This window comes from Lepidochelys olivacea, assembly GCF_965140295.1.
Source record: "Lepidochelys olivacea isolate rLepOli2 genome assembly, chromosome: 8".
Lineage (NCBI taxonomy): Eukaryota > Metazoa > Chordata > Testudines > Cheloniidae > Lepidochelys > Lepidochelys olivacea.
The window spans coordinates 6,877,083-6,946,484 of NC_140418.1; the positions used below are offsets into that span (position 1 = coordinate 6,877,083).

General features: G+C 49.6%; 3 protein-coding genes across 4 annotated transcripts in view; 2 read left to right on the top strand and 1 right to left on the bottom strand.

Annotated features, from left to right (window-relative positions):
* Positions 1-8,255: 8,255 nt before the first annotated feature.
* RPS14 (ribosomal protein S14) lies at positions 8,256-14,961 on the top strand. Of its 2 annotated transcripts, none has more exons than XM_084635721.1 (5): positions 8,256-8,407; positions 10,858-11,008; positions 12,466-12,627; positions 13,623-13,699; positions 14,849-14,961. In XM_084635721.1, the coding sequence occupies exons 2-5, from the start codon at positions 10,860-10,862 to the stop codon at positions 14,914-14,916; spliced, it is 456 nt and encodes a 151-aa protein (XP_084491847.1). In that variant the 5' UTR covers positions 8,256-8,407; positions 10,858-10,859; the 3' UTR covers positions 14,917-14,961. The 2 variants fall into 2 exon arrangements, with proteins under 2 accessions (XP_084491847.1, XP_084491848.1); XM_084635722.1 differs by having other exon boundaries at positions 8,354-8,456.
* A 7,325-nt stretch (positions 14,962-22,286) lies between these two features.
* CD74 (CD74 molecule) lies at positions 22,287-34,265 on the top strand. Its single transcript, XM_084636365.1, has 9 exons — positions 22,287-22,524; positions 26,057-26,232; positions 27,179-27,270; positions 28,190-28,252; positions 28,590-28,685; positions 29,084-29,174; positions 30,517-30,705; positions 31,973-32,053; positions 32,821-34,265. Exons 1-9 carry the CDS (start codon positions 22,439-22,441, stop codon positions 32,832-32,834), a joined length of 888 nt encoding a protein of 295 aa, XP_084492491.1. The 5' UTR covers positions 22,287-22,438; the 3' UTR covers positions 32,835-34,265.
* Positions 34,266-37,455: 3,190 nt separating this feature from the next.
* Positions 37,456-69,402, bottom strand: part of TCOF1 (treacle ribosome biogenesis factor 1) — a 36,627-nt gene continuing 4,680 nt past the window's right edge. The window contains exons 3-18 of the mRNA XM_084636996.1: positions 67,018-67,145; positions 63,763-63,866; positions 62,567-62,933; positions 61,605-61,699; positions 60,697-60,963; positions 59,642-59,920; positions 51,948-52,122; positions 49,691-49,839; positions 47,918-48,118; positions 46,792-47,068; positions 46,397-46,482; positions 45,160-45,379; positions 42,546-43,091; positions 40,636-40,745; positions 39,813-39,849; positions 37,456-38,057 (exon numbers count right to left, since the gene is read on the bottom strand). Coding sequence (XP_084493122.1) covers positions 39,817-39,849; positions 40,636-40,745; positions 42,546-43,091; positions 45,160-45,379; positions 46,397-46,482; positions 46,792-47,068; positions 47,918-48,118; positions 49,691-49,839; positions 51,948-52,122; positions 59,642-59,920; positions 60,697-60,963; positions 61,605-61,699; positions 62,567-62,933; positions 63,763-63,866; positions 67,018-67,145 — 3,037 coding nt within the window. The 3' untranslated portion in view covers positions 37,456-38,057; positions 39,813-39,816. The remainder of the gene's footprint in view (positions 38,058-39,812; positions 39,850-40,635; positions 40,746-42,545; positions 43,092-45,159; positions 45,380-46,396; positions 46,483-46,791; positions 47,069-47,917; positions 48,119-49,690; positions 49,840-51,947; positions 52,123-59,641; positions 59,921-60,696; positions 60,964-61,604; positions 61,700-62,566; positions 62,934-63,762; positions 63,867-67,017; positions 67,146-69,402) is intronic.

Below are 69,402 nucleotides of genomic sequence, written 5' to 3' on the forward strand. Positions count from 1 at the left end.
GTTGCTTAGTCTTCAGACCACCATTCCAATGCCAGAGAGTCACTATGTTCTTTAGCTCTGTTAGCCCCACCCGTCCCACCTTCCCATCCTCCTCTCCTCAGTCCCTCGCTGGACTGGCCATCATCTTTCAGTCAAGGACTGCAGTCCTTGATCGCTGGCGGCAATCACCTGGCAGTCAGTTGGACAGACAGATGTATTTATGTCCACTATTCCTGTCTCCCTCAGACAACATAGTATCTGAGCACATGGGTCCAGTGAAGCCTTAACCCATCTCTGGGCTGCAAGGACAGCCACTTTGTTCTGATTATTTTTTTCCTCAGGTGCTCCTTGGCTCCTGATACTTATTCTCCCCACTTCCCCATAATCAGATATAATCCTCAGTCATCAAATTTAGTCCCTGTGGATGCAGCTATGGTGTCAGAAGCAGAGGGCTTCAATGTTAGAAGGGCAATAAGCAGCAGGCGAATTCTTTAAAACGATGGATGTTTTCTTGCCAGCGGCTACTAATAACAACACACACAAAATACAAGAGCAGAATCAGCTCAATAAAGGATTTCAAATGTTTTCCTTAGGCCACCAGTGAATCTTTCAACTTTGATAGACACTGGAAGCAATCCAAACCTTAAACAGCTCTCTGGAGTAGTGCTCTCAGGCCATCAATGCGATTTCATACACCCTCTAGTGGGAACTCTGGGCATAGCCTCCTTCATATATCAAGCCATCAGCTCCTTTTCTAGCCCTATATTTTTAATCAGATATAAAGGTATATAAGGTCTGTATATAAGGTCTGAATATAGTATATAAGGTCTGAATCCCGTTCTGTTAGCTGATGCATGTAACCCAGTTAAAATCAGTATGGCTACCTGCATCTTTATAGCAAACAGGGCATGGCCCATTGTTTGCTACTAAGAGACCCAGTCCTGCAAGGTTCTGAGCACTCTCATTTCCCATTGAAGTCTCAGCACCATTACATGCAAGAGGCACTCAGAAACTAGGCAGGATCAGGGCAAGGGAGGATATCGCATCTGTGAATAAATCAAATTCAATCTACCTTTCCAAAGACCATCTGTGATGTTTTCTCTCATACTGTAATCAGTGGGAATGGGAAAATAGTCACTTTCTAGGTTGTCTCAATGAAAAACCTTCCAAGTGTCAGAGGTTTGTTTTGTTTTTTTGTTTGGTTGTTTTTTTGCAGTGGAGGGGGTTCAAATCTCCTGATGATAATCATTCTAAAAAGAATCTATCCCAGTCCCTGTGTTACCATTCACAGCTACAAAGTCTATGCCTTTTACATTAGTCATCTGACTGCCTCACAGAGAATTATGTATATTAAAAGCTTCCATGTTAGCTCCTTATGAGAAAATGTTTTAAAGAGTAATGTATATTAAAATCTCTACGTATAAACCCCTTGTGGGAAAAATTCCCAGAGACCTCCTTATACTCCCACATAGATAATTTTTTCACAAGAATGATATAAAAATGTTATTTAGCTATATCACAGGAGGTTAACCAGATATTAACTGCATTACAGACCTATTTAGTTTTAATAGACATCTCTCTAACGTAAGGTAATGCATGCAGTTGGGACACATTAGCAGATAAGATTTGTCTAGGGTTCTTTTGGGATCAGATAACTGCCAAATGAAGCCAACTGATTCTAAGGCCTAAAACGTGGACAAGAGTTTTATAGTAGATTTTGCTAGTGTTTTCGGGTTCTTTTAAATGATTTAGGCTTAGAGCAGCCACTGACGCATGCCCAGAATACAGGCCCTCGGTTGGTCCTGTCCCCGCTGCTGTGACCTCGCATGCACCGTGCATGCAAGGTCATGCTGCATGAAAGATGCCATTTTGCAGAACATGCTGCCCTGCCCCTGCTGGCGTGGCCTTGCCTGCACCATGTGCTTGAGGTCACACTGGTGGGCTGCTCACTAAAATGGCATCCTCTGTGTGCGATACTGGACAAAACCACGTCCAGTTTTATATCAGCACCAGATAGGGGACAAACCAGGTGAAAACAGGACTGTCCGGCTTAAACCTGGGCGAATGGCCTGCCTAGTTAGGCATTAAGGGTCTGATTCAAAGTCTAATGCTAGTCTTTCCATTGACTCCAGTGCACCCTGGTTCAAGTCCTAAGCCCAGCTCTAGCACCATCAACAGCTGGAAGTTTCTTTGATAGCTCAGCAAATGGGGGATGGCTCTGTAGAGTCCAATCCTGTTTTACAGGCATGTTCATGCAAGCTCGGAGTTTTGCCATCAATTTCAATTAGATCAAGATCGGCTCTTGAGGGAGGTTCAGCATTAGTTTTGAATGGTGTAAGGGGAGGACGCAGACATCTTTGAGTGCCTGGTGATGCGGAGTTAAAATCCTTCCCTGAAGAAAGGCATGGACTCTTCCCCTCCTTCGTGATAGTACATCAGCTGTCAGGAGTGCAGGCAAGTGTCTTAGGTCAGGAGGGCTCATTGGAGACGCCGAGCTGTTCGGGATTCAGGCCTTATCTACATGCAGAAGTTACACCAATTTAATTTAAACTGATTTATAAATCAATCTAGGCTTGGGCTGCCCTTAAAAAAGCTTTACTGGCATAACTCTGTCTGTAAGGGGTGTGATTTTTCCCTAGACATAGTTTTGCCGGTAAAAGCACTCGTGTGGACATTGTTATACTGGGCCAAGACACATTACAGAGGTAGAGCTTATTTTGCTTCACAGAACCGAATCAACCCTAAGCATTTGTATACCAGTATAGCTGTGTCTACACTGCAGGAGGCGTTACTGCTCTAACTATATCGGCAAAGCTAAAGCAGCAAAAATATGGTAAGTGTAGACAAGGCTTTAGGTCCCGTCCACATTACAAAGTTTGGTCAGTGCACGTTCCGAGGTCGGCTCCTGTATACTGCTCAGGGACATGCATGCTTGGCTGCTTGTGTCGGCCCTGTGCACACTCACCACGAGTAGTTGTGTCAATGGAAAATGTGGGGCACCCCAGAGGTGGGTGTCTCCATGTGCCCCCTGCCACTGTCTGGTTCAATGCCTGGTGGGATATTTTCGCAGTGCTTTGTGGAATACCAGCAATTGGCCCAGTGATTTCTGGGAACTAAGGGTCAAGATCTCACTATGCCACTTTCTCCATCCCATAATGTTCGTTCTATCCCATAATTTTTGTGCCACAGTCCTGCACGCCGCTTTTCAGTCTCCACCATCTCTCTGGCAGAAGCCTGGACCCTGCAGAGCTCAGTGCAGTTCTTATGTCCAGATGCACAGTTCTCCTGTATTTGCAGAGCTCGAATGACTATTACGACATCCGGGCGTGCGACGAGGAAGATGAGAAGATATCCAAGCACAATAACTGGAGGTGGAGGGACACAGTGACTAAAAACGCCAGGTTGTTGCTGGCATTGGGGGAGAACTTCTGGGCCCGTGAAATGAGCACAGACTGGTGGGATTGTAATGCAGGTTTGGGATGATGAGTGGTGACTGCAGAACTTTCAGATGTGAAAGGCAGCAATGCGGGCTCTGTATGCCGAGCTCACCCAGCCCTCTCACCAAAATGAGAGCGGCACTCTCAGTGGCTCTCAGCGACTCTCATGATGGGCTGCTCCTAGGGTGATCTTATTCACAGCTCCATCATCATCTTTGGACAACTGGAGAATTATCTGTCTAGGTATCAAAGATTATTGAAGATAATTGGCCAATACATAGACAATAACAGACCTAGATAGATATCTCCAGTTGTCCAGAGAGTCTGCTCAGATAGACCACTCTGGAGATTCTATTATAAAAAAATTAAACGTGTAAAAACAACCTTTCATGCATCCTGCATCCATCACAAGGCCATGAAAAGGGGCATAAACGTAGTTACTTGTCCTTTGCGGATCACCCTTAAATCAATAACAAGACCAACCCTGATTGGCTCTTGATCCAGGCTGAATCCTTGTGTCTTGTGAAATGGTCCCAGTCTACAGGTGCTCTCTCAGAGAATGAAGATGGTTCAAACCTACCAGTTTGCTGTGAGATTCCCCCCGCCCCCCCCCAATCTTTGCCCCTTGAAAATGTTCGTCTCAGAATCTGAGTCCAATGCAAGATGACAGTGATGATGTTAAAGCAAACATGCCTCATCAGAGAAATAGCGGCTGGAAGGGTGCCCAGCAGTAGTAGCCAAGCAATGATTTCTTATCCAACAGGACTTCCCACTCTCATTTCTAAATCTATCCAGGGCTGTCGAGGTGTGACAATTTGAATGAAGTATATATCATAAAATTAAGTGAGATTTAAAATGTCTCATTGAAATACACAGCAAAATCCTCTTTAACAGGAGAAAGAGCCTGTTTAAAAAAAAATTCCCTTAAAATGAATGCAAAATTAATGCATCTCTTTCCGGTTGAGTGCAAAGTGGCAGGTCAGCTGGTTTATGTTGTAAACACTTCCCACCAGTACTCCTGAAAGATAAATTAGGTGTAAAATAGTCCCTGAATTAGATTAAATCAAGGAGTGTATTAAACTTATTTCAGATCTGTCCTTTGACACTTCTGCTTCTTGGCCTGATTCTTGCTTCCTGCACTTGGCACAAGAATGTAGGGGGGGAGGTGGTTTTAAGACACTTTCCTGCTCTACATTCGGCGGATGGCCAGGACTCTGCCTCAGGGCTGCTCCAGTTTACACTTGGGCAGCTCATGACCCCTTAGGGCCCACAAGGCAACAAATAACTGGGTCCAGCTACAGCTTTCCCAGGGCTGATGCTTTCAAGGCAAATTAATCAAGGCTCATCTGACCGAGACACAATTACCACCAGTGAGGAGAGAGCATCATCTCCCAGCTAGCAGAAGATGGCTGGAAGCAGGTTTTTTTCTGTTTTTCCCCTTTGCGGGTGATGCTGTGTAAGAGCCCCTTGTTATCAAGCAATTCATGAGGGTTTTTAGTGTATGGACTAGGGTGACGATTTAGGGACAAACACCTTCTAACTGAGGAGATAGCATGGAGGACACAAGCTCTTCAAAGTGTTGAGAGGCCACTGCCTCCAACTGCTTAAAATCTAACTGAAAAATTTAGGTAAAGAATTGGGGGGAGCGGGAAATGCCGTCTCCAGTTTTCTTTCTTTCTTATCTCGGACTAGGCTTGGTTACTATAGTTACAGACTCCTGTGGGTAGGTGTACTCTATCACAGGGTGATCTTGGACCTTTGAGGGCTCAAGCCCCGTCTCTGACCTTCTACTACACGGGACTCAGAGAACTGGGCGCAGGTGACTGACATACTGGACTTAAGCAACATCCTGGAGTGAGAACGTGCAGGAGGCTCTCCTGTAACTATGGCCTGGGAAGGACCAGTGGTGACTCCCCATGCTGTTTGGGATCCTTCCTGTAGGGAAGTCTGAGGGGAAGGCTTTGTGAATTGATTGGCTTGGTAGGAGAAAGCCAAGGCTGAAGTGGAAGCTCAGGACGGGAGGATTGGACTATAATTCCATTATTACCAAACGAAATCCCAGAAGGGGAGATTATGTGTTGAATTGAAAAGTGGGAGGGTAATTGTACAGAAGAGAGGAATTGAGGCAAGACAAGCATTGGCCTGCTAAACCCAGGGTTGTGAGTTCAATCTTTGAGGGGGCCATTTGGGGCAAAAATTGGGGATTGGTCCTGCTTTGAGCAGGGGGTTGGACTAGATGACCTCCTGAGGTCCCTTCCAACCCTGATATTCTATGATTCTATGGATGCCGCAGGTATAAGATGCACACTCATGCTGCCCGATACAATTGCCTTAAAGTTTGTCATGACTGGTGTGACAGATGGGGGGTGGGGGTACTCTGTAACAAGTTATGAATACTGTATGTGACCTGGTTATTGGGATGTTTACTGTATCCGTATTTTGATTTGGTTTAACAAGGAAGGTTGTAAGAAAAACAAACAAGAAGTGAAACAATTGCTTGAGATAAGCCCCCTCCCCCCCCCCCCGGTAAGACTCCAGGGTTGTTAAGAGACAATGCTCGAGACATTAGTTGTGAAGATTCTACCTATTGGCTCCAGCCAAGTTATGAAGCTTGTTTTGCCATGCAGGGGCAAGGCTGGGAACCAGCGGCTCAAAAGGATCTCTGGTTAGTTAAAAAGCGACTCACTCTCTAAGGGGCAGCTGCCGAGACGGCTGTGAGGTGCTGTTCAGACTGAGACCAGCATCTGCTGGAGTGTCTGAAAAAAATAGACCCACTTGATCCATCATCACAGGGTGGGAGGGCTTTAGGTCAGACAGATGCGTGTGCAGACTGTTTTTAAAATCCTTTTCTCTACTGGGTCTACTGGTAAATTAAACAATTTATGTGCTGTCTGGTCACCATATCCACCACTGGTTACAGACTCCCAAAGGGAAGACCCATAGGTGTGGAACTCGGTTGTACCTGTGGGTAAGTCTGGTTACATGGTACTGTAGCCCCAGCCCTGGTCTAAGAGTGGGAGAATTCCACTCTGGATTGGTAATGGTATGAGGGGTACTCTCAAAGACCTGAGGGGGTGCCCTGAGAGATCCCAAAAGGGGACAGAAGTGCAGCTAGCCCTGTAATTGCAACAACCAGTATCTTGTATTTTTTTCTGCACTCCCATTAAAACCTTTGTTTTCTCTACCAGTCTTTTCTCTAAGTCTTCATGCTCCTTTCAGTCCTCAACCCATGCCCTCAAAGTTTTCCAAACTCTTCTGTATCACTGTTGGAGCCTTTACAGTTTTGGACTTATGCTGTAAGTTATGTTTTTAAATATTGTTTTGTTGGTTGGTTTTTCATAGAATATCAGGGTTGGAAGGGACCTCAGGAGGTCATCTAGTCCAACCCCCTGCTCAAAGCAGGGCCAATCCCCAATTTTTGCCCCAATCCCTAAATGGCCCCTTCAAGGACTGAACTCACAACCCTGGGTTTAGCAGGCCAATGCTCAAACCACTGAGCTATATACATTATTAGTTCTTGTGCAATGGGATTGATAGTTCCTGCTCCTCTTCATGCATACTTAGCCACTCTCTCAGGTCCTCAGCCCTCATGGAAAAGTCATATGGAACTTAATAGTGATGAAAACAGTAGGGTTTTATAGAATTGTAATAGGATTCAGTACAAGCTAATCTAAAAATTAATAACAGGGACTAGAAAATTAGTTTCTTTCTGTAGATTTTTGAGCCCTTCTATAGCAGGGATATAATCCTCTATTCGATTCTAAAAATACGATGGTTCCAAAAATCTATAGGAAAATTTGCATTTTCTATTATATTCTATAACATGAACTGGCCCATGGAGGATCTCTCTGAATATTAAATTGTGTGAGATCTCAGGGACGTTCCTAAGGAGTGTATAAACTCAGAGAGCAATTTCACATCCCGGGCTGGGGGGGACAGGATATGCCTCTTAGCTACATGAAGGAAACCCTGAGCTTGCTCAGCCCTCAGTGTGTATGACGTATCCCCTTCTAGTGGCTGGCCTATCGAAAAAGATATGAGCCTATTCCTGCTACCAGCTAATGGACTTACCCCTTTTACTCAAGTAATAAAGATCCTATGCTTTCAGCACTCGTGGTCCTGGGCTCTCCCCACTGACGGCCTACGGTGAGTGGATGGGTGGTGTCACATTAGCTCCATCTGTGAGCAGAGGGCAACCACCCATCCATCCCTTATTTATCTATTTATTTATTTAGACGTGTCCCTTGCAGGGTGACCACCCAGCCCTTATTTTAAAGGGACCATCCCATCCCTTATTTATCTATTTATTTATTTAGACGTGTCCCTTGCAGGGTGACCACCCAGCCCTTATTTTAAAACGGCTAAGTACCATTTTAAACATTACACTGAAGCTTACGCTAATTGCATTTTCCTCTTGAGGGCGGCAGAAACGTACAGGAGCGAAAAAATACAGACTGCCCTCCAGGACATGGCGTTCCCCTAAACCCCGCCTTGCAGGAAAGCGCTGTCCCTGGTTTTGCACAGCTGGCCCCTGCTGCCCTGGCCCCTGGGCCTCGCACGTGGGGGGAACCCCTCGCCTCGCTCGCCGCAAACCGCGCAGACGCACTCGAGCCCAGCACCAGCCCGGCACGAGAACTCCGCCATCGCTGTGAGGGGCAAAAGAGGCCCTTCCAGTAGGGCGCCGCCATCTTTGTGCGGGGTAACGTTCGGGTCCCCTGGGCGCCGCCATGTTGGGGGTGGTACCGCTCGCGTCCTCAGACGTACCCGAGCGTGTTATTAATTATTAAATCGTTCAACACAGTAAAACGCGCCTGATTACAACGCTCAGCGCGCGGGTATGGCTTTTATAGAGAATGACGCCGATGGATGTGGATGTGGGGGCTTGACCCCACTCCGTCGAGGTAGCACTTCCGGGTGATGCTGACGGTGACCTCTGCCCCGCGACCCCTGCCTCTTCCTTTCCGGTGTTGGGTGCCCGAGAAGACGCACAAGTAAGTGCCCGGGCTCGGGCTTGCCGTCATCCGCTTCCATCCTCCCTGGGTGCGTCTCGCTGCGGCCTTTGCCGCCCGCAGCCAGCCTGCCCGGGCCCTTCCTCACCGATATCGAGCCGGCGCGGCCGCCCGGCGGGTGGGGAGGAGGCCGGGGGAGCGGGGCGCTAGGCCGCGGGGAAGCCGGCCGCTAGAGTGGCCGAGCTGCCCGGTGGGTGGAGGGGAGGCCGGGGGAGCGAGGCGCTAGGCCGCGGGGAGCTGGAGTGGCCGAGCCGCCCGGCGGTTTGGGGTGACAAGGGCCGGTGGGAGGCTTCGTTTATTTTTCGCTCCGATTATGCAACGGGTGGGTCCGGGCCCGGGTCCCGGTCCACTCTCAACCTGGGGCAGCTTCCCCCGGCTTGGGAGCGTAGCGGGGCTGTTGTGGGGAGGCCTGTCCTAGGGGGAGGAAGCTCGTGGGAACCCCTCTTCGATGCGGGGAGGGAAGGTAACAGCCCCATGTGTGGCTTGGGGCCTGTGTCGTGGGATAGGGGGAGTGGGCTCCTTTCCGAGGCTCCGAACAGGAGGAGGGGATGCTGAGGTTAACAGCGTGTGCATGGCAGGGCACAGTGCTGCGCACAAGTGGCTTCCAAGCATCCCAGTCACTCAGGTGTCTCTTCACAACCAGAAATCCCTCCGGGGGGAGGGGAGAGGGCCACAGTTGTGTTTAATGTTTATTAGGGGGGGATGCAAGATGTGTCAGTCACTTCATTAAACACTTGACTGGGCAAAGAGCTCTGCTAAACCATAGTTGCATGGGTGGGGAAGATAGATCAGACCTACTGTTTTTAGGCACAGATATTTGTGCCTGGTAGATCGCTACGGCCAAATTAATCCCTGCTTTAATTTCATATATTAATAGGTTTACACCATGAATAAACTTGGTCTTTTTAATCTAACCTCTTCTATTATATGTTAGGGGCAGACAGTAGTTATCACTACGTTCAGTTAAGCTTGAAGAAACCCCAGTTTACCAGTTTTAGACCTAGGAGAGCTACTACACAAAGGATAAGTGGTTTAGTCTTAAGTTAACACATCAGGACTTTTTTAGGGTGCCTTCAAGGTTATGCTTAATGATCTACTGAGGAACATCACACTAACTGAGGGTGGATGCAGTTTGGTGCTGTACTGCGCACATCCCAAAGTGGTCTGTTGATTGGTCACATAATGCTGGTGTTCTCTTCATTTCCAGCTGCTGAAAGTATTAAATATTATTTTTCCATGCTGTGGCTGTAGATATTATTTGATTGTAAATGGGAGAGGAGGTGGGTCATAAAGTTGCAAATGGGAATGGTGGTGACCATGAGACAATTTATCTGAAATGTGCTCCACACACTATGAAAAATTCAGGGAATCCTGTCACCACATCACTCTTGTATGTTTCCGTAGCCAGAATGTTGGCAGAAAAGAGAGATTTAGGTTGCCTAGGTTAGTTGCAAGTTTTCTGTTAGCACAGAGGATGTCCTGCATCTATCTACACTTGTTTTGGGTTTAAAGGAGGTATCGGAGATGTTACTGGTAAACACAAGACTGGGAGTCAGGATTCTTAAATTCTATTCCTGGCTGTGCTTCCAACTCTTAACTGTAGGCAAGTCAGAAGTCTCTCTGTGCCTTAATTTCTAAAAGGAGAAGACTACCATACAGATTTGGGACCCCCTGAAAGTGGTTCTATTTATTTGTATTATTGTAGGGCCTAAAGGCTTCCACCCAGATTGGAGCCCCGTTGTGCGCTTCATGTGTACATAGGGAGAGGCAGTGCCTGCTCCATGCAGTTTACAGTCTAGGGCAAGAGGCAATCGTAGGCAGGTAACAAAGGCAGAGAGTTGAAGGGCCGTACCTCAAATCAGACAGCAGATCAGTGGCAGTATTGGGAATGGAACCCAGTGCTTCTGATGGAGGGCTGATTATGCACATGATGATTTTAACTGCACGGTTGCCATCCAGGCTCTCTTTCATGGTAAGTCTTGTGTGGAAATGCAGCAGTGGGCAATATTTATGGAGCTGCTGTTAAAATTTCAGAGACATTAAGAGTGGCAGTGGCATATAATAAAGCCACTCTGATCTCCAGATTATTTAATATACTAAAATGTGGAAAGTGAGCCTAATGCTCTTCCAAAGGGTTAAGCAAGCTGGTTTTATGGATGGATGGGTTGCCTGGTCCTCTTCGGTCTCTGGAATGTCCTGTATTCCAAACAAATAGATTATTGGTGCATGTCTCATCTGTATTGATTAGTACCCAGTTCATCTGCAAAATGCCTTTTGTGTTGATTTAAATACCCTTAAAAAGTAACTTCCCATTCATAGGAGTATAAAGGACCAGAGGCATGTATGGCTCCCGTGTAATTCCAGGGAAAGAACCATCTTTATTGCTCCTCTTCATGACCGCATGTAACTCACACTCTTATTTACCCTCGCAGAAATGGCACCGCGTAAGGGTAAGGAGAAGAAGGAAGAGCAGGTCATCAGCTTGGGACCGCAGGTTGCCGAAGGGGAAAATGTGTTTGGCGTCTGCCATATCTTCGCTTCCTTCAATGACACTTTTGTCCATGTAACTGATCTCTCCGGCAAGTGAGTACTGAAAGTTGGTGACATCAGAACCATACAAGGCTCTGTAGAACTTGCTTTCCCTTGGTACCGCCCTTACAAGTTCTTAAAATGGAAATTGTGCATATGCAACAGTTATTTTGGTTCAATAACTCAAGCTGTTTTCACTCACCTTTATCCTTAAGGCTAAAGTATGTGCCCAGTATATGTAGATAAGTGCATCATATCATACACTTACCTGTTGAACTTACAAGTTGCGATCTAACTTACTCTTCTAGGTCTTGGCTACAGGAGAGGGTTGCACTGATTTAATTGAAATTGCTTAAAAAAATTTTGTAGTTAAACTAGAAGAAAAACCTGTATAGAAACCCTTATTTTGGTTTGAGTGGCTTATTTCAGTATAGCTTAAGTAGGTAAGGAATCAGCTTAAGCTAAATTGATGCAAGTTGCTCTTGAACTGAACTATGCAGGGCTTTGCACCCTTATCTTCTGAGCAGAAGGCAGTCGAGTATTAAAATGAGTCAACAGGGGTATATACCGGACACTTCTAATGCTGCTGCTTATAAAACACATGGAGGTACCATCACATAAAATGTCCAGACATACATCTGTGTTGAAATAAGTGTTTACAGAAAGGATAATTAGTATTGCCACTGTACGAAAGAGATGACTGTAAACTGCTTGACAGTATCTACCATATCAGGAGCAGGCGTTTCCATTTGCCTTCTTGGCTATTTAGTAAAGATCTTTCTAAAATTTATAATCTAATTCAACCACAAGATATTGGGCTCGGTGCTCAAAATTTTATGGCCTGTGTTATTTAGGAGGTCAGACTAGATGATCGTGTGATCCCTTGTAGTTTTAACATCTATAAACTTATTTTGTTGCTCAGGTGACACAATACAGACAACTTGTAACAGGGTTTTTAATTGAAACTTGTTGGGCCATCTTTCACTATCTTCTATTTTTGCTCAGTGAATGAGACCTAACAATTAAGGCATATCTAGGTGAGAAAGTTGCATTAATCTGACTTAAAGTGTGATTTTAAACTGATATATTTAGATCAGTGTAAAGGCTGTATGGTTAGTTAAACCTGTTCGAAAGGCTGTATGGAGATGCTTATTTTGGTTTAGCGTAAGTCAGTTAGAAACATGATAAACCGAAATAAAGTACTGTTTAAACACAGTAAGTGTCCACACAGGGCTTTGCCCCAGTTTAACAAACTCTGTTACACTAATTTAATGTATAAATTACTAACGCCTATATGGAAAAAGGGCCTTGCTTCCTTCAGAAATGACCTTAGAAAAAGTAAGATAGATTCATGTTAATGGTTGTCACATGGCAACTTATGAACTGGTAAATGTATAAAATGAAATCATTTTGTGTTTTGAATCTTCTGCTTCTGTAAGGCTTGCAGGTTGTGATCAGACTCTTTCCTGAGTATTGCTTTTTGCCACGTACAAAGATAATTGTCTTTTCAGGGAAACCATCTGCCGAGTGACTGGTGGTATGAAGGTGAAGGCCGACAGAGACGAGTCTTCGCCCTATGCTGCTATGTTGGCAGCTCAGGATGTTGCCCAGCGGTGCAAGGAGCTGGGCATCACTGCCCTTCACATCAAGCTGCGAGCTACAGGTGGAAATAGGTGCGTGTGACAGGCTCTGCTTTGACATACACAGATGTTGTGCGGTGGCGAGGTAGCGCTTGGGTCCTGTTGGTGACTGAATGCTAGGTTATGCTCATCAGGTGGCCCAGAGTGAAATAAGGTGTTTCAGTTTTCACACAGTCCTACAATCTCACTTCAGTTGTTGCTATCACAATTTTAATATGGGCAGCTGTTCTGAGGGCAGCAGTGAGAGAATTTGTATCTCAGACACACTCTAGCATTATTTTATTCCATGCATCTTTGCAAACTCGATGCGTTTTTTGTGTGCAGTTGGGGCTTGTTCTGTTAGCAGAAACAGCTCCATGTTTAGAGGTGTACATTTTCAGCTGGTGAAACATGTGAAGGCCCTGGCCCACTGACCCATGGAGATAATATTCACAGGACTAACATTAGTTCAGTTCAGCTCTGACCTGAAGGAGCCAGGCTTATAATGGGCTGTGTTTTAATTGATATGTTAAGAACTAGTTTGATTGGGAAGGTATTGGTCATTCTACATAGTAATGACATCTTGTGAATCCATTTGTAATTAGATGAAAACCTGGTGTAGGTGGGTTACAGGAATCTCTTTTTTCCTAAAATATATCTCCACCGCTTTTTCAGCAGGCTTATAGGACTCTTGTTTCATGTTGTTCTTGGAAGGGAATCCCCTATTGTAGCTGTGTAATGGCAGGAAAGATCATGTTTGATATTCAACTTTATTAACATCTCTTCTGCCCCCTTGTCAGGGGTGCAATTACCATGTATATTCAGAATTGCATTGAAGTATATTCTGCTGACTGTTACTGTTCCTGCCATATACATGGGTTAGAGAAAAAGGGAGGCATCTACTAAGAGTTCCAGCATTTTCAAATTCTGGATAAAGGGTAAAATGACTTAAGCTGCATGTTGTTTCCTTGGGAACGGTGTGCATTTAGCTTCAGCTGTTTGGTGAACGCTTCTCTGACCTGTTCTGTTGCCTGTTTTATTATTTCTAGGACCAAGACTCCTGGACCTGGTGCCCAGTCAGCCCTCAGAGCTCTAGCTCGTTCTGGAATGAAGATTGGGCGCATTGGTAAGTGTGGTGTGCAAATGGGGTATTTTAGATAAATAATGGGAAATTAGTATGTGTTCCCTGTTTCGAAATCCTGTCACGAAAAGAACTCTGTGCAGATGCATCTGTTGTTGTTTAATACCCTGAGTTACATGATGGCCAGGTCTGAGATTTATTCTCTGTTAGTCCTACAGAACCCAAGCTTGACCATCTGGCATACTGGATTCCACCTGGTTACTTGTGCTTTTTGCCTGAGGGTGCTGAGTTTCCTTTAATTTGATGTGTATGTGCCTAGAGGAACTGGAGCGCTTTCAAATTAAATAAGAACCCACCAGCAAGTGGCATGTGTTTTCAGTATGGGCTAAGGATTGGTACCTAACTGCAAGTTGTATGTGCTAAACTGCAGTTGTATAGCAAGATAGTGATGGGCCTCTGGTTTAGAGTCACTGATTCTTTGCAGTAGCTGGAAGATCACTGGCCATGATTTACTGGAGTGAAAGTCCCAAAAGCTGCTGCCAAAAATGCCTTTTCAGTGTTCAAAGAAACCTATGGAAGGACTGTGGTGTACATCAATCTCCTATAGGAGATTGTCTTGCCTGTTGCTGCTGTGGAAGTCATGTGACCTGCAGTCTGTTGTTTCCTGTGATGCGCAATTTCACCTTCTTTCCCCACCCATTTCAGTGTGAATTTCCCATATTCTAAATGTTACTAATGTGGAAACTTGCCACACACTAGTCAATGCGCAAGTGAAATATAGTACCTCCTGCACATCATTTCCCAGGCTGCCTCCTGAGAGAAAGTGTGTGTGTTGGGGGGAATTCCTACTCCTTGCAAGAAAGGCTTGGGTTTTGTGTGAGGAAAGGTGGCCATTGGAAAGCAAATGTTGATTTGGCATTATAATGCCCCTTGCACACTCAAAGCGGACTAAAAAATTATTTTGCCTTTTGTACTAAATCCTCTTATCGTTAATGCTAGATCCTACTAAAGGCTGGTCATTGTGTGAGGATACATTATTACCACGTGAAGCCAATGCAGTTCTTCACTACTGAGGCCTGGGGTGGTGGCTGGGTGGTGTCTGGCAGGGACTTGGATGGTTTATTTTCTGTACCCGGAAAGCTGTTTGAAGCAATCTGCAGTCATGAATGGTAATGTGTAACTTTCTTTCCACAGAGGATGTCACCCCCATCCCCTCTGACAGCACTCGCAGAAAGGGTGGTCGCCGGGGTCGTCGTCTGTAAACCGTGGCTGGCTTTTGTTTCATCATTAAATCTCTCAAAAAATTGTTCTCATTTGTGTTCTCTTAACACGAGCTATGATCAGAGGGCTAGCCTTTGGTGTCATGTGTCCTTTGGTTGTCATTTGAAAGCCCTGTGGTTGTAATGTCTTGTTTTCATGGAAACATTCAGAAGTCTGAATTACATACACAAATAGCTTGATTTCGGAAGATAGGTTTCCTGTTTAGGTTGTAGGGCTCCTGTTCACACAGCTACACCAGGGGTGCCATATTTGTGTATAAACTGGTAGAGCAGTTTAAAAGCACTCTAAAATTACAGCCCCACCAGACGTTCTAAGGCATGTTATACTTCCAGTTACATTTGAAAAATACTCTCTTCCTAGTAATTTTGTGCTCCCTGCTGTCATATTTACCCTTCACTAATTCCTGTCATGATCGTATGGAAGGTATGCGCTCATCTGTGCTAAATGTATATTCCAGGTGTCAGCCCAGGGAGGTTTAAAAGCAGAGAGTGGAACTGCCTACATTCTGTGACTGGGAAGCCCCTCTCCATGTTGAAAGGTGTTACCCGTCTTTGGGTGACTCTATTTCAAGATTGAAGATAATCTTCCTAATATCGTCAGACAAAGCCCCACTCCTTTGTTCTGCCAGTGTTAGGGTGACGTCCAAAATGGCTTCTGATACTCTGCTACCTTCGTTACTATATATGTTTTTCAAACAAGTTGTCCTCTCAGCAAAGCCCCATGTCCTATAATGCAGGAAGCCCAGTATCATGCAGTGCTTTGTTCTTGCCCCTCTCCCAGTAGAATAGCCTTTATTTTGAAATGGCACTTTTTTTATGCTGTCCCAAGCATGCTGCAGATTATTGTGAAGATATGTAACGACTGTAGGCGTTGCAGGGAGCGAGTGGATTTGACAGGTGGATGTGGCAGTCGGCCCTTTTTTGGTCCCTAAGCGGCAGTTACAGCCTTCAATGCTGTGGAAAAGATGTCTCATTTTTCCCCACTCAAGCAGAAGTGGATTCAAATGGAAAGGAACAGGGTTTGAATTCTTCCTTCCACGCCTTAGCAAACCTTAACAGTAACTACATACCCTACTGGACAAATACCTCCTGGTTTTTCCACTAAGCAATAGCAGGCAAGTATGTTAACTTGAAGCTTCTGCTAAAATACAGCAGTGAGATAATGTCACCATTTCAAGTATCATTAGACTTGAGAATCAATGTCTCCATTGAAATAAAAGGGGCAGTTTGTAAGTCTGAGCTGTTTAATTGAAAGTTTAGATTCTGAAGCACTATTATGCAGCAAACTCAGAGTAACTTAAGTGGTTCAGACTCATGATATACACAAGGCCCTACATATTGGAGACATGGGCTCAGAAATTGAGTGTTGTGGTCTCCTGTGAGACCTTGGCTGAGACTTCAGCCTGCCTTTGAACCTTTAGGTTTGAGAATGAACATAAAAAGATGGAGCTACTTTCACGTATGCCCTTGCCAGCTTTGGCTCTTAAAACACTAGTCTCCCATAAGAGGATTTGTCCTTGGCCTCTCTCCCTTCCTCAGATACTGGAGAGCACCCTCATTGAATCCCTTTTCCAGGTAATTGGCTAGACGTGGTTCTGAGTCTAAACCAGCACGGAGCACCGCCATGCAGCCCCTTGTGGCTCTGTGTTGCCTTCCAACTCAGTGCGTCTCTCCTTACACTGCGATTTAAATGGTGGAGAAGAGACGCTTAGAACTGAAGCCACTGCTGGGGTTTATTTTTGTTAATAGTCTTTGTTCAAAACCAACTCTAGCTCTGCAGCTTGCAGACCCTTTGTCCTGACTTCTTGGAGACACGCCTGCTTTGGGAATGATCTGCTGACAGTGCCACTTTATCTCGTCCGGCGTCTTTCTTGTGGACTGTTACTTTAATAGCTGATATTCTTGGAATTCCCCTTTGTGCGAAACATCTCTTGCCTGGATGGGCACTAGCGTCTCCCCTGACATGGCCAAACTCATTTGTAGCTTTATACGTATCATTGTTACATGGAAAGGCTTTTAGAAATAAAGGTTTCTTTTAGAGTTTTATTTGTAGGAACAATGACTAGCAGCATTTGAAGTTGATGAAGTCTCCTCTGAATTCCACTGCTGGGAACCAGCCAAGGAATGAAGGGGAACATTAATGCTATCCAGCCAGTGAGAAATTAGCCATGGCCTGATGTCAGAAGTTACCAGGCAGAAGGGTGTTCAGAAAGAACAGAAAAGTAGATGTGCTCAGAGGAGGTTCAGGGAGCTGGGTGCCTTATATTAGTGAAAGAGAAGAAAGTATAAACCAGTTAATATTTCTAAACCGCCTAAGCTTGGTGCCCTTACTGATGTGAGAGAGTCTATTGGAATCTCCATTCCTATTAGGCAGTGACTTAGCCCCTTCTCAGGAAAAAACAATCCCACACATGTACATTGGGACAGATGGATGCTTGGCTTTGGAATTTAAATACATATGACATGCAGCTTCTGAAATTTGTTGTGCAGTTTTTTCCCCCCTTTTTTCAATCAGATCTATATGCCAGTTACTTTAGAAACCGTTCCCAGCTGATAAAGTACTACTGCTATTTGGGGCTAGAGGTTACATGAAGCATCTTACTCTGGGATTCTGCAGTGGCCCTGTTTGCCCATTAATTCTACTGCCCAAGATGTGTTGGTTTTTAAATGTAACTTTTATTTGGATACACAAGCTTCTGGAGTACATGAGTGTGTCTGATCGGGTATGGCAGTTTGTTTCTAATGAATGATTTGGTGCATACACACAGCAACAGGGTTGCAGAGTTACTTGGCAAGGTGAGTAGGAATTGTTGCCATTTGACAACTGGGGGAATGAAGGCATGAGCGCGGTTAAATCACTTGCACGCATTGACTTGGTGAGCCATTTTAGCATCAATCTGAAACAACCTAGGTGTCTTGCATCAGAGTTTGTAGGGTGTGCTGCATTGTGCAGTGTTTGGCCTCAAGGGGTGAAATGGCCTCAAGGGGTGAAAATCTTCCTTGTTTTTCCTTAAACAAGATGTGGGAAAGAGATTTCAAAGGCACTCAACCCCTGAGCTAAATATACTGATTTTGAGGGTAGCAGAGGGGGTGTTATTTAGACCTGTCGAGTTAGTTGCGTATCCAGCCAGCCAGCCAGCCATGGCTTAGCTACCAGTGCGCACTTCTCGTTTTGTGCTTGAGGATGGGGGTGGCTCAGATGAAAACATTCACCCTTTGTGGCAGTCACCACAAATCCAGAAAAGGGAGCTTGCTTTTTATTCCACTTATTGATACTGATGGTAAATGGGAGTACTCCAGGGCAGCAGCATCTTACCTGTCTTATTTATTACTAGGATCCCCAGTCGAGGGTCAGGCCCCCATTGTGCTAGATGGTGTGCAGGCAGGTAACAAAGATGACAGTCTTTTCTCCAGAACTCTATAACTAAATAATAAGGGGCCAAATGCAAGGTTCTGTCTCAGCCCTTGCTCAGGCAAAATTCTCATTCATTTTCATGTGTCGGTCTGAGCAAAGAACTCAGGATTTGGATTAATAATCATGAATCTTCAGAAAAGAAATCAGCCCTGGGCCTGGTCTGCAAAGTGTTTCCTTATGTCTCTGAGTATAGGGCCTAGTGGCCTAGGAGCACCTGTCACTGCATCTGCAATAGGAGAGACTGAACTTCTCCCCTGTCACACATCAGACCCTTTTCTCTCTCACCTCCAGACATTGGTCCAGTCTGTTACATGCATCTGTCTGTTACGTCTCACTGGCTGTGTGCCCTCTGGTCTGAACGGCACTCATGTACGTTGTAACATACCCACTTGCTTGAGTCTATGGAAACCCCAGAGAGCAGAAGTAACGAATGAGGAAGAGGAACCGAGTTGCTGGGGAGTTCCCGTTTCTGGAAGGATGTTGAACAGAAATTTGGGCTGCTCCTAATTAGCGGTCTAGTTCCTGGCCCTGCTGACCTGGCATTCTGTAGGCAAGGTCGTCCGTGGCTCCTGAAGGGTGAGCCTTGCCTTGATGACGACTAGTCCCATCAGCTGTGATCAGATGACACCTGCAGTTGAGAAGAAGTGAGGTGACTAAACGAACAGCCCGAGGAGAGCTCTGGAGAACGTGCTGGCTCTAACTACAGCTGTAGCAAAATCCCCCTGTCTCTGATCCTGTCAGGTTTTACAAGCGAAGCAGCTTCAGGCCTGGCTCTATTTGGACAGGAGACCCCTATGATGCAGCAAATTCTGTGGCAATACAGTAGGTGTCGGACAAACAACCCAGCATCATGTTCTGGGCCCTATAGAGTGTGGCTGTGGGTGAGACCTTTGGGATGAGGCATAAATTAGAGGTAAAGATCCCACAGCCCTGTTAACTCCATTGTCCTGCCTCCCTAAATTCCCCCTGTAGTTTCAGTTGGACACAGATTCCAAATACGTCATTGGCAGGGGAAGTCACACAAGCAGGGCCAAAGCGTGAGGAGGAAAGAATGCCTCTGTCTGAGGAAGATGCATAAAATACACCCCTACCCAGCGCAAGGCTTCATACTATGTTTGGGGTTTCACCCCAGGCCCAGCTGTCATTACTGGCCCTTCTTGATTGTGTGGCAATCTGTGCTCTCTGCCATCACTCCCAAGCCCTCTTTCCTGTACTTCATCACCTGCTGTCTAGTGTTGCTATGTGCAACGTAGTGCCTTCATCTTCTGGTTTCAGTCAGAGTTGGATTGAATCCTTTGCTGCTGTCTTCCACCCTCAGGATAGCTGCATTTCATGAGTGGGTGAAGTGAACTCACTATATCCCTTATCTCTAAGGTACCGTGTGCTTCAATGTTCAGTCCTGCTGGAATTACACTTAAAAGTAAACCTGGCATCACATCAAGTTTCAAGATACATGGCTTTGCCCAGGCTGATTAAACTATGAAATCCAGGGTCCCTAGATTTCTCTGTGTCCTTTTGTCAAAAAGCTCCTGACAGCCAGGGAGTCCAATGTTTTTGCCACTTCTGTTCTCTTCAAGCCATGTAAAGTGCTCCCTAATGGGTGTCTTATGAATGGTGATGACTCGTTGAGATCCTCTGATGAAGGGTGCGGTAGAAGTGCAAAATATCATAATCGGTGTAAATTAAAATAACTGTCAATGCAACATTGTGATGGAGATTTTAAATGCTCAGAGTAACTGCTCCAACAGCAGCTGGTACTCAGTGCCCACACTAATATGGGATATTTTCTTCTTATGTCTTAATGTAAGGGACATGCCTGAACCAACCTGCAAACCCGTTTTCCCCGAATGTTGGGGAAGTTTGGATTTTGATCCAAGCTCTGCAAAACTTGGAGCTTCTCTCTCAGAGGTCGGTTTGTGGGTGACCTCATCAGTTGCAAGGTAGAAATGCAATTTGGTAGTCTCTTTTGAAACTTGCTTTAATACCAATTGCTGATGAACTCTGCGTTGAACTTGGGCATTGGTCATTTAGGGTCAGGTGCCAGCCAGGTTACCTGAGCTTCTTAACCTTTTACAGGTAAAAGGACTTTGCCTCTGGCCAGGAGGGATTTTATAGCATTGTATATAGAAAGGTGGTTACCCTTCCCTTTAGATTTATGACAATGTGTATAAAAGCATGTCCGATGCTTTCTCCATGTGTGATGTGCCCAAATAATGATTTCTGAGAGGATTATAAAACATGAATGTCTTGGCTTTCATATAGTTGAAATCTTATAAGTAACCTTATTGTAATGTTCTGATTTAATTTCCTAAGTTTTCTAAAACGGCTTGAATGCTGAAATGCTCCAGTTATTCTTATTTGAATGTATAATCCCTGAATAAATGCCACTATGTTGATCTTAAGTGTTCAATGCCTCAGATATCCTCTCATACACTAAATGTATTGCTGGATCTTGGTGTATTAAAAAGTTAATAGAAAATGCTGTTTTGCATATGCATAAAACACCGCTTTAAATACTGATAATTTAGGATCCAGTGCTGCAAAGACTGCTTTACATGAGTAATCCTTACTCCCACGACCAGTCCTGTTAGCTGCTGGGGGCCTTCTTGTGTGTCTATTGCTTTTCCCTGGGAGTAGGGATTTGTAGCACTGGGTCCTGACCAAATCAAATCTTTTCAGACACGTCAATTTCATTATTTCTGGCTACCGGCCAGATTTTCCAAAGTGCTCAGCACCCACCTGTTTCCATTGCTGGTCTCGGGAGCTCCGGGGTGCTCTGTGCACTTCCCAAAACCCGGCCACATTATGCCGTGGTCTGAGAGCACTGTGCTTTGGAAAATCTATTCTCAAATCTCAGGCAAGCTGACGTATGGAAAAGAAGCCATTTTAAGTCATATAACTGCAAGAAAGGCACTTGTACCTGCTTTAAATATTTCCTTGACAGGCTGAAAGGTTAGCCAAACAGAACATGTGCTGAGAGCACCCTGGGAGGGGTCAGCCCAAAGGCTAACTTAGTACTTTTCAAATAAAAACCCTCCCTCCCTTTAAATAAAAAGTAGTGCCTCTTCCACTAAACCCCTAGCATGGCTAGTCCAACCCTAATAATATGTAAATGAGCATAATTGTGATTGGGTGTGTTCTTAGTGCTGACCCATTGACGTTTCCCCCAATAACCCTTTTGCAAGTGATAAGATGAAAATATGTAAAAGCTAAGGGCCAGATCCTCAGCTCGTGAAACTGCACAACTCCACTGGAGGCAATGGAGTGATATCACTTTACACCGGCTGAGGATCTGGCCTCAAAGTCAAATTCTGCCCTAAGATGCTTGTGCGGGGCCCCAAGTATGTAGCTCAAAAGGCAAAGTCGGCCTCTAAGCCATTGTGTGTGTGTACGTGCGAGTTGGTGTTAAATATTGCAGAGCTCACAAGTCGTCCTGATCTGATGCAAAAAATCTTGCTTCAGAACTGATCTGGGAGAGGGAAATGTTGCCTATTTCATCCTGAATGGCCTCTTTCAATAAATACTAGCTGCTTATGCTAAACAATCTGTTCCACCTTGTATTTAGCTGGGACATCGGGAGCACCTTTCCCAGACCCAAAGAAGAGCTCTGCGTAGCTCGAAAGCTGCTTGTCTCTCACCTCTAGACAACGGCCCAGTAAAAGAGTTTCCTTCACCTACCTTGCGTCTCTTATATCCATTGGGGATTTTGTATTATAGACAATGAGAGCACTGTGCTGGTTCCATCCACTCGTGCAAGTCCAAGATGAGGACTGTGAATTCAAAGGTTTGCCTAGAAACAAGTGATGCCTTCTGAGTAGCCAATAGGATTATTTCTAATGCCACACTTGAAATAATAGTGCTGGCTGAGGGCTCTCTGTGGCTGGACTGGGGGTGGGCAGGCTTTGGTGGGGTATTTCCAACTATTGATATTTTGTAGCTTTCACTTCCTAGTTTTTGTGCTTCAAGAAAGTTCAAAGGAACAGGACCTAATTTCCTTTTCAGCATCAACTTAGAGCCAGTGCCGGGTGCGGCAGAGCCCAGAACATCGTCGGCTGCAGAGCAGAAGTCAGCTAGTGGGCAAGAGGCTCCATGGAAGACGAAGACAGACGGGACCTGATCTCCACCCAGGAGCGACCTGGTGATGGCGTCATGGCCCCAGACTCTGGAGCACAGAGGTATTCCTCATCTAGGTTTTCAGTCCCCTTTTATTTGCATTTCTTTGGGCAGGGGGAAGTAGGGAGGGCTCTGGAAGCAGGAGAAGGAAAGTGGGCTCTGTTAATGGAATGAAGGTGCCATTTAAATCTTGGTAGTGGGGAAAGTGTGAGCTGACGGAGTTTCAAGGGAAATGAGTTCTTCAGTGGTTGACCTGACCAGACTCCCAAGCAGGGCTTGAATGTTGAATTTGAACTTGAATTTCCCTTCTTTCTCCTGAACTCAGATCTGGGCGGCTGGTTACGTTATTTTAACACATGGGAGAGTAGGGGCCTCTTTAAAAGACCAGCATTAGAGCCCAGCTGCGTGACAGCTTGTGATGTCTGTGCAAGGATCTCCCACCCCGCAGGAGGGGCTTTCCACCAACGAGGGAGAGTTGGGAAGCTGTTTGCCCTTTATTCCTTGCCCCACGCTGCACAACTCCCTCGGGAATCTTTGGCCCTATTTGTGAACTGGCCCCGTGGTAACCAAAGCCCGACACGGGAATCATGCAAAATCTCTTGAGTTATTTTATACCCTTGGCTGGTGGCATCTGTGCCCTGTTCGTCCCAGTTCCAATGAGCTGTTTAGACATGATTCTGCGTACCAAATACACCCTTCTCATTGTCTGACCAGCATGTGCCCTAGATACCCCAGCAGCAGACTTGACCCCACCTGTCTGTGGTGTGCGCACAGAAAATTGGGTCTATGGCGGCACAGATCTGACCTGTAAATCAAGCCACAGCTGGGCTATATTTTTAAACAAGATCCTTTATTCAACACCCTTGACTGCCCCTTTCTGGAAACTCTCCCCTGGAGAATGTGATCTTCTAGGTGCGTAGCATCCCGGAGCTTGGACAATATAACTTTATTTTGTGCCCCCATCTTCCGCTCAGGGGGCTAGCGATGCTGTTGTTTAATAGCCAGTGTTTCTGGAATTCCTCTTGGCCTGAAGCATTGCTTGGATCAAACTTCCTGAGCAGATATCTGCCCTCCTCCGGGCTGTATCTCCCACAGTCCCTAGCATTTGTACCAGTATATACGATCCTAGTGGAAAGGCTTTGAGAAGAAAGGGCTTTCTCCTGTGGTTTTGTAAAACTGCTGCATTTGTACAAATCAGTAACCATCCCTTAGCACAGGGAAATGCATTATTGGGCTGCAGCCAACCTGTCCAACCATACCAGACCAAACAGCCCCAGCCACTGAGAAATCAGATGTCTCATGACATCAGGAGTTGCCAGGCAGGAAGGTTTGCAGGACGATCAGAACAGGAACTTAGGGAAAAGAAGGTGGGGAAAGAACCTGCTTGGCCAGGCCTGGATCAGCTCCAGGCTGAATTTACTTTTTATGTCGCTGTGTGTGTTTGTGCTGTAGCGGCCACAGAGACAGCGCACGCACAAATCGTGTGTTCTCCGACCGATGGGCCTGATCCTGCAAACCCGACTCCTTTGAGTAGCCCTTACTCATGGGAGTAGTTCCATTGACGCCAATGGGACTGCTCCGTGAGAGAGTTTGCAGGATCTCCTCCGACAGCGAGAGAGCATGTCTAGCACAGAGCTTCTTGGAATATCTGTGGTACGCTTTATTACTTATTACCTTGGGCCCATCAGCATATGTCTTGCCATCTGGTTGTAAATGCGGGTCCCTCTAAGCTCTCTCTGATCAATCTAGCTGCCTTTCTAAAACACCCTCCCCCTCCTCCCAATAACACCTGCTAAGAATGAAGGCTGGGTACAAAAAAAGGTAGGCTGCAGAACTTGGAGCTTCTTTCTAATAGGTCGGTTCATGGGTGACCTCATCAGTTGCAAGGTAGAAATGTAATTTGGGAGTCTTTTTTGGAACCTGCTTTAATACCAATTGCTGCGTCGAGCAAGTTGAACTTGGGCAGAGTCCATCCCCAGATACATGCGCACCAGGCCTGCTGCTTTCAGTGGGAGTTGTGCATGCGTATCTAAGCACAGAGCTGGCCTTCTACAATAGGGCACTGCTCCTCCAGCATTCAGCATGCTCCCTGCTGGGATGCTTTTGTTTCTAGGACAGTTTTTCAGTCCATTAGTCTTGTAATTATTTCCCTCGCCAGATAATGCGGAGCTGCTCCGTGTGCTTTCGCCTGGGGGAAAAAGCACATAGGAGTGTGTATAAAAGCATGTCAGATTCTTTATAAAAGCGATATTTTGTTAGGGTTTTTTAAAAACGTGCCTAAAGTTTAGGCTACTAAAATTATGTGTGTGTGAAATGAACTTGCAAAAGAACTATAATCAGTAAATCTATGTGTATGGAAGACAAAACAACAGGAAAAAGGAGAGATGAACATAATGCAAGAAGAGGTGTAGCAGTATGATTATGGTACTTTATCCATTACCCGAAAATAGGGATGGTCTTCACATACAATCAAATAGTTCTTTATCACCCAGTAATCTCTAGATTCCTTTATCCTGGTGAACAAAGTCGTTCCCATTAATCAGGGGTTTCACTCTTTTATGTTAAGTTTTGAGTCTGATTTTCCAAAGTCTCCAAATTATATATACGTTTTCAATTGTAATGTTTGACAATTCTTCTCTCTTAAGCATGCTGTATGCAAAAAATGGACTATGGGAACAGGAGCAGCAACATGGCCAATTTTCTACCCCGCCTGCCCCAACGTAATCTGGATTTTCTCATGACAAGTTGAGGATGCTACCTATGGATCTGATCCAATACCCACTGGAATCAATGGGAGTTTAACCATTGCCTTCAGCTGGCATTGGATCATGCCCTACATTGAGAGAACGTGGAAAATATGGAGGCAAAAGCATTTAACAATTGTGTAGGTCAACTACCCTAAACTGACATGCTTGCAAGTATACCATGTACTGCTTCAGAACCTCTTCAACTCTTTACTCCATGTGGCCTCTTTGAAGAGTTCTCTTCACAGTGCTAGATGTTGGATATTATTTTCTCCAGCAACCAGCCCCCTGCACTCCTACCCCAACAAACACACACTCACCACACACACACACACACGCTCCCCCTCCTACCCCCCATTTAGAAAACTGTTTCACTTCCCCTGCCAAATCTTACATGGAAAGAAGAGTCTAGTTTGGACGAAGTAGCTGATCGGTCCAATCTAACCCAAATCTCCATGGCGTTAGTGTGGGGAGGGCATTGGATGAATGACAGATGCTTTCAGATGGGCCGGAGCTTGACGTAGCGGAATACACTGAAAAGTTCAGTGCCCAGACTGAGGATGGGCCGCCCTGAGAACAATCATTTTACCACTAAAGAAAATAATTACCAAAACTAACCCCTCCACTGCACATGCATGATGCACATCTCCTGGGGAGAGGATGAGAGAGAACAAACTCTCAATGCTCTACTGAAAGCTGTGCTGGTGATGAGGGTGGTATAGAACCCCTGGAGAATAGCACGTCCGCTAACAGTGCCAATACAGTGTATCCCAAGAGGCTGGCGGCTGATGCAGGTGGCTGCAGCTTGTGTTTGCCCTGCACTAGCCTCCCTCTGTCTTGTATCTTGCAGGAACTACTGCAGCCGTGGAGCCGTTTACTCTGCTGTCTCCATCTTGGTGGCCCTGCTGATTGCTGGCCAGGCCATCACCATTTACTTCGTGTATCAGCAGAGTGGCCAGATCGGCAAGCTGACCAAGACCTCCCAGAATCTGCAGCTGGAGGCCCTGACCAGGAAACTCCCCCAAAGTGAGTAATTGCCCAGCATGATTGCACTGTGTGGGCACAAGCCTAGGTCAGTTGAGTGACATGACAGCTGTACTTCACAGTCCCAGAGCATCCCCCGACTCTCTTGGCCAGAGAGATGGAGGAAAGAGTTCTGGAGACTGCTATTAACAAGGCTCCTGGAGTCATCTAGAGCTCCTGCTCCCCTTCTGGAGACGGTGGTTTTTGTGCTGTCTTACCCTACTGAGTCTCATCATGTTTCCTTCCTCACCCCCACTTTTGGAGAGGGGGAAGTGAAACTTGCAGGGGTGAGAGTTTTGATCAGAGTGCCTGGAGACCATCTGAGCGCTGCTTTATCCTTCGGCCTGTTTGCTGCATGTGGGAGGAGGGAGCCTTTCTGGTGCTATTCCTGGCCCTCAGGGTCGAACCTGGCGGTGATACCAGTGCCTACCAAAAAGAAAAGGAGGACTCGTGGCACCTTAGAGACTAACCCATTTATTTGAGCATGAGCTTTCGTGAGCTACAGCTCACTTCATCGGATGCACTGAATGCTTATGCTCAAATAAATGGGTTAGTCTCTAAGGTGCCACTAATACTCCTTTTCTTGTTGCGAATACAGACTAACACGGCTGCTACTCTGAAACCTGTCAGTACCTACCAAGTAACCATTTATTGCCTTGGCCCTGGGAAACGGGCTGGAGCCTTGCCAGCACTGGCTGGAGCATTGGCCATGGAGTCCGTGACTCCATGGGTGTTTCCCAGCCTGGGTAGACAGACTTACACTAGCTCTGCTGGACATCACAACACGGGAACAGCACAGGATAGGCACTGAGCTCAGGCTGAGGGTGACAAAGTCCCATTAAGCTAAAACACAGGGACCCTTCTGCTGATTCAACTCCCGCTTATGGAGACACTGATCCCAGAATGGACTTTGGGGGTCCATTCATCTCTCTCTCTCTTTCCTTTGCAGGTGCCAAGCCAACTTCCAAGCTGAGGATGGCAAAGTTCAGCATGCCCATGGTCATGAGGGAGCTGCCACTCGCCCCGAAGGTGGACATGACGGTAAGAGACGTCCCCTGGATCACTCTGCATGTAGTTTTGGATGCTGCTCTGGCAGCAGTTTCGTAGTCTATTTGGGAACGTGGTTGAGTGGTTTCTTCCAAGCCTTGGGCCATAGCTGCTCTGTGGTCAGCAGTGAGAGAAGCAGAAAGCAGCCCTGGCCATCCTGCCTCTGAGACCTCAGCCAGCACCTTGCAGTGCACACTGCTCACCAGCAGCTTGGGTTTCTCTCCTGTGGCTGGGGCTCCTACTGCTAGTTACTGGGTCCCAACTCCTAGGGGTCCGTTCAGTCCTTGGATCTTCTGCCAACTAGAGCGACACACAAGAAGTGTTACGGAAACCCACCCATTTGTACCTGGATGGAGACCACCATCTACGACCTGTTGCATTCACGCCAGTGATGGAGGGGTGAAAGTTCTGTGTCCCATTCCCCAGGCCCTGGCCCATTTGCTCTCCAGAATCAGAGGTAGTTGCCTTGCTCTTTCTCCTGAGCTTGCTTAGGGTGGAGTTTTTGTGCTGAGTCCCTCTCGGACAGTGGCTGAGAAAGGGGAGCAGTGGGAGGTGGTCAGCTTGGTATTTTCCAAAGCTCAGCTGTTCTTCCGTGTGCTGTAGATAGGCCCGTGCAGGGATCACAGGCTTTGAGAAAGGTTCCACTTCCCGGGGGGGGGGGGTCCAGTATTTCCAGGAATTAGCCTGCCCTGGGGTGAAGAAGAAGTTCTGCTGAAGGTTCTTGTGGTGCAGCGTCCACTCTCACCAGCCTGGCTCCCTGGTAGCCAAGTGACTCTGTGTCTGCCAAAAAGAACCCCCAAGACTGGCCATGTCCTGCCCATCCTGTTCCAGCTAAAGGCCATCTGCTTTAAGTCTCTGGCTCTTCAGCTCCTCGTCCTGACCATCACAACTCCAATTCTCTCGCTCTCTCTAGCCCCTGGAGAACACGGCCATGCCTAGCAACAGCACCACGGACCAAGTCAAACACCTGCTGCTGGTAAGAGCCTCCTTTCTGTTCCCGTGGCTGCCTCTGTCCCTCTCATGGGTCTGTCTGCAACACCCATGTATAGTTGGGCACTTCCACAGACCCACTTCCTTTCAGCCCTATTAGCCTATTGGTTCCTCTGGGCGAGGGGTGTGGACTATTAAAGAGCCATTGGATTAGGAGCAGCCTTTCTCTGTCCCTTCATCTGCTGCTCTCATTCGCTTAGGCTCATGGCTTAGTGTTCCCTTGTTCCCGGGGGGCTGGCTTGACTGTGGCAGGTGAGTTCTCTCTGGCTCCTAGGTGTCAGCCCGCTGTTAACACTGTCCTGTCCCCTTTGGTCCTCCTGTAGCGGGCAGACCCCAGCAAGATGTTTCCTGAGTTAAAGAATAACCTGATGGAGAATCTGAACCACCTGAAGCACACCATGACAAACCAAGCCTGGCAGGTCAGTGCTCTCACTCGGTCAGCTGGCTACTGGACCAGCTGCAGCTCCGGCTTGTCCTTTGCACCCATTCCAGGGAATAGCCTGAACTAGGCTGGTGGTGGAATGGGGGTCTCCCACTGGGAGAATGGCTCCACTACATGGCAAAGCACAGCCTGCATTGGGGCTGCTGTCATGGTTACATTATCACCATTGCATGGGACGCTGGGGGTTCACAGGGGACCCCAGCTCTCCTGCTCCTGACTTTGTGCGGCAGACATGAGAACACAAAAGCGGGGAGGGCTCCAGTGTCACCCTGATCAGATGGGGGGAAGGGAGGCTATGCCAGTTGGCTGGGGCATTTGTTTTTGTTGGGTGCATTTTATTAACAACACCTTCTTCCCCTTGTTGGTCTCTTGCAGTCGTTTGAATCCTGGATGCACAAGTGGCTGCTGTTTGAAATGGCCAAAACCCCCCAAACTGTGCAACCTACTGAGGTCCCAGCAGATGAAGGTATCAGGGTTATGGGTCACCAAATTCCTTTGGGGTAGGAATGGTCCTTAGGTAGCAATTGCAACCCAGGAGATCACTGGCCAAGGTTCAGAGCACCTTGGAGGGCAGTGGAAGCACGTACCCTCTTGGAATGGTTTTGCTCTTTGGTAGCTAGCGATTTTTTCCTTCTCCAGAGTCCTCCTGTGTTCCTTTGAGAACTTCAGTTTTTGCCAAACTTGTAGTCTTCACCCCATCCTTGAGGCTGCAAGTTATGGCCACTATTGGAGCACTGGGGGCACATCAGCCTGAGGAGTTGCTGTTGAGGGATGTCAGGGAAAATCCCAGGGAACAAGGGTTTGAGCTTTGCTGGAGGCCATACAAAACCTGATACTATGGGACTGCCTTCCTGAATCCTTGAGGCTGGTTGTGTCATGAGTCTGCTTTTAGCGGCTAGATTTCCAAAGCTGCATCCCCCGCTGGGAGCAGAGTGAGCCTTAGGCCAATCGCCGCTGCCTTAAGAAAACCTGGAAATAGATCGGTTGACATTTTGGCTCTTCGCAAACCAGAGGGGCTGGCCCACTAGCTCTTTGCCTCGCAAGGGTTGCTACTTTGAATTCTGTGCCGTCACAACAGAAGCAAAATTCATTCCTCCTCCAGGATTGGGTGACCCTGGTGCGCACACATGAAGTGTCTATAAAGAACAATTCATTTTTAATCCAAATTATTGCAGCTAAATGGGGGATCCTCATGGAAGGGGGCCAGTGCCCTGATTAAGGCCGCCCCCAGCAATGGGAGCATCCTATGGGGACAGACAAGAACCCATTTTTAAACAAGTCTGAAAAGCCTTGTAATCGCTTACAACCCTGTATTGGATGCAAAGGTGAAACTGAGATTTCGCTGAGATGCCTTTCAGTTCCTCATTTAGCTGCTTCAGTATGGAGAGCTCCAAGCCTGGATTTCCATGCCACTTGGTCACTCAGCAGTGGTCGGATGCATCCCCATGAGCAGACTTTATGTTAATACTGTCTCCATTAAGCAGCAGCTGTCACCCTTTGTTATCATGACGCTCAGTGGGTTTCCTGGGAGCAATCCCAATAAAGCCGTTGTCCCAATGAAGGTAGTATATTTTTGCACAGTGGTATTCCCTATCCCTTTCCCCAGCCCTCTCTGGGGTGGTGCCGAGGGGCCAGCCCAGCATGGAGAAGTTCTTTGCACAATGTATCCCACCGCCGCTTCAGTGCTCATGCAAGCAAGCCGTTGGATTGGCTGAATAGCCTCAAGGGCTTAGGAATGTAGGGAAGACCCCAGCAGGGGGGGAGAATAAAACATACTCATGAGTATTTTCCTGTGCTTGTTGCTTTAGTGCAATCTAAGTGCCAGGCGGAGTCAAGTTTTAGTGGTGTCTACCCGGGTCGGTTCCGCCCCCAGTGTGACGAACATGGTGACTATCTTCCCAAGCAGTGCCATGCCAGCACGGGGTACTGTTGGTGCGTCTACAAAAATGGCACCAAGATCGAAGGCACTGACACCCGTGGAAAGCTGGACTGCCCTGGTAGGAGCTTATTTCACGTTGGCCGGCCAGGGGCAGGGGAAAGGAGCACGTGTCCATGGAGACGCTGCCTGTGATCTCGTATGTTCTCGCTCCGCTAAGCTGATGAGCACAGTGGGCGTTGTGTCAATGTAGGGCCATGGGACTGGCTGGTAAATCAGTAATTCTGGGGATGTTGAATCCAGTCCAGAGCGTTCATTGGGAAACAGGATTCAGAGCACTGCCGTGCTCCTGTATCTGTACTGGGTCCTCTCCTGCAAACTCCTGAGCACGTTCAATTGTCATGGAAGTCAATGGAGCTGTTTTTTAGACACGCCAAGCGCCCACAATTCCAAAGGAAACCAAGGAGAATTGTGAATACTCAGCAACTGGCCCTGTGGGAGTTGAGGGTGTTCAGCATCAACCAGCAGGTGCTCAGTGCCTGGCAAGATCAGACACTAGGTCATCAACGGGAAGAACCCAGATAACACAGTAGGAAATGCAGCCTATTAGGAGCAAATATAAGGTGGAGGATCGTAGACATGGGCAAATGACAAAGGGTGAGATTGCACTGCCTATGTCTGCCCAGAGTTGGCTGAAGAATGGGAACTATCCCCTTTGCTGGTACACCCTGAGTTCTCACTACCCCATATCCTGGGAGATCATTGATTCCCTACTACTGGGCGCCATTATGTTGCTACCATCTTTTCTGAATGGAGCACTCTGAAAATGTATGAACTGAAGCTTCCGCCCTTGTTGGCTTAGTCAAATGGAGATAGCTGTCACCATCCCAGCCCGGCCTGGCCAGCACCCATGTCATATGTAGAGGTCCCAGAGAACCAGGGCAGTAGGACTATCTCAGCTGTGTCCAGACTCCAGTTTGGGCCCACACATGGCTAGTGCCCCACAGAACCTTCCCTGAAGAAATGAAGGGTCTTTGCTCTCAGAGGCAGGGGAAGCTATCCACAAATCCCCGAGCTCCCCATTTTCATCCCACTGCTGAAGGTGCTGATCCCAAATACAGCTGTTAGCCACAGAGAGAGAGAGAGAGAAGTGAGATGTCTAAAACTCCTTGGTGAATCAGACACTGAGGAAAATCAGAGCCCACACTTCAGTGTGTTGGGCAGATTATGATGAATACATGCACGTAATGATCCAGGCAAATATTGTAGGGAGACTAGCCCTGGGTCAGGCTAGCACAAAGCGTCCCAGGTGTGTTGGTAGCCGAGGTGGACGTGCCTGTCTCAGGTGTGCTATAAAATGCCGAATCTCTTGCTGTGTCTTGCTGCAGTTACTCCGGGTGGTTTGGACACTGAAGAACTGATGTACTCAGGTGTGGATCTGCTGAAGCTGGAGTCTGGGAAAGGGAAAGGTAAGAGTCTGAGCCAGCCTAGGGCTGGGGGCTATGACTCGGCGAGGTCATGGGGAGAGTTGGCTGGAAGGTGGCAACGATTAGATTCCTAGGCCCAGTGGCCGAGTGACATGATGCTGTGTGTATAGGGATGGTCATGAGTAAGCAAGGGAGATGAAGGAAGGACCTTTGCTGTCTGGGCTATAGCGGTGTTTTGGTGCATCACCACTCCCCTCAAACTACTGAGACCCAAATGAAGGACACAGGGAAAATAGCACCACCAGCGAAACATAATGCTATCTCTTTCAAAGGAAATTAGTGCTTCGTCCCACTCAGGTCTGCAGCTCAGCATCCTGTAGTAAATCCGGTTGATCTGGGCTGGGGGATAGATGAGAGGTATGGATATCCCAGAAGCTGGGAGGCAAAGGTCTTCGCAGACCCAGGCCACCTATCCAATGGAATCAGGAGCAGTGAGGGAAAGTGCTGTTTGGATTTTTATTTTCTTGCTGTGGTGTGGGGGCTTAAGGCTGGCACCAGTGGCTGCATGCCCAGGTGTATGGATTCTGGATGGGAGTGAAATCTAGCCTTCACCCGTCATGTCACGTCACATGACTCATGTCAATCCAGCCGGAGAGGTGCTTTGTATTGGCCTCACCCTGAAGGTGACTGGAGCAGAACAAAGAAATGACTGATCGTTGCTTCACTGAAACCCAGCCGGATGCAGTGAGTATCACTTCCTGGGTTCAGGTCTATCTAATTTCCTCCCTCTTTTCTCCCTCTCCCCCTAGATGTCACCAAGTAGAAGAGGACGCAGAGGCCTGGCACCTTCTCTCTGCCTCCAGTTTGCAGAGTTTACCGCTCTTTTTCACTCATGCTTTAAAATTGCTTTCCTGAATTACAGCAGCAGCCGCTGAGAGCCTCTGTTCAGGCATTTATTATTGTTTATCGTCTTAGCAGGCGATCCAAATGAGTAGATTATAGATCCTGTCTGCCAAACCCAGTGCCTCTACCTGTACCAAGATGTGCTGCAGCAAGCCAGCAGAATATTAGGACTTTTAGTGGAGAAAGGATGCAGTGGCCCCCTGAACTGCAATCAAAGGCAGGCAAAGGATAAAGCTCTTAGTGCTTTCTTGGCTAATCAGAGCACATTAGCCGTTGCATGGACAACCACAGGTGTCTGAATAGCGATGGGGCTGGTGCAGTACCACAGCTCCTGTTATATCAGCACTGTCCGGTGGGAAGAGGGGATCCGGGTCCAAAACACAGTCAATTTCAATTGAATTATCTCAGTGAATTGTTAGATACGCTGGACATGATCCTTCCCTCCCTTACAGTGGTGGAACTCCATTGACTTCAGTGGAGTTCCTTCTGATTTACACCAGTGTACGTGAGGAGAATCAGGCCCTATGTTTGCTTATAAATGGCTCTGAGGGTCTGGATGAGTTTGGTCAGCCACCGGTGCAGACTTGTCTGGTTGTTCCAAGAACCAAGTATTTGTGTGTGCGGGGCAGGGGTGTCCATAAGGTTCTGACTGCCACAGCCCTGAATGATAATGCTGGGGTATGTCTGTATCTCAGGTGCAACCTCCAAATTCACTGAACCTGCCAGCAACTCTTAAACATGTATTCAGTGCTGACGAGTAGCACAGGCCTTCTCTCCCCCATCCTAAAGGACCAAGCTGGGGTAGGCAGCACCCCACCCTATGAAGCACATGCTATTCCAAATTACATGGGCAGGAGCATTCAGCCACTGAAATACCCTGATTGCTTGAGCAATGCTTTGCGCTTCATCACAGAGTTAGAGCTCTTAGTTTGAGAACCTGGCTAGCAGTGGGTTCTGAAGCGCCTCTGGGGCCATGGGTCACTAAGAAGAGGCTGTAGGAAGACTTTGATATCACTCAAGCTAAAGAATGGGTCAGTGGCTTTTCCTTACACTGAACAGACATTAAATGCAGCAGCAATGAACTCTGATCTTAACCAAAGTAAGTGGGCTTCAGGGGGACATTAGCGTACTAGAGGAATGCAGGCTTCCTATATTTTTTAAACAGGCAAATGAGTTTATATGGCTGTATTTCCCCATCCGTTGCTTAACCCTGGTATTGGTAGGATCTTTGTTGAACGGGTAACGTAATAGCTAATCTTGGAACTAGAATTGTGTGTTTTGAATGTGTTCTATTGTTACAGCATAACCAAACTCACAAGGCTGATGATTTCAAATAAACTTTTAATAATGACCGCCCCTAAAAAACTGCCTGGAAGCTATTTAACAAGCATTTCTCGGTCAGGCCATGGTCTTGTTAAAGTAGTTGGCAAATCAGATGTGATTCAAAATAAGTCTCTAGCAAGTGTATCTGTTCCACTGCTTATGTGGACTTGCCTGTGTTTGTATAGGTGGGTGTCTACCTCCTGTTCTCCACAGCCTAGCCCTCGTGACTATGTGCTCCTGCTCAGAGCATCACTCCTGCTCCTCCACAGCTGTGTGCAGGGTCCCGGCCTCCTGTCCATACTCGCAGTCCATCCATGCTGTTTACTACCTAATCCGTCTGCTTGAGGCCCCTCCCCCCACTGCTAAACTTTCCATAGCACAGAGCAGCACCCATCAGGCCCTTTGATGGTACCCATTTCCACTGGTACCAGCTGGCGGGTGCTTTCTCTGAAGTGAGGGCTGGAACATTTCCCATCCTTCAGGCACCAGCCAGCACAAAGAGTAGAGAAGGCCTTAGGGCCAGGAATGACTTATCGCCCCCTCTGGCCCAGATGTGTGGAGAACCTTTTCCACGGGTCCAACTCAGTGTTCGATGCTTGCATCACGTCTCCATAGCCCCAGACTTCCTGCCTGGGCCTGTCGCTCCTTTTTCCTTTAGCTTTCAAAGGCACGTGGGATGTGTTTTGCAGCTGAAGTCAATGAATTTCAAATGCATGGTCCTGGGATTGATTGTTTTCACTCCATTTGGTAAAATGAGGCAGGGCTGGCAAGGGATGAGCAGGAGCGCTATTGCACGGGGGAGAACTCCAGGGGCAAAGGGGCTGCTGAAGGCTGCCCAGTCCATGACTCCTATGCCAAAGGACGTGTCTGAGCTCAGTCTCTCAGAGCTTGGCCTGTTCCCCCATCAGCACAAAGGGTCTTGTTTCACACTGGAGACCGAGGAACAGCAGTGCCTCTTTGTCTCTCCCCACTGAGGTAAAATACCCAGGGCAGGCAGCTCTTTGTACCCTGCCCCATACTAGGGTCTGCCTGCCAGGGCAGCTGGAGGGACTCAACTGTATCCATTTCAGATTATGAATACCTGGAGTCCGCATGGCTGACACAGCTCTGTCCTTTTAAGACAGACAAATTATGTTATTGATCAACTGCTCCCCTCCTTGTGTTGGTTATGCCTCTGAGGCTATGGTGCGGGCAGAGTTTGGGGCCTGCTGGAGAAAGCTAAGGAAGCAGGAGCACTGGGAAGTATGTTTTTATAGGGTGGTAGGCTCCCCAGTAGCAGCCTTCAGCCCCTAGAGTCAGCATTAGCTTGGATGAGCTCAGCTGAGGCAACGGGGCAGAGGAATTCTAGAGAACCTCCCCTGCAAGCTCTGATGCACATGTGGGCTGGGACCCTTTATGATTTGCATGTTCACCCACACAACTTAGTGCGTGAGCAGAGGCTGCTCCATTCCTGACCCAGTAGCTCACTCCTTACCTAGGGGGCCCTGTCACGAAGTGCGACTGTTCTTAATGTTTCCTCTGAATAGTGTGGGGGTGCCTCAGTTTCCCCTATGCAGTTCTTAAGTATCTAGGGTGTGGGGGAAGGGTGTATGATCATTGCAGAGCCCTAGAGGGCAGGTGTGTGCAGGAGTCTGGACAAAGAGAATGGCCGACACCCTGTTTCCTGGCAACTGATGGCCTGGGCCCTTCCCCCCTGCAAGGTGAGAGCTAAAGGGTTGGAGAACAAAGGAATCAGGTGACCTCCTGGCCCAGGAAAGGGACAAAGCCCAGGGGAGGAGGGAGTTTCAGTTTGGGGCTGGCTGGGACATGGAGTGAAGGGCAGACTCTTGTCTGGCTCACTGCCCCCCAAAATGGACCCAGCTGAGGGGTCCTGTTCTCTAAAACCTACAAGCTCTGTGTTAGACCATGTTCCTGTCATCTAATAAACCTCTGTTTTACTGGCTGGCTGAGAGTCACGTCTGACTGCGAAGTTGGGGTGCAGGACCCTCTGGCTTCCCCAGGAGCCCTGCCTGAGCGGACTCGCTGGGGGAAGCGCACGGAGGGGCAGAGGATGCTGAATGCTCCAAGGTCAGACCCAGGAAGGTGGAAGCTGTGTGAGCTGTGTGTCCTGAAGACGGGCTGCTCACAGAAAGGAGACTTCCCCAGAGTCCTGACTGGCTTCATGGGGAGCAGTTCCAGAGCATTGCCCAGGGACTCCATGACAGGCCCACCTCCAGGCATGAGGAGGAGGATAGTCTCTGCTACCCCTGCCCCTAAGTGGAGGGTCCCATTAGCACCCCCTGGGGTGGTGGGTTCTATGACATGAATCTGGACTAAGGCACCCTACAGACCCATTTTGCACTACCCCACCCCAGCCATCAGAGGACAGTAGCTTGTGGTCCCTGCCCATGGGTCTGCCTTTGAACCTTTCACCTCCAGTTCCTATCAAGTTGCCCCTGCCCCTGGGCTGTAGGTCAAGGGTCCAGTGCTCCTGCAATGCCTAGTCAGCAGGAGGGTCTCTAAACAACCATTCCTACCAGCCTAACAGAGCAGGGCACAGCTCACTCATCTCCTCCACCCATCCCCCTTGAGGTCTTGTCCTCGCACCAAGAGAGAGGTGTGTTCTTAACTCCCATTGACTAACTCAAGCTAAAAGCCCAGAGAAGACAAGGCAGTTTATAATCTTCAGACACATCAGCAGGGTGAGTTAAAGCTGGAAGAGCGGGATGGGGAGAGGAGGAAGAGCCTTGGCTTTACCTGGACATGCTAGCTTTTGCACACTGGCATTGTAACGTGACATAAGCAAGCACCACTTTGTCCTAGCAAAGACAAGGCCTCAGTATCATTCAGCCAGACCCAAAGATCTGACCTGCAGCTACTTTTTAATCACCCCTGCCCCCCCCGGAGAGTCCAGACCGCCGGGACCTCACATACTTTAAACTTTCAGTAAAGCAATCCTCAACTGCTATTTAATGAGCTGCCATATCCACCATACGTTATGAAGGGCTTAAATGACATAGAGTATCAGGGTTGGAAGGGACCTCAGGAGGTCACCTAGTCCACCCCTCTGCTCAAAGCAGGACTAATCCCCAATTTTTGGCCCAATCCCTAAGTATCCCCCTCAAGGATTGAACTCACAACCCTGGGTTTAGCAGGCCAATGCTCAAACCACTGAGCTACCCCTCCCCCATGTTCCTTTTAAAAGCATTGCCCTCCCTAGAGCCCAGTCAGGGACACACTTCCAATCAAAATCAATTTTATTTCTGTGTTCCAAAAAACAAAACCCCAAGAATGCACCCTAGACCAACCGTGCCTTGTGCACGCTGCTGCTTGAATACAGCCTCTGACGGGACCGAGAACCTGGTTTTAAAGTTATATTATAAAGTGAACCCAAGAGCTGTTAGGTAGGTAGCAAAAAGACAGACCCCGTGCTCACAGAAAGATTGGAAGTTTCTCTTAAAAAATATAGCTCTGGAGAGACATTGCTGCACATCACTTCTAAGAGGGGACAGGTCACACTGTAGGAGCCGGCTTCTTACTCCCTCTGTCCAAGGGGCTGCTCCATTTGGTTACAGTGCAACGGCTGGGGGGGAGGGGGGGTTCCAGGAGAGCAATATACACTTAAGTCCATTCCCAGCCAGGTGGTGGATGAGGCAGCAAAGTACAATGCTTGGCTCTAAAAGTCACAGTTAAAAGAAGAAGTTATAAATTAAGATTTAGAAGTTTAAGTATTATCTTTTTCTTTAAAAAAAATAATCGAAGAGCGTTTTCATCCGCCTTCTGATGAGCTTTCTTCCACCCCTTCGTCATTCATTCATTGTCGGCCACCCAAGGGAGTGCTCTATGGGGAAGAAAAGATTTTGTTATTTCTTCTTTAAGTCCATCCCACAGAGATGGAAAGGCCTATTACACGGCCACAAGGTGACCCGTTAACTCCCCTAAGCAAGGATCCCCCTTCGTAGAGGGGCAGTGCGATCTGCTCTTACATCTCCCCCGGCCTCAACTTCTTTGTAAAAGGCTTATTAATTCTAGTCCTGTCACTCACAAACCGTCAGGACAAATGAGCTTCCCTTGGGCTTGTAACCAAAAGCGAAAAGGGTCCTTGGCTTGGAATTTTGGATGCCGGATTCTCGCTCCTAGGTCTTGGTGCCCTTGTGCTAGAGAAGTGGAGCTCCAAGCTCTGAATGCATTTTGGTCCCCAAGGCGGTAGGAGGAGGTTTGAGTGTGAGCCTTGCACCTCCATCCCCCCAGCACTGGCATTCGTGGGCCACCCTGTGAACCAGCCTCTCAGTTGAGCAGGAAGTAAAGACTCCTGGAGAAAGGTCAGGAAGAGAGAGATAGACAAATTCCCCCATGACGAGTAGCACCCTCACTTCTATTGTCCAAGTTCAAACGTCCCTCAAGCTCCGATGGGAGCGGGGGCAGAGTCCTACGCCGTTTGAATAGGGAAAGTGAGGCCAGCAGCGCAGGAGTTGCTGGCCACAAATAAAGGGCGCCAGCAGCACGCGCAGCTGGGGCCGCGAGGAAGCCGGAAAGCTGACTACAGCATTGCCAATGCTCGGGCGAGAGGCAATTCTGGCTGGCGCTGGAGCCGGCCAGGGCTGAGGAGAGAAGTGCCAGCCTGCTAGTGAATCCGAGCCCTTGGACTGGCTGGCTGTCCCACGTGCCTGCCTCCTGGGGCAGAATAACCAAATCAGAGCTGGTCAAGCTGGAGCCAAAGAGCCCAGCGGCTCAGGGTGACTCTGCCCCCTCCTCTCCTGGGAGCAGTGGGGCACCCGTGCTTCCCCTCTACTCTAGCACCTGGCCCAGGGGGGAGGAGATCAACAATCAGAGGAGACCCGCACCACCCACAATACATTGTCTCCAACAAACAAACCCACCCCCCCGGTGATTTTTGGCCTCTTGAGGTTGGCAGTGCTGGGACCAGAGAGGCAGTTCCTGCAGGGCGTGCCGCTGGTGACAATTAGGAACTGGCTGGAAGGTTCCGGGCCAGCCCGTAAGCTCAGGGGCTGGTGCAGAGCCAGCCAGCTGGGGAGACTTGCTTATATACCTCCTGGCACTACGGCTGCCCTTAGGGACCAAAACCGCCAGGGCTCGGGGAATTCCAGATCCTGCGCTGGGAGCAGAAGCCCAGACGCGAGTCCTGCACAGACAGATCCTCAGGAGAACTGACAGGGGCCCGGCGAGCTGTCCTGTCACTACTGCTTAACTCTGTGGATCCAGTTGTTCTCAGAGCCATGCTTCGTGGTGACCCATTCCTGCTGAACTCCGTGAAAACCGAACACGTACATCAGGAGAAAAAGGTCCCATCTCGCTCTCCTCCCATTGAAAGCTTGGGCAGGACTTCAAGGGGGAAAGACTGAGCCCTGCATGGTGCTTTTTCCACACAACTTCTTCCTATGCGCGGGTATGGGTCCACTCCCCCAGACAGACGGGTGTGCACCACCCCCACCAGGGCACGGAGGTCGCTTGTTAAAGGCCATGTTTTAAAACAGGCCGAGTCAGGTGCCACAGAACAGCTCCTCGCCACCCAAGAATACAGGTCTCAGGGTTTGGAGTTCAAAGAGCTAAGGACACGTCTCCATGGCCCACTTACCTTCTCACAAAGATCCCTCGAGCTCAGCATCTTTCTTCTAGGAAAAAATGGAAAGTAAAATCAGTAAAACCCCCGTATGAACTGGACCCAGCAGAGCCAAGTCTACAGCCGGCGACAGTCGCTGGAGGCTTCCTTGCTAACTCCATAGAAATGGACATTTCCTCCTCACACACAGTTTCATCGGGTGGCTGAGATCAGCTTTCCAGTTGTCCAGAGGCTTTGCTCCTACTGCTACTCCTCTCTCCTGCCTCTTTTCCCCACCCTCTCCCCTTCACCCCCTGCAGTTTTTAGCCGAATGATTCATTTCTCTCTGCAAAGTGATTGCAGAGCCTGCTGGGAAGCGCAGCCAGGGCTTCCCCACTGTGATCTCTTTGCTGGGGAGAGGCGCGAGCCCCCTGGAGCAAAGCTCTCTTTACCGGCAGGAGCAGGGCGGCATGGAGCACTCCCTCCACACAGCCAGGAACTCAGGCAGGAGTGAGCGAGCCTGTAAGTGTTAGCACAGCAAGGGAAAACCCATTCCCTCCAGCAGTGCCAGCCACTGCCCCTCTCAGCACCCACCCACCCCCACGCAGGTCAGAGGGCTCGTCTGACACGAAGACCAGGTCAGTCCATCCCTAACGCCACTGACGCTGCCAAGCCTTGAAGGGGCCAGCTGTAGGGTGCAGCTCAGTCTGGCCATGCAACCAGACGCTGCTGCTGAGATGCTGGAGAAGGGAGCCACGGATGCTGATCACTTTGTGCTCTGGGTACCTGCCCACAAGACAGAGGCCAGCCCTCTCCCACCCTGCTCCAGGGGGATGGAAGTGTGTACACACCCGCCCACCTTTTTTTTCTTTTTTTTGTGGGTGGAAGCAGACCCGTCCGTGCTCGCCTCCCCTCCAGATGTGGCCTTCTTGCTTTTCTTCTTCTTCTTGTCTTTTGCGGCCTTCTTCTCTGGGAGAGACAAAAGGACCGGGGTGCATGTGAAAGGGGACTGGGTCAGACACTGCTGAGAGGCGGGGGGTGGGGGTGGGGAGGTGGTCTCTGCCTCGCCCAGCAAGCCTTTGGCTGTGCCCCTGCTAGCAGCTTCCCCACCCTTGCCTTGCATTGCTCCATCAGGCTAGCAACGGTGGCAGTGAATGCCCAGCCCTGCCGCTCAGGGCCCACCCATGCCCGAGGGACATTTCGAGAGGGAAGCTGGAATGCCTTTGAGAGCACGCCCCGTTCTGTCCCACACTGCACAGGGCACATGCAGGCGTCTCTCGGGCTGGAGGCACTGACAGGGGCAGCGGCAGCTAGGGCCCGTGCTAACATTTCAGCCCGCTCACATGGACTGGGCACAACTCTGTGGTGACACGGCCCGGGGCACATTCCCACCGCAGCTGATACTGCGAAGCGAATTGGGGGTTCTCCAAGATGGGGCATGCGTGGGGGAGAGCCAGGCTGGGAGGTCACTCACTGGCACTGAATACACATACGATTAAGAAACAGAAGAACAACATGAGCAAAAAACTGTTCTACGAGGTCTTAATTCTTGTAGGGCTGGAGCACCCCACAAAGCCCAGCCTGGGCAGCCTGTCCATCTACCCCACACTGCGCTGCCAGGCCCCTCTCCCAGACGAGAAGTTTCGAACAGGATATGCTGGGGTTTCGATCGTCCTCTGCCTTTTCTGTCCTTTATTCTCTTAGCAGGGGCTACCTGCAGGGCAGGGGCAGAAACTGCTCTTTTACTTGGAAGTGACAAAGTGCAGCCCAGCTCCATTCTCTCTCTCTCACCCCCCGAGCAGCGCTAATGGCACGGAGTCATTTTCGGGGATCGCTGTGGCTCACTGCCCCGCTGGAACGTACAGTAACAATACGCAGCCAGGCAGGCAGGGCCCGCTGTGAAGAGCGGGAGTGGCAGGCTGGCGCTGTGAAGACGACAGCTCAATGCAGAGCCTTTCAAACATGGGGTCACTGACAACACCCAGCTCATCAGCACTTCTGCCATGCACTCGGGGAGCTGGCGCTGATCACAACCCCAACCTCCATCCTGCCTGGCTGGGAACTTCACCCTCCGTTTCTCAGAACATGCCTGTGGCCTTTGTCAGGCACCAGCTGGGAGCTGGCATTGCCAGCCAGCTTGGCTTCAGCCCTTTAGGGCCGGGCAGGCACTCAAAGCGCTGCAGGGTTTCACCAGTGGCCCCAGGAACAGCTCTGTACAGCTTGTAACTGGCAGCGGCTTGCCCCACCCTCGTCGGCACGGCATGCACTAAGCCTGCCAACTGGGTCCTGCTGGCATTCAGAGTAGGGAAGGGAGGGGGCCCAGAGCGAAGGGCCGGGGCATAAGGGCATTTCTGGAGAAGGGCGGAAGCAGACAAACTCCTCCCTCCAAGCATCGCTGCGACAGACTAGCAAGGGTAGCAGGACTGCTCTGCGGACAGATACGTGCCCGGTGCGTAAGCCAGGCAGGTGGGCAGGCCGCCGTTGGAAGCAGAGCGCGTCACTGCCCACAGCCACCTTTTAACAGCAGAGTCGTTCTCTGACCCGGGGTAACATTTATTCAGTCGCTTGCTTAACTAGTTCAGCTCAACCCTTGACTGGATTTGGGAGCGGCAGCGGAGCCCCAAGCTAACCCTTAGGAATCAGGCCTTGGGGTGCCATTTAGGGGGTCCTGCAGTGGAGACCAGCATTGGGGTGAGCAGGGGGCACTAGCCTGTCTACAGAGGAGCGGGGACAGTCGAACCGGGTGAGGGACAGCAGCAGGGCCCTTACTTTTACTGGTTTTCTTCTTCTTCTCCTTGCTGCCGGCTGGTCTCTCCCCTTTGCTTTTCTTCTTTTTGGGAGTCTCGAGGCTGCTTTTCAGCTTCTTTGGCTTGGGCTCCGCGGGGCCGCCGTCCCCTGCTGCCAGCTTCCTTTTCACAGAGGATTTCTGCTTCTTGTTCTCTTTGTCCCCATGTTTTGGTGCTTTCGCTGCTTTCAAAGCCTTGGCTGAGGCCGCAGGGGTTTTCTTCACTTTCTTCTGCTTCTTCTTCCCTCCCTCCAGCTCCCCCGGTGCTGGCCCTCCCGGAGCCTTGGCAGCAGTGGTAACCCCGTCTTCGCTGTCGCTCATCGAGCTCTCCCTCTCCGACTGAGCGATGGACAGTAGAGCATACGGGGACGGCGTCCCCGGAACGCCCGCCGGACCGCCAGCATTCTGAGTCACCAACAGAGCTTTCTTTGCCCGCGAAGCTTTGTAGCTGGCGCCTCCTTCTCCCGCTTTCCCTGCCGCCGTCTCTTTTGCGGCAACCCCTTCGGCCCCAGAAGAGGACGACTTGCTCTCTGTGGACACAATTTAAAGAAGAGGATTTAGGGAAGAGATTTGGTTATGACCCAACCCACTCGAGGGAGGCTGGTGTTTAAGAGACGCCTTCAGTCCCCGCCCCCAGACACGGTAATTTGTAGGTAGTTGGGTCATATAGAAATAGACACTAATCTCCCCAGAAACATAATGGTGTATTGTTACAGGGCTCTGTGAGGGGGTGTGGGGGAAGTGCATTAACTCAGAGTACAAAAGTCAGGTTTGGGCTACAAATTAAAGAGTCCAAAGGGCTCATAAGAACGTAAGAATGGCCGAACTGTGTCAGACCAGATGCTTCAGAGGGAATGAACAGAACAGGGCATTCTGGTCCCCAATGTGTGCCCTAAAAAAAACCCCCAAACGAAAAACCAAACAATTTGAGAATTTTAAGTCTCTACTCAAGAGAGGCCCAGATTAAGAGCACTGGCTGGATCTGCAGGTGTACAGACATGGCTGTACGTGGGCAACTTGCACTACGGCGGTCTCAAGACAATGCTCTTACGTCCCTCGACTTTGAGAGTAGATTCTAGATTACAATGATCCCTTGCAGACATCTTGTCTGACTTCCTGATCATCACAGACCACAACACAGCTGTGTAGGGAGGATACCGACGAAACCCAACAGATCTTTCAGTCTTGGATTTCTACTATTCACTTACAACCATTCAATGGCGGTGGGGAGAAAGGTTTTTAACCACACAAAAATGAGGGGGGTATGGAACGGCTGCCATATGTGGAGGAGAGATTAACAAGGCTGGGACTTTTCAGCTTGGAAAAGAGATGACTAAGGGGGGATATGATAGAGGTTGATAAAATCATGACTGGTGCGGAGAAAGTAAATATGGAAGTGTTATTTACTCCTTCTCATAACACAAAAAAATAGGGGTCACCAAATGAAATGAATAGGCAGCAGGTTTAAAACAAACCAAAGGAAGTATGTTTGCACACAACGCAGTCAGTCAGCCTGTGGAACTCCTTGCCAGAGGATGTTGTGAATGCAAGACTAACAGGGTTCAAAAAAAGAACTAGATAAGTTCATGGAGGATAGGTCCATCAATGACTATTAGCCAGGATGGGCAGGGATGGCGTCCCTTGCCTCTGTTTGCCAGAAGCTGGGAATGAGTGACAGGGAATGGATCACTTGATTACCTGTTCTGTTCATTCCCTCTGGGGCACCTGGCTCTGGCCAGTGTTGGAAGACAGGATACTGGGCTAGATGGACCTTTGGTCTGACCCAGTATGTTCATACATTCTATTTCAATCATCCACCAAATAGCTCTGTTCCCTTGTGTTTCCCTGTGGCTGGCTCTTCCCCAAACAAACATTTCTGAATAACACGTAACAGAGAAAGCTCCATGGAAGATGTAGCAGGTGAGTATTTTGTTGGTAGCATTTGATAAAGTGATTCTTAAATCGGCATTTATCAAGTGTTGAGACATTTTCCAATCAAAAATGGTTCCCAGGAGAAGTGCAACATATATTTGAAGACAAACACCTCGCCAGTTATCAGGTTAGAGAGCTCGCATTGCTCGCTGGTCTTTGACTTTAGAAAGAATTTTGGCAACTATCACTAGAAATGTTAGTTAAACTTCGGGATTCAAAATAGCCTTGCACATGGGAGCACCCTGTAAGCTGTATAACTGAGCAGGTGTATGCTTCCCAAAACTTCCCAACCACCCCCTCCCGAAAGGATGCAGAAGCCCAGGACAAATTGCAATGTTGCTGGAGGTGTCCAGCAGGGGGCAGCAGCAGACTGTCACAGTAAAGGACACTGTGGACTTGTGATTCGCACTCTTCACCTGGACTCAGATTTCAGAGACAGAGAAGACCTAATAGATCATCTACTTCAGCCCCTGCCAATGCAGATTTGTCCCCTCAGCATATATTCTCCAAGCTCATCTGAAAGTCCCAGCTGATGGGGTTTCCACCACTTCCCTTGGAAGATTACTCCATGGTCTAGGGTGTCCGGAGCCCAGATATAGCGCACATTTAGGAGCCAGCTCTAAAGCTGCTCGGGTTTGCAAGCTAGACCATGGCCCTAGGACTAACCTGCCTTCCGTTTGGCTGCCGTCCCCTCAGCATCCGTGTCGGAGTCACTGATGTCACTCTCCGTGGCGTCAGGCAGGCCTGCTTTCCCAGGTTTGGCGAGGGTGCTGACAACGGCGGCTGCTTTTCCACACCCCGGTTTGGGGGAGGTCAGGGAAGCAGGTTTTTGCCCTTGGGGTGCTGCTGGAGCCTTAGGAAGGCCTAGATAACCTGTGAGAAGGGACTGAAGAGCACACGTACGCTGAGTGAGACACACCGTCACCGGGGCTGGACCCTCTTGCCTTCACCCAGAGCATTTTAACTGCCACCTGCAACTGCCCCTTGAGCAGCCCTCCAGGTTGGCAGGCTCCCCTCAGCTGCCCTTCGTGATCTGGGGCCACTGGAAAGCGGAGAGACAGAAGCAAAGTGCACCTACCAACACACGACACAGGGAGACCAGGAGTTTGTAGGGAGCCCACTGAACTTGGGCTCTACCCCACTGGTCCATTATTAGCCTCTCTCCTGTCCCACACCCCGAGCCATGGAGGTGGGTACAGGAGTGTGCTGGGGGTACCCCAGTGCTGGGCAGCTGGGTGGCGGGGAGTGGCACAGCTGGGGTTGCTCACGGAACGAAACCCAAACAGGGAGGTTATGTATATGGCTGCTTGACGTGTTTATGACATATGTCGTAATCCACTGTATATTTGCTCCTTTACTTTCTCCTGGTAAAACGTGCCTGGGGAGGTTTTTGACCATCAGTCCATTCCTACGCTTGCATGCAAAGCTGATGCATTACAGATGTACTGCGCTCCCTAGATATTACTAATAAAGGGGGTTTACTGGCTTAGACATGGGTTTAGTTACAAATACACGTTGCTGCTACGAGCACGGATAGTCTCCCTTGTTTGGCTATTTCAGTGCTGCAGGGCACCAGGCTTCCAGTATGTACCATTTTATTCGACGGCCATGTCAGTACAGCACCAGGCAAGGGCAGAGCCGGGCTGCGATCTGTCCATCAGTGTGCAGGAGGGTCCCGAACACCCGAGTTCAAAGTCTTCTCCCCTCTCCCTCTCCATGGGAGGCACCTGAAGCCCAGCACCCTTCAACCGCCCCACCCAGCCGCCGGAGCGGGTGCAACTTTAGGACGCCAGGGCGGCAGCAGCGGTTTACCCCGGTGCTGATTCTGGCCCGGTGTCTGCTCATCTTACAGAGCAGAGGAGAAAGGCAACAGCCCTAGCCCGCAGGGTACAGGACCCCTCACCTGCGAAGGCTGCTCTTCTTCCTCGCTGGACTCCGAGGAGGTGCTGTCGGCCTCCTTCGTCGCTCCCTGCTTCTGGGGCGCCCCTGCTGGAGAAGCAAAGTGCCCAGTGAAATCCTCCCACTGGTCCAGCCCAGCGCGCGCCTGAGAGCTCTCTCTGGGCGTCGCTCCCGGATACAGGCTGCAGCGGGGCTCCCCAGAGACGTGTGCTGCAGACAGCGTCCGCTCCTCTACAAGGAGCCTGCTGCTTCTTGTCACTCACAGCCTCGTGGGTTGGCGAGACCCATCCCGCCAGCTAAGCCAGGCCCAGTGCACAGCGAACCCTCGTTCTCCATGCTGCTTGCTGGGCCGGCTGCCCCCAACCACTACTGGAAGTCCCCCAGAGCAGCATCTCTTACCAGGCTTCAGGGGCTGCTTGGCCTTGTCCTCCTCGCTGTTGGAGGAACTGCTGCTGTCCGGGCTCTCCCGGCCTTTGCTGGGTGCAGGGGGCACCGCCTGGCTCTGGGTGGCCCTGCCTACAGCATGAAGTCCTGCTTTTCCTGCGGCTGCGACGGGACCTTTGCCCTTGGCAGAAGGGCTCAGCAATGCAGGGGCATTTGCTTGCGCACCCTTCCCTGTGAGGGCAGCAGCTTTACCTGAGGCAGCCCCATGCTTCAGGCAGGAAGGAGGAAGGGGCTGAGGGCAGGGAGAAGAAAACAAGGAACATTTTAGACAAACTGGGGGTAGGGGATTCATAATTTCCCTGAGCTTTCCAGAGCATCCAGCGTACCCCGAAGGCTGGGAGCTCTCATGGTGAGGGCCTAGATGATCAGGGGGATGGGGAGGGGAAATCTCTTTCACGCAGCTCATGGGCAAGTCACTTCACCTCCGTGACTCAGTTTCCCCATGGGCACAATGAGGAAAATGCCACCTGCCTCACCGATGGTGCTGAGGAAGCTACGATACCCGAGGCAATCTGTAAAAGGAGTGAAGATCCTCAAATCGAAGGTGCTACCAAACCTCAGAGTCTCCTCAGTATCAGAGGGAGGAGAAAGCCCTCAGGGACGCAGCTCGTGCCCGCTGCTCTGGCTACCCCTCAGTCTGTGGCTGGGGGCAGCAGCAGCTCAAATCAAAGACAGATGGAGAGGGAAAGAGATGGTCTGGTCACTCCAGATCTTTAGTGTAAAGAGGTGCAGGGGAAGCTACAAGACAGCACTGACGTGAGTCCGGAGCCATTATCTAGGAGGTGGCCAGCAAGACAGGCCTGCGGGGAACTGCTGAGAGCTGAAAAGGAAGTTTTCAGCAGGGCGCTCTTACCAGGAAAGAGCCAGTTTGAGGGGGAGAACTGCAGCCTTCTCAGTCAAGGCGACAGGGATTTCTTTCCCCCCTTGCATTGGGGTAACTGTGCTTACCGTGGCTGTTAGAGTCGCACTGCAAGCCCCAGCCAGCCTCTGGAGGACACTCCGCCAGTCCAGGCCCACAGGCTCCACCAGATCTCCTTGCAGCGCTGCATGTGGCTCTGCACACCCAGCATTTCTTTCTTACCTGGCTTACCGGCTTCTCTTCCTCCTCGCTGTCCGAGGAATCGGAGCTCGAGCTCTCGGGCGCTTGGCCAACTGCGGCAGCAGCTGGCTTCACAGGGCTGCTGGCCACTCTGTTGGCCCCTTTCCCAGTGGGCAGCATGGGCCCAGCCGTGCCCAGAGGCTTTGCGGCTGGGGCAGGTTTAGGTTTCACCTGGGCCAGTTGCTAGGCCAGACAAGAAAGGAGGAATGTCAAGACAGCATGGTGACTTTTAAAGAAATACAGCAACAGAGTTGAGGAGCCTGGAAGTCCAGGGAATTAGACCCCATTTTGCAGGAGGACAATGCATAGCCAAGTAAGCCTCTGTGCTCAGATCCCAGGCTGATGGGGACATACCGAGATAGAGAACAGGACACCAGCCCCCTGGGAAATGTGCTCTCCCTCTCTTTTCATACACCCCTTGTGGTTTACAATGATGATTAACAAGAATGTGTAGCATTTCATCACAGCCCAGGCCTATCACTTCCCCACATGGGAGGCAGTGGCCACCGGGGGTTGACGGGACAGCCCTGGAAGGAACACCATGCTCCGGGGAGGTAGACTATTGGCAGAAGCAAGTGAATACAAAGAGAGGAGGGCAGGGGAAGCGATCAGTCTCCTGGTGTCAGTTACAAGCCAGGCTACGTGTGCAGCATCCCGCACCCAGCAGACACCCAAGCTTCTACGTGCCAGGGCTCCGTGGGATCTCGCAGGTTTCTCGGATAGGATATCTGGTGCGAGATGCCATCCAGGGGGTTGTGGATCCAAGGTGTCTTTAAACATTTTCGGCTGTGATTTAAAAGCTCAAAAATCACAGTGACTGCTTTTACGTACCTCTAAAATATCAACCCTCTTAATAAAGGAGCCCTTGTGCCAGCCTGCCAGCTGGGGAGCACACAGCTTTCTGGTCATCCACAACACAGGGGCATCCTGTTTCTATCCCCGAATCCCAACAACAGGGCCAACTAGGCTGGCGCTTTGCACGGCACGGACGCTTCTGGGAACGGGACGGAGAGCACCTAGCCCCTCTCCCAAAGGCCAGCCAGCAGGTACCAACGATTTCAAACACCTGGGAGCAGAGCTGGAGCCAGGCAGCTGGAGCTGAAAGGCTGTGGGGCACATCTGGAGCACTGCGCAGTTCAGGGGGCACCGCTGGAAGCGGAGAACCATGCCCCGGCCCACTAGAAGTTAGAAAAGCCGCTGAGGCTGCTCTTATTTATGTCAGCTTCTCCGGGGGCACGTGGGCCACCCTGCAGCACTGAACAGCTGGAGTACAGAGGATTCTGGTCAGTACATCCCTGCCGGGCTTGAGGGGGCGGGGGTGGGGAGAAGAAGAGACAGGGGGTTATGCTGGTGCTACAGGGCTTGGGGACCCCTCCTGGGCTGGGGGAATTCTCCACTGTGGGGGATTCAGCTGTTTTCCAGCTTATTTATTCTACAGGAACGGCACAAAAAGAGGCCCAATTATGGGAAGGAATGGGCCTGTATGATTATCGCTGTCACAAGACAGCCAATCCCTCCATTGCTTCTAACCTCCGAACCCTAGCCAGGCCCCATTGGTTGCAAAGGTCCCTGTGCCAGCTGTCTGGGATCCCCAGCACTGACAGACATTTCCCAGAGCTGGGTTTCCTGAAGAGCAAGGGCTCCAGATAGAGTTTCGCTAGTCACCATTCCTCGAAACCCCAGCTCTCAAAGAGGCCAACTCAGCAGAGCTTCCTCCTCTTTGCCTGACAGCCGCGTCGTCTGTTTGCTAGTTACCTGCGGGGGTACCTGATCCTCCTCAGAGTCTGACTCCTCACTGGACTCCTCGCTGCTATCTGCTGCCCCTGGTGCTTTTGGAAGAGATGCTGGAAGGGCCTGGGCCTTCTTGACGCTAGTCAGCTGTCCTGCAGCAGCGGTCTTCATTGCTGAAAGAGGTCAGAGAGAAACCAAGGGTAAGACTGCAGGTTGTTTATAGGAAGACAATGGCTGGAGAGACGAGGGAGGTTGCCGATGCTTCAGTGTTCCGATTTTAGCCTGGGAGAGAAAACCCTGCTGGAAGGGGAGAGCTGCTAGAAGACAATGATTTCCTTTCCTAACACCTCCTTCTCCGCAAGATTTCTCTTGCTGCCCCCAGGCCCTGGCTTTCTCTTCAGTACGACTGAAGGGGCCCAACAGGGCATGGTGCGAGGGGTGGCAGAGGGATGGAACAGTTGGGAACGCTACGACCATGCCAGAATAACTGAGCTCTGGAGCTGGAGAACCCCTCCCTCCCGCCTTTGTGCAAACAGACAACCACCACCAGAAGCCGGCAGGAATCAGTAGTGGAAAATGTTAGCAACTGACAGCTGAACAATGCTCTGTGCAAAGCCTGCTGGAGGCTTCTGTTTATTTCCTAGGGGGCTGCTGTCTTCCATATCCCACAAACCCTCCCACCCTGACAGCTGGGGAGAACGTCAGCTACTTTGGCTACTAATAAAGCTGACTGGGAGGGTTTCTGCCTGTTTCCTGGCAGCAGTTACACCAACAAGCAATAGAGGCCAGCCGGCCTATTGCCTGGTGCTTCCACTAGCCCCAGAACACAAACCAAGGGGGTGTCGGAGGTCTGGACAGCCGTGCAAGGGCAGATCTGTGTATGCTCAGGCTATTCCTCTGCGCTATGGGCAGGCTCCACTTCTCTCAGCACTCAACCCCACGTGTACTGCTAACAAAAGCTCTCCACACCTCCCGCGGGCACAGGCCGAGTCCCGTTTTACCAGCTCCCTGCAACAAAGGACTTGACATTAGCTCAAGCTCTCCCTGCAGGAAGGTCCTGCAATAGCCATCTACAGGTGCAAGACTTCTTTGTAATGAAATCGTTCCCTCCGGCATCCTCCTGCATCCAGGCATCAACTGCTGAGATGCCAGAAATAACTTCTGGTTGCTCATGTCACGAAACGCAGCAACAGAGACGAACCAGCCTGGAGCATGCGTTATCTGGGCCTCTGCACTGCAAACAGGGACATTGCTGTGCAAAGACCACAGTCACCTGGTGACCACTAAAGGTTCATGTCCATGGAAGGGAGGAGATGGGTCAACTGAAAACAGCAAGAATCAACTCGGACAGTCATCAAGCCCCTCCATTTACTGGGTTCCCATGGGTTGTCCCAGTGCTGCCCCAGCACGCCACTGGCCACACCCCAAGTTTCCTTTGCAGGTCTAATGACAGTGGCCCTGCATCTTCCCGGGGGACTTAGACCTTGCGCTCTCTGGGCCTCGTAGCTGCAGAGACGCCGGAAGACTCTGGAGACGGGGGCAGCAGCAGGGAAGCAGGAGAAGATATGTATTCTGCCTGGGAGGCTCCTCTGCATTTTCGGTGATCTTCCTCTATCCCCACTTCAGACATAACCATGTCCTCGTGAGACTCCATGTTGTAGCCAGCCCTGGCCCACTCCAGGACAGCTGCCAGGACTCCCTTCCTACCCCTTCATCAACCAGAGTGGTGCAAGACTTCCTCGCCTGATCCAGGAGGAATGGGGATGACAAAACTCCCCCAGGCCACACAGGAGGGGAGAAGTGTGGCTTCATTCATTACTAGTAATTTCTTATAGTAATTCATTCATTACTTCATTCATTACTAGTAATTTCTTCCATCCACGAATCTCAAAGTGCTTATTAATTATTACGCCAAGGCTCCTCCCTCCATCTGCATACACTGGGGAGTATGTTAGCAGCTGACCCATGCTGGCAATGCTGGAAGGAATAGAAAACAGAACAAAATAACCCCCCGTACCCCCAAAAAACCCAACTCTTGTGCCAGTTTGGAAGGACACTCTAGAAGAGACAGGAGGGAGTTGCACGGACAGGTCTTGCTAACATCAGCTTCAAAGCGACTGGCAAAGTCTGCATCCCCTGGCAGTTCAGAGCATGCCTGGTGATGGCTCTTAGGGGGCAGCCCCGTCTAGAACACACTAGCTGCTCAAGCCGAGAAGAGAAGCAAACCCCGTGAGTATGGAGGAGAGAGGCCCTGAATACCAAGGGAAGGCTAGAATCTTACCAGCGTTAGAAGGCGGTTTCTGTGCTGCCTTGTCCTCCTCACTATCTGATGACGTGCTGCTCTCGCTCTCAGAGTCCTTGCCCTTCAAGGCACCTCCAGCTGCTTTCCTGGGGCTCCCAGCTTTACCCACCAGGCTGGGCTTGATGCCAGGGGAAGGCTGAGGAGTTGGTAATCTCTTTAAAAAACAAACAAAAAAACCAACAACACTGAGCCAGGGTTTGTTTCCTACACCCCATATGCGGCTGTGATAATTTAAAATGCTCCCTTTATCCCCAAAGAACATCACAAGTTTGGAGATGGATCATGTCCGAAACCAATGAAATGCGGCTACCTCTCTTGGGTGGGAGGCAGCAGCTGTTTGCAGCAGAGAGAAACACCACCCAGCAGTTCAGGCAAGAAGTATACCGTATCCAACTGGAAGAGTGCAGGGAAAACTTGAGGGGAGGCCATATTTCGCTAGAAATTAATCAGGCCACCAGGGTTAAAACCCCTACTCTTTCAAAAAGGACCAAGGGATCTTTAATGACCAGGGGTTCAGCACCTCATTATCATGTCTCATCTGACAACTGTACCAACTGCACGGCACTATCAATAGGCCAAAACAGGGCAGCTTGACTTGGAAGGGAGAAGGCCAACTACAGAAAACCCCCACTGCCTACAGGGGCTAGATGTCCCTTGGAGACTGCTCCCTTGAACACTGACTGTCGGACCCTGGGGGCTTGTGACACTTTGAGGGACCCGAGCACAAGGTGAAACGACTGCAAGAGTCCACCATCACAGCAGCTGCCTCCTGGACACAGCATTAGAGAGGCGTTTAAGGGAGACAGTGTCGCACCGTTCCTAGGAAGCACTTTGTCCAGAACGTGAACAATTCATTTGCCCATGAGCCTAAATAAGCAGCTGTGCAACTCGAACATGGCACTTGGGTTGTACAGCAGCTGGCCGTATTTGGATTTCTATGACTCAAGGCAGCGTGTGAGCCGCGTCTCAGGGTCTTGTGCAGCTGATGAGTTGATGCAAAGGAGGTACCAGTTATTCTGGCACGTGAAAAAATTATTCCAGGCAGGTCTGATTTTCTGCCTCCCATGCGGCCCAGAGAGAGCTTCCATGCTCCTCTCACCCTTTGGCTGCTTGCAGAGGGTGTGCTAAAGAGAGGAAGTCCCACTTGCAGGAAGTTCGGGAGACTACCCCACCCTCTGGGGCTCTTCAGGGCCGATGAGGCTCTGCACCCGCTCAGGCACGCAAACACGGCCTGATCTTCACATGCTGGGCTGAACGCTCAAGCACCAGTTTGCTCTGGCAGCGCAAGAACATAACTATGGCCATGCTGGGCCAGCCAATGGTCCACCTGGCCCAGGACCTTGTCTCCCCACAGTGGCCGGTGCCAGATGCTTCAGAGGGAATGAACAGAACAGGGCACTTGTTGAGTGATCCATCCTGTGGTCCAGTCCCAGCTCCTGGCAGTTGGATGTTCAGGGACACTCCGTTTGCCAGGCACAGTAGGAGCAGAGAGCCACCCAACCTGTCTGTGACCCACTTTTGGGGCGGCGTCCCATGGCCTGGGAGCCATCACCAGAGCTCTTCTCAGGGAAAATGGAGCATGACACTATCCCCTCCCCCAGCATTCATTCCCTTTACTCCGCGTGCCGGACTTAGTACACGGGCTCTCCCTCAATACCAGTGAAGAGCTAGAACATCACAGTCGTTCTGACAGCCTGAAGGGGTGGCTGCTCCTTGCCAATGGCCAAGAGCCCCAGGTTTGCAGCTTCGTGAGATGGAAGACTGTCAAACCTGGCTTTCTGGCACGGCCCTGGGGCAGCGTTTACTGCATTTAAACCAGCTGCTGAACAGACGTCAGTATTGGAGTGTTTACCCATTACAGAAGGGGCTCTCCAAACAAGCCAGGCATATCCAGGCTCTGCACATAGACACTGAAACCTCCACAAGGACGAGAGAGGAAAACAAACTGGAGTCTCTGTTTTGTTTTGGTTAACATGAGTCACTAACTCCTAGAGAGGGGCCAGCTTCTAAATGGCAAATCGAGAGCGTTATTGGAATTGGATGTAGGGATTTAAATGAATCACCTACTTGGGAACACATCAGACTCCTCCCTACTCAGACACCAGCACTTGCGGGATATTGGATCTAGTCTAAGTCATTTGCCTCCAACTTCCTAGTGACAGGACAGACTCTCGCTCACGTTCAGAAAGCGAGCCCATGTATAACAAGGACGTATTAGGGAACAGCTCAAAGACCTGGAAGACAATCAGATAGCAGCATCTGGACACTATGTAAGATTATTTCCCTAAAACGGTCGTGGTATCATTTCTACAGGGCTGCCACGTCCTAGTGACTGAGCCCAGGCAGGGCTTGGCTGAACTACGCCTGGCTGTAAAACGCTCCCAGGTGAGCTGTGCAGAACACGATCCAGGCCAGCGTGTTTTATGGACCCAGGAGACTGGAAGAAGCCTAAAGTAAAGGGGTGGAGGAGCAGTCTGCCATACTAGAGATGCTGGTACCTGGGAGAAATTCATGAGTAACTACAGATTGAGCTTCTTGTCCTCTCCTCCCTCACTTCCTTTCTCTCTCTCTCTCTGCTGGCCTACAAATAGCTCCTGGCCCTGCGGTGGGAGCATGCCAGAGTTGAATCACCCCTCTACCCCCATGCTCTTTAGTTTATTTGCATAATGCAGCGAGTCAGAAAGCGAGCATGCTCCCCAGAAGCTGTATCAGTCACACGCCAAATCTCGCCTACCGGCATGCACAGGAAGCACCCCCAGCATACCAACAACGAGCTCAGTAACTGGGATGTGCCACGACATAAAGGAATAAAGACTGCCGCTCCAAGGTATGAGCTTAGGACGCAGTCACGCTTCATCTCCCCAAAGGGCCTAGTGGACTATCGCCTCAGCACTGAGTCCAGATAAAAGCTCACAGCCAAATTTTCTGTCACGTCCATTAATACTACATGGCTCCATTTCTGGGTGCCGACAGGAGACGTAGACTCGCTGCACGTCTAAAGTGAGGCACCGGCACAACAGTGTGCCCATATGACATTTTTGGACTTATTGCACAGGTGGGTTTGGAAAGTCTGAAAGAAGCAGGAGCCTGCAGTTTCTTCAAGGTCAATCTTGTTTGCTTCCCCATTGCACCGGGAAAAAACACATACACCAAAACACCACCTTTGCAAACAAATGTCTTTGATTAAATAATCCTAAAATCTTCAGTGGTAAACATACTAAATAAGCAGTTTGATGTAGAAATGATGTTCATTTTAATTATGCTAATCCGCCCCTGCAGTGAAAGATGAAGCAGCTTGCAATTCTCTGTACCTGTCTGGATCTCGCTTAGAAGCGATCAGAAGCTGCAGGATACAGTAAGTCAGTGGTTAAATATAGGCCCAAGTACTTCATGTTCTCCATCTGCCCAGAGACGTTCCACTGGGAGAGCCGGATTGTGGACACAAAAGGGCAGAATGGCTGAACGCCTACTTCCATTCCAAGTGCTTGGCTGCTGGCATCATGAAAGCCAGCCCATTTTGGTTACAGCCTTTCTCGGCAGCAGTGAGGATGAGGGGGGATGAGGCTTTCTTCCGGCAACTAACAGAAGTTACCAGATCGCAGGCCCTGGTTCTCATGGGAGATTTAAATCACCCTGGTATCTGCTGGGAGAGCAATACAGCGGTGCACAGACAATCCAAGAAGTTTTTGGAAAGCACAGGGGACAATTTCCTGGTGCAAGTGCTGGAGGAACCAACTAGCGGCAGAGCTCTTCTTGACCTGCTGCTCACAAACCAGGAAGAATTAGTAGGGGAAGCAAAAGTGGATGGGAACCTGGGAGGCAGTGACCATGAGATGGTCAAGTTCAGGATCCTGACACAAGGAAGAAAGGAGAACAGCAGAATTCGGACCCTGGACTTCAGAAAAGCAGACTTTGACAACCTCAGGGAACTGATGGACAGGACCCCCTGGGAGAATAACATGAGGGGGAAGGAGTCCAGGAGAGCTGGCTGTATTTTAAAGAATCCTTATTGAGGTTACAGGGACAAACCATCCCAATGTGTAGAAAGAATAGTAAATATGGCAGGCAACCAGCTTGGCTTAATAGTGAAATCCTTGCTGATCTTAAACACAAAAAAGAAGCTTACAAGAAGTGGAAGATTGGACAAATGACCAGGGAGGAGTATAAAAATATTGCTCAGGCATGCAAGAGTGAAATCAGGAAGGCCAAATCACACCTGGAGTTGCAGCTAGCAAGGGATGTTAAAACAAGAAGGGTTTCTTCAGGTATGTTAGCAACAAGAAGAAAGCCAAGGAAAGTGTGGGCACCTTCCTGAATGAGGGAGGCAACCTAGTGACAGAGGATGTGGAAAAAAGCTCATGTACTCAATGGCTTTTTTTGCCTCTGTCTTCACGAACAAGGTCAGCTCCCAGACTACTGCACTGGGCAGCACAGCATGGGGAGGAGGTGACCAGCCCTCTGTGGAGAAAGAAGTGGTTCGGGACTATTTAGAAAAGCTGGACGAGCACAAGTCCATGGGACTGGATGCGCTGCATTCGAGAGTGCTAAAGGAGTTGGCGGATGTGATTGCAGAGCCATTGGCCATTATCTTTGAAAACTCATGGCGATCCGGACGACTGGAAAAAGGCTAATGTAGTGCCCATCTTTAAAAAAAAAAAGGGAAGGAGGAGGATCCGGGGAACTACAGGCCAGTCAGCCTCACCTCAGTCCCTGGAAAAATCATGGAGCAGGTCCTCAAGGAATCAATTCTGGAGCACTTAGAGGAGAGGAAAGTGATCAGGAACAGTCAGCATGGATTCACCAAGGGCAAGTCATGCCTGACTAATCTAATTGCCTTCTATGACGAGATAACTGGCTCTGTGGATGAAGGGAAAGCAGTGGACGTGTTGTTTCTTGACTTTAGCAAAGCTTTTGACACGGTCTCCCACAGTATTCTTGCCAGCAAGTTAAAGAAGTATGGGCTGGATGAATGGACTATAACAGTGGTCCCCAATGCAGTGCCCGCAGGCACCATGGCACCCGCCGGGGCATTTATGTGCGCCTGCCTACTGACAAGGGAGCGCTTCTGCTGGACAACCCGCTGCCGAGGAGCGCAGCCGCCGGACAACCAGCCACTGAAATGCCACCCAGAAGCAGCGTCATAGAGAAGCATCGCCGCTGAAATGCCGCTGCTTCTCAGTGGCATTTCAGCGGCGACACTTCTCAGCGGCATTTAGGCAGCAACGCTTCTCGATGACGCTGCTTCTCGGCGGCATTTGGGCAGCTGGGCCCGCCACACTCTTCTGGGAAGATGAATATGCTATTGCAACAGAAAGGTTGGGGACCACTGGACTATAAGGTGGATAGAAAGCTGGCTAGATCGTCAGGCTCAATGGCTAGTGATTAATGGCTCCATGTCCAGTTGGCAGCTGGTATCAAGTGGAGTGCCCCAAGGATCGGTCTTGTTCAGTATCTTCATAAATGATCTGGAGGACGGTGTGGACTGCACCCTCAGCAAGTTTGCAGATGACACTAAACTGGGAGGAGAGGTAGATACCCTGGAGGGTAGGGATAGGATACAGAGGGCCCTAGACAAATTAGAGGATTGTGCCAAAAGAAATCTGATGGGGTTCAACGAGGACAAGTGCAGAGTCCTGCACTTTAGGACGGAAGAATTACATGCACGGCTACAGACTAGGGACCGAATGGCTCAGCAGCAGTTCGGCAGAAAAGGACCTAGGGGTTACAGTGGACGAGAAGCTGGATATGAGTCAGTGTGCCCTTGTTGCCAAGAAGGCTAATGGCATTTTGGGCTGTATAAGTAGGGGCATTGCCAGCAGATTGAGGGACGTGATCGTTCCCCTCTATTCAACATTGGTGAGGCCTCATCTGAAGTACTGTGTCCAGTTTTGGGCCCCACACTACAAGAAGGATGTGAAAAAATTGGAAAGCATCCAGAGGAGGGCAACAAAAATGATTAGGGGACTGGAACACATGACTTATGAGAAGAGGCTGAGGGAGCTGGGATTGTTTAGCCTGCAGGGGGATTTGATAGCTGCTTTCAACTACCTGCAAGGGGGTTCCAAAGAGGATGGATCTAGACTGTCCTCAGTGGTAGCAGATGACCGAACAAGGAGTAATGGTCTCAAGTTGCAGCGGGGGAGGTTTACGTTGGATATTAGGAAAAACTTTTTCACTAGGAGGGTGGTGAAGCACTGGAATGCGTTACCTAGGCAGGTGGTGGAATCTCCTTCCTTTGAGGTTTTTAAGGTCAGGCTTGACAATGCCCTGGATGGGATGATTTAGTTGGGGATTGGTCCTGCTTTGAGCAGGGGATTGGACTAGATGACCTCCTGAGGTCCCTTCCAACCCTGATATTCTATGATTCTGCCTCAAGTAGAGTATTCTCCTCAACTAAAGACATTGTGGGGAAAATGCATTCTTTACCTATTACTATTGCTAGAAGGGCCAAGTCTCACTGGTATTGCACAAATTCATGATGCAGCATAAATTGCCTCTTTTCCCGACAACACCCCTCGTTCTGAACCAGCATTAGGATTCGAATCGCAGTGTAGAAATGCTGAGAGACAGACAGACTGGGATAGCGCCCATCACTCAGAGAAGTTCCCTGAGCCAGCAGACCAGGACAATCCAATGTAAAAGCCAACATGCAGAGCTCATCGGACTCCCACTCCTCCACACCAAATGGGCACAGAGAGAGAGAAAACTCTTGGAGACACAGGGGGAACTAGGTCACAATCTTGCACACACCATCAGACTACGCCTTGCTGGGGTGCCATCTTCAGGAAGACTGAGCGAGCACTTGGGGCCACCATTGACAAGGATGCGCCCTACCAGTAATGACTCCCATGGGCAGTGCTCTCTGCCAGATTAATCATGAGCAACTGAGAAGTGCCAATCCACTCCGTGTGGATTCCTGCCTTGCTAAACACTCAGCCTGACCCCGATCCCACTGGAAGCAATGGAAGTTTTGCCATCAGCTTCAGTGGGAGCTGGTTCCGGCCCATGCAAGCGTGAGCAGACTTTCTGTGCACACAGAAAGCAAGCCCAGGCTGCTTGTGGCCCCATACGTATCCATTCTGGGACCTATGTCACAAGTTCCAGTCAAAAGGAAGCAAGAGGGGAAGGCTCCGACCAGCTACTATTCATATGACAGACCAGCGTCATTGTTTGGATGCAGGCAAATGAACTGTTTCACTCTGGAGTTCTCCATGTACAGTTTTTGCTGGTTTGGCTCCTCACACTGCTGAAGAATGGGAGATGTTTTAAGCCAAGTGATACTATGCTACGGGCGCCTCCCCCCCGGCCTTGGCTTGTATTTTATTGTAGCGTTTGCAATGACTTCTGTTTGATCTTATTGGCAGAAGCCAGTTCTTTGGCAAAGCCAAACAAGTTCTACAAAGGAGCCAGAGAATTTAGTAACTATAAACTAGTCACTTGGAAACAGCTGGCCTTTAAAAGATGCATTAAAGCAGAGGGCCATCAAATCAGAAAACAATTCATAGTAGTTCTACAAAGCAAAGATGGAGGAAGGTGAAGGGATACCTTGCACAGGGCTGCAATTTCATGCATCAGAAAGATTTAGCATCCTAAGCACAGCAGTACGAACAGCCAGACACTAACACAGCCATCACCAGCATCTCAGAACCCAACTGGAGGCAATAATTACAAACCTTCTGGCTTATCGGCACTGGGGGTGTCTCGTCTTCGCTGCTCGATGAGTCGCTGCTCTCCGAGCTCTCTTCTGGCTTTGCACTCCCAGCAGCCTTTGCAGCGGTTCTGGTTGTTCCAGGCCCCACGTTGGCCTGGCTGGGCACAGCTGGTTTTGAGGGCTGCTTCCGTGGAGCTGGAGTCGAGGCTTTTGCTGGAGCTGTCTTGGAGGATGGAGGAGCAGCTGAGGTACTTTTCACTCGTGTCGCTGTGGCCTGGGGAGCTTTTGCAGATGAGTTGGTCTAGAGCCAAGAGACAAGACCAGAATAAACACAACAGGAATCCCTGACTCGGGGTGGGGAGATGCGTCTTCCCACGATAAAATATAAGGGATCAAGATGTAAATCTGGAAAGCGACTGCAAAAAGTGGTAAGGCTGAAAATGCCAAGAGAGGATGGGGGACTAGTGTGGCGAGCCAGGCGTCCCTCGTCAGTCCTCCTGGCCACTGGAAGAAATCTCCTAGAGTGAGGGAGCAATGACTGAAATTCCTCAAAAATCTGCTGTGTAACTGGTCACAGCGGCAAACAAACAAACAGTGGGGGGAGAAAAGGCTGCCTACTGCACAAGAACATGAACGGCTGTTTAACATGCACCATGGCACAGGAACCAATGGTGAAAAGGACCAAGCCTCCCCTGCCCAGACACAAAAGCAGCAGAAATCAGGTAGCGCTAGAGTTTGCAGATATTGCAGATCCAACACTCAGCTGTGAATTGCCATCTTTCCATGGATCAGATATAGAACTTGGAAGGGTTAGAGAGGAATTTTCCTTTCTTGGGTGGAGAATGCCTGTGTTGGATTTTGGTTAAAAGCACTCGTGCAGCTTTTGTCTGTTGAAATCAGCACACTTCATTTTCAACTGGTCGCTTGAAGTTTACAGTGGAAACAACCTGGGACCATTAACTACCCTGTTGCAAGTGCCACCTTGCTGTGCACGGTGCCCCTTTTACAAGGTTCCCATTCATAGCATCCCCAGGCCTCGGGACAGGTGTGAGGGATGATAGGCTCAAACTGACCCACCTGTGCTGCTGATGTGGCTTCCTCATCATCACTGTCCGACGAGTCGCTGCTCTCAGAGGTGTCCTCTGCCTTTGCACTCCCAGCAGCCTTTGCAGGAGCGGTCACCTTTGCAGCTCCGGGTTTGCTCTGGGTTGGCGTATCTACTGTTGGCATCCATGGAGCTGGGTCAGACACTTTCCCTGGGGTCCTCTTGGTGGGTGCTGGAGTGGCTGGCGCGCTTTTCACTGGTGTTGCGTTGACCTGCGCTGCTTTCACAGCTGGTTTTGTCTGGAGACGAGAGAAGAGACTCACTGAGGAGGGGTATGGAACATCTGTGCAGGAGTGGGGGTGGGAGGAAGCCGAAAGGCAGTCAGGGGGCGAGGTTAGCCCAGGGCACAGGCCTTGATCAGGGGGTGGGATTAGCTATAAACGAGGGTCCCCCACTCTACAGCTATACCACAATTCAGTGCAAGGCCCCTGGGTCGGGCAGCAACTGGTGAATCTGTGGTAGGTTAGTTTACGCTAGAGATGGCGGTTTGGGGACTTTCGTTTCACCAGCACAACAGGCTGCGTCAGTCATTTTACACTCTCTGGGTTCTCAGTATCCCACATGTCTGCATCGAGTGCATCCTACAGGTCAGAGCGGCTCAGGGTTTGCTCCTCCCTCTGCTCTAACCCTCTAGTGAGGGAGCGGGACCCAGACTTTCCCTCTGGAGCTGACAGGCTGGGAGGTGCTGTTGGGTGGGGTGGGGATGGGTCTGTTTCCTCAGTGCCCTGGCTTCAGAGAAAACTGTTCCTAGTCCCTGCCCCACTGTCAGTCTGGGGAAGGGCCTTAACAACACACAGCCCTGGGAGGTTAGAGGATGTGTATGGGTGGTGGTGGTGGGGAATGCTCAAAGCACTCAGTGGACCCTCTTGGAGGTAGATACCTGGAGCGCTGGGGTTTTTAATTCCTCTTCAGAGGAAGTCTCATCGCTCGAGTCCTCACAGCTACTCTCTGCCTTTCCCACCGTTTGCTTCAGTGCTGAAACACCAGAGAGGAGACGTCACTCACACTGAGCTCTCTTGTCGAGTCCATGCAGAGAGCTATATTCATGCAGCTTTTAGGTTATGGGAACCAGTCAGAAGGCACAGGGGAGAGGCTACAGTCATGTCGCATGGGGGCAGGGCCCAGTGACACTGCTAAAATCTTAGGAACCTACTGAGCATGTCAAAAAAATTTTCCGGTCACATATTGAAGATTAACCCCCCACACCCGTTTAGGAGACCCTCCCTCAAAGAGGACAGTCATCCCAAGTCCCCGCTCCTGGAGTAAGTGCAGTGTGGACACTTACTCACACACACCCTCATTGCCGGATCAAGTCCCAAGCTTGGAGCATTTCTTTTCTGGGGATTTTCCCCTCAAAACATCAATAACAATTCACTTCTGGCTTGAGACCAAACAGGGAAAGTTTCAGTGACTTTTTCAGAGCGCTCAGAATAAAGCAGCGTTCTGGTATCATCCAGTGGCCCGGACATGTCAGCGCTCCATTGTACTGGGCACTGAACGAGACCTTAACTATAGCATTTGCTCCCCCAGACGCTAGATCCCATCCATTTCTCTGTATCGCAGATCCAAGCAATATGGCTCTGAATGCAGCCTGATCTGGTTGTGACTGGCAGTGCTTGTGTTGCTCCTGCTTCTGCCAGGTTTCTTTAGTCTCTACAGGGAGCAGTTTTGGTTTGATGATTATCTGCCAGGAGAGCTGAAGCCACGAGGCCTGTGGCATTAGTAGGAAAGTAATTCAGACCTGATATACTGCAAAGCCAGAACAGAGATGTACGTCTCACGACCAGCACAACAGCTGTGCAATGCTTTAGGAAATGCATCCCAAGCCCATGGGCTTCTCACCTGACTTGGGAGCTGGGAGCTTTGCTGCTGGCATCTTCTCCCCTTCCTCACTCTCTGACGAATCGCTGCTTTCAGAGCTCTCTGCTGCCTTTGCAGTAGCTGCTGCTTTGCTTTGCCCAACTTTGGCCTGAGTTGCTGCAGCAGGTCCTGGCTTACCAGCACTGGCTTTCTTCTGCCCAGCTTGGGCCGGAGCTGAAGAAGTAGCTGGAGCACCAGGCGTGAGCTTATTTGAGATGCCTTTGCTCTTTCCTGCTCTGGTCTGAACTACAGCAGCAGCCCCAGGCTTACCTGAAGTGGCATTGGCTTTGTTTTGGGCAGCATGCTGCAGAGAGTTAGCAGCTTTGCTACCCGGCGCAGTAGTTCTCACCTGGAGGAAACAACAAAAGAAAGTCAGTTCCAGGACAGCCTTTTGTCCTCTTCATGGAATCGTGAATGCTCTGAACTAGGTTTTAGGGACCACCGCCCAGAAAATGCCAAAACGTATCGAGTCGTTAATGCGCTCTGACACGGAGGCTAAAGTCTTTGCATTTAAACAAGGGCACTCGGAGACACGTTCATCCACGGAGCTCCACCAGGGAGCTCAAGGGACTCACACCCGCAATGTAGCTGGCCTTCAGAGGGCACTTCTCCAGGACACCAGCAACCCACGCAGAGTTTTGCTGTGGTTACTGCCCCAATCAGGCAGAAGAGGTTTGGATGAGGCTTTTGTGTTTTGTTCCCCTGAAGTGAGCACCTAATTAACTGGCGCATGGAGTAAAGAGGGAGTTCAGTGCTCCTCTAACCTCCCTCTCTCTCTCTCATTAGTGCCACATCTAAACAACGCTCAAGTCTCTTAACTCTTGAAAGTGAATGAAAAGCGCTTTCCATGAGAACAGGTTCAACCTCCACAGTCGATTTCCCCTTTACAAAGCCGTATGCACAGCTCCCTCAGGCCTGTCTATAGCAGAAGAGGGCTGTCAGTACAACCATACTGGCAAACCCTCGCAGAGCTGAAGCACTCATCAGTATAGCTTATACGGGCTCCCCAGATGAAATAAACTGGAGCATCAAAAGCTCTTTTTTGCTGTCCTAACTAGGGTCTGTGACAAACACCACCCCCTCCCACCAAGCAGGCATTGCTAGAACTTTCTAATGCAGTCCTAGCCGCAGGCCACTAGCAGCCTTGGGGGGCAGCCCGGAGACAAGCGGCACCTTACCTCCTTTATTTGCTTTCCAGCCGCTGCCTCCTCTTCTGAAGAGGAGCCTTCGTCCCTCCCGCTCCCTGCCTGCACCGTGGAGTTAGTCACAACAGGGGCGCCAGCTGCCACACAGAAGGGAAAGCCACAATATGCAGAGACTCAAAACACAAGACTAGCTTCCCCTCAACTGGAGACAAAGGCAGTACTAGCTACAGACCCCTGGCGCTGCAGAAGCTGGTTCTGCACATTACCATGGTGTCGGAGGAAAGACCTTGTTGCTCCATGAAGAGTTCTCTTCCCCTACCTCTCACCCCTCCTCTCTACGAGCAAAGAGTCAAGTTCTCTTTAGTTGAGAGAAATCCCTGGCTGTTTGTGGCGGACATGGAGCAGAGATAGAATAACGATATGGACACAGCAGGAACTGCTGTGTATTAATCTATGAATATCGAGATGTAATGATGGTATTATTAGAGAGGCCTTGTGTGGACTAGGAAAAACATGCTCTCCCCTCACCCAAATCAAGTTAGCTTAACTTGACTGAAAACACCACTGAACATCAACGCAGATGCAATTTAACCCACTTAGGCTGAGCTCTAGGGGCTCTCCCATAATATTTACCTTAGTGAGTTTAGCATGTGCTAGAGTTCGATGGATTTTTCTTGGCTAGAGTTTTAGAAGGCAGTAATTAGACTGAGCTTGGTAACTCCATCTAGCATCCCACCTTTAAACATTAGGCTAGAGGAACAACGAGGAGTCCTTGTGACACCTTAGAGACTAACTAATTTATTTGGGCATAAGCTTTCGTGGGCTAGAACCCACTTCATCAGATGCATGGAGTGGAAAATACAGTAGCAGGTATATATTACCCATGCGCACACACACCGTACATGAAAAGATGGGAGTTGCCTTACCAAGTGGGGGGTCAGTCTAATGAGACAATTCAATTAACACTAGGATACCAAGGGAGGAAAAAAAAATCACTTTTGTAGTGGTAATGAGGTGGCCCCATTTCAAACAGTTGACAAGAAGGTGTGAATAACAGTACGGGGAAATTAGTATGGTAAAATCAGTTTTTGTAATGATCCATCCACTCCCAGTCTTTATTCAGGCCTAATTTGATGGAGTCCAATTTGCAAATTAATTCCAGTTCTGCAGTTTCTCATTGGAGTCTGTTTTTGAAGTTTTTTTGTTGAAGAATCGCCACTTTGAAGTCTGTTACTGAGTGACCAGGGAGGTTGAAGTGTTCTCCTACCAGTTTTTGAATGTTGTAATTCCTGATGTCAGATTTGTGTCCATTTATTCTTTTGCACAGAGACTGTCCGGTTTGGCCAATGTACATGGCAGAGGGGCACTGCTGGCACATGATGGCATATACCACATTGGTGGATGTGCAGGTGAATGAGCTCCTGATGGTGTGGCTGATGTGGTTAGGTCCTATGATGGTGTCCCTTGAATAGATATGCGGACAGAGTTGGCACCAGGATTTGTTGCAGGGTTTGGTTCCTGTGTTAGTGTTTTTGTTGTGTGGTGTGTAGTTGCTGGTGAGTATTTGCTTCAGGTTGGGGAGCTGTCTGTAAGCGAGGACTGGCCTGTCTCCCAAGGTCTGTGAGAGTGAGGGATCATCCTTCAGGATAGGTTGTAGATCCTTGCTGATGCGCTGGAGAGGTTTTAGTTGGGGGCTGTAGGTGACGGCTAGTGGCGTTCTGTTACTTTCTTTGTTGGGCCTGTCCTGTAGTAGGCGACTTCTGGGTACCCTTTTGGCTCTGTCAATCTGTTTCTTAACTTCACCAGGTGGGTATTGTAGTTTTAAGAATGCTTAATAGAGATCCTGTAGGTGTTTGACCACTATGGTTACCTACATGTCTTCAGCTTTCATCCAGACCACATCACACGATCCATTGTCTACAGCCAAGCTCTAAGATACAACCGCATTTGCTCCAATTCCTCAGACAGAAACAAACACCTACAGGATCTCTATTAAGCGTTCTTAAAACTACAGTACCCACCTGGTGAAGTTAAGAAACAGACTCACAGAGCCAGAAGGGTACCTATAAGTCACCTTCTACAAGAAAGGCCCAAAAGTGATTTTTCCTCCCTTGGTATTTACTGTTAATTGAATTGTCTTGTTAGACTGACCCCCCACTTGGTAAGGCAACTCCCATCTTTTCACATGCTGTCTGTCTCTCTGTGTGTGTATACATATACACACACACACACACACACCTGCTACTGTATTTTCCACTCCATGCATCTGATGAAGTGGGTTCTAGCCCATGAAAGCTTATGCCCAAATAAATTTGTTAGTCTCTAAGGTGCCACAAGGATTCCTCGTTGTTTTTGCTGATACAGACTAACAGGCTACCGGGAACAGCCTGCCAGAGAGGCAGTGGAAGAGCTCACCTCCTCCACCAGACCTGGCTGAAATCACATGGGTAAGCTTTAAAAAAAAAAAAAAAAAAAAAAAAAAAAGCATTCCCCTTGGGCTGACCTATGGCAAGTCCTCCTAAGAGCCTGCTGCTTGTGCATGCAGCCAATCCTGAGTTCTCGGTTAGTCTGCCCCAGACTCCTCGCTGGTGAACGGGGCTCAAATGGGAAACCGCCGCTCCTCCCAGCAGCTGCACTCAACTGCAGAGATAGGGAAATTGAGGCACAGAGGTAAAAATGACTTGCTCGGGGTCACCTAGCAGCATGGGCGGTGGGTATAATAGGCCAGGGGAGGTTCTGCCTCCCCCAGCGCTGCCGCGGCCCCTGGGTGCGGGGTTTGGCAGCAAAGTTTTTGCTTTATGATGTCCTTTGCAGGTTCTTGCACAGGTTGGGTCTGGGGAGGGGAGGCACTGCGTGGCTTCGGCCATCCCAGGGCTTCTCCAGGCGGGCCTTGGGGCTTCGGCTGGCCCAGGGCTTCTGCAGCCGGGGGGGCACCTCTCTGGGCAGGGGGCTTGTGGCTCCAGCCACTGGGGGGGAATGCGACACAGGGGGTCTCGGGGCTCTGGCCATGGGGAGGGCACGGGAGGAAGGGGTGGAGTCAGGGGCTAGCCTCCCCAGAGAGGCGGCTCCACCCACTGCCCATGTCCAGCAGGCCAGTGGAAGAACTGGGTTTAGAACCCAGATCTTCTGAGTCCCAATCTGTGGCTCTAACCACTAGGCCACACTATAACAAGCTCCGCTAGAACAGTGGTGAGCCACATATTATTAAGCTATCGGAGCATCAGCTGCACCTGTTGCCTGCTAGCCCTCTCTGTTGTCCGATCCACGTGGGCCGTTCTTGGCTCTTACCCTTCCCAGCTTTTGTTTCCTCTTCCGAACTTTCAGAGCTGCTCTGGGGATCAGGCACCCTGATCTTCTTTGCTGGAATGCCTGCCCCCAAGTTGCTTGTCTTTCGTTTCTTGGTGTTTGAAGGAGTTCTGTAGGAGAGATTTTTCAAGAACAGGGAGGTGGTGTTAAAAAGGGAAATGGCATTAAATAGCAGAAACACTTATCAATTCACCCAGCCTTCTTCCCCCAGGGTCAGCATAGGAACTGCCATTCCTCCGCAGTAACTTCAGGTGCCTGACTCTGGAGCGACTTAGGTTGATCTGAAGAGAATTCCCCATAATCCTTCTTAGCCAAACCCTGGATGTGACACTTCACAGGAACGTGAAGAGGAGAGATGGCTAGAAATGAATTCCATCTGTATAGGGCAGGGCCAGTAGCCAGAGTCAGGAAAATTAGCCTCAAGTATTTGGAAAAATGCTGTTCTTGCTCCGACAGTCAAATGATTAAACGCTTATCTAGCGCTTTTCCTCAGAGAATCTCAACGTGCTTTACCAAGGTGGTCAGTATCATTACCCAGATTTTACCAATGGGGAAACTGAGGCACAGAGCAGGCAAGCTGCTTGCCCAAGGTCACCCAGCAGGCCAATGGCAGAGCTAGGAATAAAACCCTGAACTCCTGAGCCCCAGTCCAGTGCTCTATTTAATGTATAGTCAGCCTCACGTTAGAACTCAGCACTGGCTAGACTTGTTTTATATGGCTTGGTCCTACTGGACAAGCTCCAAACAGGTATATGGAGGCTAATGGATTGTGATGCAAAACTGACCCATGACCTAGAGGCTACACACCCATTCAGACTTGGATGGTCACACCTAGGGGACACAAAATTATGATATGAACTGGATTTATGGGTGAAAATCATAGACTTGTAGGACTGGAAGGGACCTTGAGAGGTCATCTAGTCCAGTCCCCTGTGTTCATGGCAGGACTAAGTATTATCCAGCAGTTCTCAAGCCACAGCCCAATTAGCACACAGCTGCAACCCAGCTATGTGCGAAAAAAAAAATTCAGTTTGTCGATCTGGTCCGGCATGGGGTGGGGCCGGTTGAGGAATGGCCGGCCCCACGGAGCCTGGCAAGAGCGCTCCTGCCAGCAGGGAAGGCGAAGCAGGCCCCTGTGGCAAGTGAAGAGCTCAGCAGTCCAATGCAGGGGGCCTGGCTGGTGTGGAAGTATAACATTGTATACGTATAACGTTGTATAAGGGGACATGCTGGATACATTGTATATGAGAGGGCATGCCAAAACATGTTACAAAGTATCTTAGGGAGCACACGTAGGGACAGTTAGCTTTTGAATGGAGAAGCAATTAAGATAGAGCCAGCACATCTAAGAAGCAGGCATCAGAATGGAAGGTGTGAAGGGCAATTAGTTAACTGGAAGCTGTTAAAGGAGATTGTTAAGGGTGGCAGGTAATTGAAGATACGTGACTGGTCTCAGGGATCTCGAAGGGTGGTGACTAAAATCTTTTTCTTCTTTCGTCTGTAACTTCTTCTCCAAAAAACTGTATAAATTTAAAAGACACAAGCCCCACTCGGGGGGCTCACTTCTAAATGTATTAGCAGAGCAGCCTTGCTAATAAAACAAAGTGGTCTGATAAATTGTGAGTCTGAGTCAAACTTTGACACTGGGCAAGTGGGTCCTGAGGGAGAGAGCCCGGCCTGTGATTGCCTGGCAGACAAAGTCATCTCCCAGCAAAACAGTGAATGTAGCAGGGGTGCAGGGAAGTGGGGTGGGTCCGGGGGCAGGGATCTGGCCAGTGAGAGGTAGGGGGTGCTGGGCAGTGGAGAGGTTTGTGGGGGGTTCTGGGCAGCATAGGTGCAGGAACTAGGGGTTTGGGGAGTGCTACAGCACCCCCAGGCTTTATGCAGGGCTCCACTCCTGGCCCCGCTCTGTGCAGGGGTCTCAGGGGGTGGGGGGACTGGACAGGGGGGCGCTGGGCATAGGGAGTCAGTGTGACACAGGCCTGCCCTCAAGGGGAAGGGGCATGCTGGCAGTGCAGGGCTGGGCAGGCCAGTGTGTGTCTGGCACAGTGGTTCTCAATCTGCAGACCACAATAGTAAGTAGGTTGAGAACCACTGATCTAGACCACCCTGGACAGGCCCCTGTTTGTCTAGTCTGCTCTTAAAAATCTCCAATGGCAGAGATTCCAAACTCCCTAGGCAACTTATTCCACCACTTAACCACCCTGACAGTTAGGAAGTTTTTCCTAATGTCCAACCTAAACCGCCCTTGCTGTAATTTAAGCCCATTGCTTCTTGTCCTATCCTCAGAGGTTAACGAGAACAATTTACCTCCCTCCAATCTTTTACGTACCAAACTGTTATAATGTCCCCACTCAGTCTTCTCTT

What these genes read in the sequence shown, in the direction of transcription:
- CD74 (XM_084636365.1), top strand. Translation starts at nt 22,439, where the DNA reads ATGGAAGACGAAGACAGACGGGACCTGATCTCCACCCAGGAGCGACCT. An exon ending in CCAGACTCTGGAGCACAGAG is followed by an intron (nt 22,525 to 26,056) that starts GTATTCCTCATC and finishes TGTATCTTGCAG; the next exon opens with GAACTACTGCAGCCGTGGAG. An exon ending in TGACAAACCAAGCCTGGCAG is followed by an intron (nt 28,686 to 29,083) that starts GTCAGTGCTCTC and finishes GGTCTCTTGCAG; the next exon opens with TCGTTTGAATCCTGGATGCA.
- RPS14 (XM_084635721.1), top strand. Translation starts at nt 10,860, where the DNA reads ATGGCACCGCGTAAGGGTAAGGAGAAGAAGGAAGAGCAGGTCATCAGC. An exon ending in GTAACTGATCTCTCCGGCAA is followed by an intron (nt 11,009 to 12,465) that starts GTGAGTACTGAA and finishes TTGTCTTTTCAG; the next exon opens with GGAAACCATCTGCCGAGTGA. An exon ending in AATGAAGATTGGGCGCATTG is followed by an intron (nt 13,700 to 14,848) that starts GTAAGTGTGGTG and finishes TTCTTTCCACAG; the next exon opens with AGGATGTCACCCCCATCCCC.